Raw genomic sequence first — 72,089 nt, 5'->3', positions numbered from 1 at the left:
TTCATATGTTTAATGTTCTAGTATTGTCTCATGTTTAATACGGAGTATTTTGATTAAAAAAAAAAAAGTTTCTTTGTATTAGTATAATATGTGAATGTAATGCATTATATTCACTTGGGATGTAATGGATATTTAAGCTATAATTGTGGAGTTATTTTGAAAAATTTTGTGTTTCTATAATATTTTTTTTTGCACAAGCATGCTAACCATATAATACGTACTGGAGTATGTATTTTTTTTTTAACAAAGAAACTATACTTCATTATCAGAAATCAATGAACTTACAATTAAAAAAAAAAAAACAAAAAACGAACTTACAATAAACAAATGAGGAATATTAAACCAAACTTCGCGATCAGACGAGGAACCAATTAAATTCCCTGACTAACAAGTGGGCTACCTGGTTCGCTGAGTGCTTAACAAAACAGAACTGCACATTATCAATAGAAGCTGTAATAACTCTAATATCATCTACTATAAAGTCGAAATAGGAATCCCCCGCGTCTCCTCGTTACGCATCGTGAACCACCTTCAATAACATGATAAATACTATGGAATTTAGTTGTAAAATAGTAAAATTTTGATGTTATCACAATAAGCTAATTTCACGTACTCTCCATGTTAAGGCTCTTGTACTCCTAGTTCTAGTACATCTTTTCCTCTTGTATATATATCTTTTCCTCTTGTATATATTTCTATGTTCTGAACTGTGTAATCAATCAATTAGGCCTCGTTTTGTTCGCGGAAAATATTTGAGGGGAAATGAAATTGAAATTCCATGGAAAAGAAATTACCATGAAGATTAATTACATTGTTTAGTTGGTGGAAAATAAATTACTGGAAATATCGATTCCATTGTTTGGTTGAGTTTGGAATTGTAAGGAATAGTGAGTATAAAGACAATTATACCCCTACATAATAATATCAACAATAATAATTATGGTAATTAAGGAAAGTTGGTGAGGGCATAATTTTTCTACTTTTTTTCCATGAAAAACAAAATACCAAGGGGACCATGGAAAATGTTTTCCTCATTTTTGAGGAAAATGTTTTCCATGAACCAAACAAAGGAAAATCCAGTTTTCTTCAAATTCAAGGAAAACATTTTCCATGAACCGAACATGCCCTTACTGAAATCCTAATCTGGAATCAACAACCTAATTGGTTTAGGACGTTACTAAAATAGATTGAAAAATATGGTTACTAAAAATCAGAGGTTACCTAAAGTTCTAAACCAATTAAACATGTTCAAATAGAAAAAATAACAAAATAAAAATATAAAAAAGACAGAAATACCCTTACTAAAAATAGAAAAAGTCATTAGTTAGAAGAATTAAAAGTGTCCAAAAAATAGCCTATGATGTTAAATGACAAAAACAATAATCTAGGACTAAATTTGAAATTGTCACCAAAGTTAAGGGACCTCTTGTGGAATTAATTCTTAAAGAAAGTGTAATACTTTTGAAGAAAAAATATAATAATGTAAAAGTATTACTTTTCTCATCAAAAGTATTACAATTTTCCTTATAAGTAATGTAGGCAAGTATTTGTTACTTATAGAGAAAATGTAATATTTATAAGATAAAATATACGGAGTAAAACTTAAATTAAAATATAAAAATATTATATTTTCGTTTAAAAATATTATATTTTCGTTTAAAAATATTACATTTTCACAGTAATTAACATTTTATTTTTGATCAATATTTTTTTTAAATGCTACTTGCTCTATTACAATGTAGTATGTGTTCGTAACTACTTTCTCAACCTATTTTTGATCAATATTATTTTGAAGTATTAAATTTTCCTCTTGACCCAACCGGTCACAGGGTCGGACAAGTTTTTGGATCGTTATGCCATGGAACCGTGTTCACCATCCATGGTGAACACGGTCCCAACGGTAACAGTACACCGTTATTTTTTTTTTTTTAATTAATCGCGTGACTTTTCTTCTTCACTTTCACATTTTGCAATTTCACTTCCTCTTCGCGCAAACTTCTTCAACATAATCTCATAAAAAGAAAATTCATAATTTCATAACTGCACATTCATAATTGCATGGATTTATGAATGTGCAGTTATGAAATTATGAATTTTCTGTTATGAGATTATGAATTTACAGAAAATTCATAATTACATAGCTGTAAATTCATAATCTCATTACAGAAAATTCATAATTTAATAAATATTTTTCTTTTATGCGATTATAAATTTTCTGTTATGAGATTATGAATTTACAGTACATTCATAATCTCATAATATAAAATTTATAATCTGACCAAATGCGCCGTTAACACCAGATTAGCGAATTTTTTTTTTTTCACGTAAAAACTAGACCGTTTGAACCCGTTTCACCATTCACGTTTCCCGGGCATAATTTGCCCAAGTTTTTGCCAAAAGACTTATTCTAGAATGGACTGACGAATATTCTAGAAATTTGTTCTCCATTCGATTTCATTTCAATAGAGAATTCATCAAAGAAAAGGACAACAGCTGACCCCATATTCATAATGCAATACTACTACCATAACTCTTATCCGGACACTGTTCTACAACACTTCTTCTCTTCCTCTCTGCAACGAATCCGATCGCCATCTGCTAATGGGAGCGCAAAGGGAAACCATAATTCTCTTCCCTTTCATGGCGCAAGCCCATATAACACCCTTCTTAGCCTTATCTTTCACAATTGCAGAAAAGGGTTCTTACAATATAATCTTAGTTAACACCCCTTTGAACATCAAGAAACTCCGATCATCTCTCCCGCCGAAATACTCCTCCATTCGCCTTCTCGAAGTACCCTTCGATGGGGCCCAGCACGGCCTCCCGCCGGACGCCGAGACCGCCGACGTTCTCCCCTACGACGTCGGGCTACGCCTCCTCGAACTCTCCCCTTCCCTCGAGCCCGCCTTCAGAAAATTAATATCCGATGTGATTCAGGGGGGGCTCCGGCCGCTCTGCGTCGTCGCCGACTTCTTTTTCGGGTGGACGGCCGCCGTGGTGCGCGAGTTCGGAATCTTCCACGCTATTTTCAGCGGCGGCGCCGGCGGGTTTGGTTTGGCTTGTTTCTACTCCATGTGGCTTAGTCTTCCTCACAGAGATTCCGATAAGGTGGAGTTCACGCTTCCCGATTTCCCCGAAGCCGGAGTTTTTCACGTCACTCAGTTATCTCCGAGCTTAGCCGTGGCAAACGGCGCCGACCGTTTCTCCGTTTTCCAGCGGAAAAATCTTCCGACATGGGCGGATTCAAATGGGTTCTTGTTTAACACCGTAGCAGAGCTGGAAAATAACGGGTTAGTGTATTTCCGGCGAAAATTAAACATCCCGGTTTGGGCGATCGGACCAATATTACTATCGGAAGTCAGGGCCGGCAAAGAATTTGGGATTTCCCCGGAAGAATGCAAAAAATGGCTTGACAAAAAGCCGGAAAGCTCTGTACTTTACATATCTTTTGGTTCCCAGAGCACAATCTCCGCAACCCAAATGATGCAACTGGCAAAAGCCTTAGATTCCACCGACAGAAACTTCATATGGGTAATCCGGCCGCCGCTGGGATTCGATCCCGCCGCCGAGTTTATCCCCGAGGAATGGCTGCCGGAGGGGTTCATCGGACGCGTTAACGCCGGCGAAAGAGGGCTAATAGTTCTAAACTGGGCGCCTCAGGTGGAGATCCTCGCACATTCCTCCATTGGCGCATTTTTAAGCCATTGCGGATGGAATTCCGTCCTGGAATCGCTCTGCAACGGGGTGGCGCTGATAGGTTGGCCGATGGCGGCGGAGCAGTTTTTCAATGCGAAATTCTTGGGAGAAGAAGTTGGGGTTTGTGTGGAGGTGGCCAGAGGGACTAATTTTGAGGTGAGATGGGGTGATATAGTGGAGAAGATAGAGTTGGTTATGGGGGAGAATGAGAAAGGGAAAGAAATCAGAAGAAAAGCTATGGAGGTTAAAGAGATTATTAGGAATGCTGGTAGAGATGAAGAAGGTTACAAAGGGAGTTCTGTCATAGCCATGGAGGAGTTCCTGAAAGCTGCTGAGATGATGAAGGAAAGAGCAGAGATTGGAAGATAATAATACATTTGTTGTAAAATTAATTCTTTTGTAAGTATATTTAAGATAAGATTAAGAAAAAGGTACAGAATTGTATATAAAAATATTATCTGTACTTTCACTTTATATTCTCAACTTTTATATTTTTTTTTTTTTTGAAAATTACTGGTTCTATTACATTGTAGTATCTGTTCATATACTTTCTCAACCTACTGAAACTTTTAAATTTTATATTCTCAACTTTTACATTTTATATTCTCAATTTTTATTCGGAATCACATGGAAAGAAATAGCTTATCAAAAGAATAATTTGGGAGTACATGTAATAGAATTCTTGTAAGGTGGACACGATACTGTTCATAATTATGGTAGATACGAAACTGTTCATAATTATGGTGGACACGATTCTAAAACTGTTCATAATTATGAACATATAGTTCAGTAATTATGAACATGGAACCGTGTCCACCTTGCAAGGTGGACACGGTTCCATAGCATAACTGGCATGTGTTCACTTTCACAAAAAAAAGTTGTGGCCCTCATGAACAACTCAATTAGTTCCTAGTTGCGGTTAAAGATATAGGACCGACATATGATAAACTCTCGGAGTCTTGGCTGACCATAATTTGGTTATAGTTCTGAACTGGCAGTTTTCGAGTTCAAAAAATGGCAAATTGAAATTTCGGAATAGATGGTTCTAATTGAGTTTAAACTTTAATCAAATAGTAGTTAAATTTTAATTTTTTTAATGGGTTGGAACTGGAACCGTCCAGTTCCGAACTAAATCCGGAACGGTTTGTGTTCCGGTTCTAAACCGCTAGCTCCTGGTGAGTTTTTGTAGACATCAAACACTGATTCTCCTAACTATTGAGCTTTTTAAGTCACCGTGAGAGATAATGTTCTGATAAACATAAATAATAATGTGGAAAAAGCCATTGCACAATCCAAAAGCCATCATTTATTCAACAATCATCCACAAAAAAAACATCAGATTAAACTACTACAGGTTAGATTACCTACCAATTCAACCACCAATCTAGCAATGTTGTGTCTAATGTGCAAGAGTGTCACATTCTTCATCACAAAGTGTAAATAATAACTCTAAAAGTACAATTTTTAATATAGTTCAGGCTGCAGATTTGTACCTACAAATGACCTTACACCTAAGTACTCTATCCTGCACATAAAACCCGGGCATGACCATGACCTTTACCTGGCTCGGACCTTGCGATCTTTGCCTATCCGCGAAAATATCCTCCATGAAATGAGAATCGAAAGGTCTATTCTCTTCGATCCTCAGGATTACCAAAGGCGGATAGAACGAAAACGCTAGCAAATGCAGCAGCCAGATGCATTTAGCCGAGACGAAGAACGCTTGGAGAAGCTGCTCGGGCCATGGCCTATTCCAATTAAGAGTCGTGATTATGTAACTCATTTTCTGGTCACAGAACTTGCTGAACTCTTCGCTGTAATACTTAGTCCCCTTTCGTAACACTTCGTTCCAGCTTAGGTTCCTCAAGGCAACGAAAGACGAGAATTGTGCTTGGCGGTCTTGTTCGGGGTCCAAGTGCTTTGGCGAGCCGTTCTTCTGGAAAACGCAATTCTCAAAGTCCTGATAGAGTGACTGGTTTATGATGGCTTCCAAATGGTATAACACTGCCTTTGAGTATTTCGAATTGAGGGTTAGTTTATACGGTTGGAGCAGAAGGTTGAGGTTGTCGGTTAAAGAAGTGTCGGTTTCTTCGACCTGCCTTATAAGAGTTTTGCAGAATTGCTTCACTGATAGTCTCGCCTCGGATACAATCTGCAAGAACCCCTCCAACATTACGTCTTCACTAACGGGCATCGAGTTTTCCCCTTCCCCGTCTCCAACTTTCCCCCTTTTCGGAAGATTTTTAAGCTTCATCGGGACCTGAGAGTCCTTCGCTTGAATTGCTAGCCTTAAAGCCTTCTTCAGTTCCTCACAGTAGCTCTCCAAGTACTCCAATTTTTGCCTTAGCTCCCCTATAGAAGACTTCATTTCTGCAACTTCCATTAACGCTCCATCTCTACTCTCGTTCGCTTCCATAAGCTCTTTCTTCAACGCTTCAATATTATAGACTTGAGAAACATCCTCGGATTCTGTCCTGATTGGCGAGCATTCGTTCTTGTTTTTCTTTTTCAGTTTAGGAAACAACCAAGAAAAGTTCAACCCTTTGGTCTTAGGTTGCGATTGAACAGAAGAGTGTAAATCCGAGAGTGGCACAACGAGGTTAGAGCTCTTCCCGATCTTGCTAGCTGCATCGCTCTCAGTGCTAATAATCGCGGGCTTGCACTTGTTACAAGACGATAGTGATTTAAAGTCCCCCATACTGTTTCTTCTCGACCTGCTAAATTCAGGTCCCGGGGAGGCTCTAAGGACTGTGATCTGGTCAGTACAGGAACCCGTTACAGATTTCTGGTCCTCGGCTGGACAAACGTGTGGCGATTCTATGTTGCCATATGTTGCAGCAGCCACTGCCTTTCTTAGAGACGCATTTGTCTTTCGATAATCCATTAAAACCGATTCGGTTCCACTTCCACTTCCCCCTCCTCCAAGGTTATAGTCATCCCAAAGTTCAGAATAGTTTTGATTTTCTAGCTGCAGTTGCTTGTACCCTGGCAATGGCTCATCTTCATAACTCTGTCAAAGTCCCACATTGTGGATCGTGAACAAACATTGTCATGTCACAATAATACTACGACCAAACGGGATGTTTCGAAAAAATGACTAAAAGTGGATTGACACTTATTAATCTACTACTATAAAATCAACAAAAGAAAAAAATTAACACTTAGAACTGAATAGACTAAACGATTTTGTTGACGGATGACCAAAAATGATCATGTCACAATAATACTAAGACTGATCATGTCACAATAATACTAAGACTAAACAGGGCTGTATTGAAAAAAACAATAAAAAGTGACTAAAAGTAAACTGACACCTATAAATTTAGGACCAAAAATGAATTAACTCATTTCTTAATGTTTTGGCCTTTTTCTAAAGAAAACTTATAAAGCTGGGCACTTAAAATATTCAGAACCGGACTTCATGTTTAAGCTTCATTATTTTAAGGAAGAACTCAACCAATAGCAAAGAGTTTGAATGCAATTATTCCAGCAATCATAATGGCACATTAATTGCTTGTATTCTTTTATAGATTCAAGTCCTAATATTAGTATATTCACTTTTCTTATTTGATTACCAAACAAATTCTTTTTGGATGAGCTCGGTTAATTAATTGAATATAAAAAATTTAATTTTTTTTATGGTGTTTATAATATTCAATATAATCATGTATCCTATATGTAGTTGTAATGAGTACTATTATCATTGGTGTTAATATTATTGAGTACTATAAATATAATAGAAAATCTCAAAACTCCATAAAACGGACCTAATTGTATTTACTTAGGCACGGGTGCTAATATTATCTTACACAATTAAGGATAATATACTATCAAGTACAATCAATATTATAGAAAATCCCAGAAAAAAAAAATTATATTGGTCATATGTCATAGAAAATCCAAAAAAAAAAAAAAAAAAAAAAAAAAAAAAAAACAAAACCCATATGATTATTTTGGGTATATCTTGTACAATTAAGTATAATATTGTCAGGTACTATCGAAATCATAGAAAATTCTTATATATATACTGCCCTATCATGAGATAAATATTAAGAAAAACATCTCTCTCTCTCTCTTTTTAATATCAAGAACAGTAAAAACTATATCTACAAGGGATCACCTAAGTATTTAAAAATAAAAATAAAAACAGTAAAAACAAATTGAAATTGTACCAAATCCACTACTTTAGGTACATTGAAACTAAAAAAGTTAGGCTTTTTTAGCACATAGCCACTGAGCCACATGATGAGCGTACTATATCTACATGGATTATTGTGTGTGTGTGTGTATATATATATATATGATAAAGAGAAAGCTAATAAAAAGCAAATGCCTATTAATAACCAAACAAAAGTAAGCACTTGAAAAGATGCATTATTGCTTCATTCATTGAATTGAACTTAATAATAATTTCCCTAATAAATAATAATGGAGATTTATATTTATACTACGGAGTAATAATGAAAGAATAAAATATTTAAATAAAATAATTGCTATCTGTACAAATTTTCTTTCTTGTGTGCTCGTTAATTAATTCGTAATAAAATTAACCAATTTATAGATAACTAATAAATATAAATAATTATGTCGTATAACCAATTTATAAATAATCAATAAATATAAATAATCATGTCGTATGTCATTTCATATAATAACAATTATTTGGTACAGTTAACTTTTCTTTTTCAACCAAATAAAGCCAATTATAATTAACAAGTAAGGCACTTATTAAAGAATTGACAGCACTATATTATCGCTACATTTGTAAATTACTGAACTGTCCCTTAACTACAGGGATTTCACTATTTTGTTTTTTGACTTTCAATTTCATCTCTCGTTTATCAATTTTATACCTATTGTACTCTTTTTTAAGGTACTATTTCATTCAAAATTTTACCTATTTTAGTATCTTAAAGACTAAAATAAATAAGTATTATAAAAAAAAAAGGACTAAAATAAGTATAAATTTGATAATTAATGATATTATTGAATGAAGTTAAAAATCAAGAATTAAAATGGTAAAATTATGAATAGTTGGGGACCATTTTAGTAATTGCAAAATTAATTGCAACTTTATCTTATTTTATGCAAAAAATCTTGGTTTGTAAAGAGAGTAAAAAAAAATTAAATTAAATAAAGCAGGAAAAGAAAAAAGTAAAAAGAAGAGAAAAAAATAAGGGGATTTCTTACTGGTGTGAAAACAGGGTAATCTTGGGCAGAGAGCTGGGGATGAAGATGGTGAGAAACAGGGGAAGCAGAAGAGAATCTGAGATTTCCAGGGCTGTTACCCTGCACCAGAGCGGCGTGAAGAGCCCTGAGCTCCACCGCTTTAGAAATGGCGGCTTGAATCTCTTGCCGTCTGAATTCATTGGTTCCTCCGTCTCCCTCGCCGTCTTCTTCAAAGATTTGGGTTGCAGAAGCCATGGAAAACAGAGCAATTATGATAACCCACAAGAAGAAGAGAGTGTAAATTTGTCATGTATGTATGTCTACATTATTTGAGCAGAAGAGAACAAGGGGAGGGGGTGGGGTGGGGGAATCCAACGGTTGGATTTAGTTTGCAGAGAGATGGATCATATCATATCCAGGGAAGAGTTCTGGAGGACCAGAAAAAGAGAGAGACAGAAGAGGGGGGGGGGGGGTGGTTGGGAGGTGGGGGGTGGGTGGTGGGAAGGGTATCTTGAAGGCTGAAATCCAAAATGAGGATTTGTCTTGGCACTCAAAGATGTTAATGGGGTGAGTGCATGTGAAGCAAAAAGAGAGTGGACACACAGAGATGATGATGTGTTGGGTGTTTACTAGTAGTTTTCACTGTCTGGCCAGCACAGGATTTTTAATTGTTTTTTTTTTTTTTGAAAGATTATTATTATACCACTCTTTTTTCTCATCTAGTTAACTAGTTTACCCTTTGTTACGAAAGTAAATAGAAAATTTATAACGTGCGGTGGTATATTATGTCAGATTGCCATATAGAATAAAGAATACAAAGTTTTATAAATAGGAGATGGAAGAATAAAAAAAAAAAGTTTATATATATGTCTTACTTACCAAAATCTCTAAGACTGCCTAATCTATAGAGATTTCAAATATTATATCTATATTTCATAACACTCCCCTTAAGTTGGAGAATAGATTTTAATCATGTCCAACTTGTTACACAAATAAGTGATAACTCAAAATAACTAAATCATTCAGGACATTCCCTTGAAACGAAAGCTGAACGCCACCAATCCCACGAACAACGGGTGAGTACAAAGTGACCGAACCAACTTGAGATTGGACACTCCCCCTATAACGAAAGTTTTGAACGCCACCAATACCGCAACTCCAAGCGAACACAAAGTGGACGGAACAAGTTTGAACACACAAGGTAAAGAATACAAACTCCAAACCGAAAGACACAAATTCTTTACCAACTGCAAGGAAGCATCTTTACTAACAAAATGGAAGCACGCCCCAAACAACGAGCATAAAAAATGAGAGAAAACGAAAGAGAGACAACACCAAAACACAAAACGAGACTCCATCCTTCTAGAGGTCAAGAACATAGAGAACCCCAAACGCAAGCCCTTCACCAATAACCCTCTTCATCACAAGATCCTGAGACAGTAGCAGCAATTGTAGTGACCAGAGCAAACGAATGTTTCAGACACTCTTGGTATTGAGAAAACTTAGCAAACTCATCAGCAAAGATTGAGACCAGCTTGGCAAATGTATCAGGACCAACCGTCTTGGCAGACGAATTAATTGGCGATGCAACATGTGTGGAGAATCATTTCCCCGATTTTTATTCAACAACTTCCTACAATCCTTCTTCATGTGCCCAGACTTATGGCAATAATGACACACAATACTGCGTAAATTGTGCCTAGAGTTGTGACCGGTCCCATTGTGTGGATGTTGACCAATGAGAGCACTATTCAGTGTCAAATTAACACTTTTATCATAGTGTCATATTAGAACCAAACCACCCCTGAACATAGCTCAGTGGTCGAAAGCTTGAGTGTGTAAGTATGTAGTGCCCCACCTAGACTTAGGATCGAATCTCCAATGGGGTAGGGGGAGGGGGATGAGACTCCTAAAAAAAACCCCGCAACACTCAAATCATTATGTCACGAAAATACATTTAATTTATACTACAAATAATTTTACTTTGTTTTGATTTCTTTATCTTTAATAATAATAATAATAATAATAATAATAATAATAATAATAATAATAATAATAATAATAACAGATTAAGTCCAAATAAAGGCTTTATAAGTGATGCTTTTTTGCTAAGGAATCAAAGTAGGAAAAGGCAAAGAGTGAAGGCCAGTTTTGTCCACGAGAAACACTACTAGAAAGCTATCTAAGGCCAAGGGCGAAAGGGCGAGGAAAAAGTGGGGAACACAAAATTCCAATTCCTTCCAAGGACTTGCTATGTCGCTAAAATCCATCATGTTCCCTCACCCACCAAGTCCGCTACTTCGATACAATCAAAACAACAATGCAAATCATAATTTATATATATCATCACATTATACATTTTGAATGTGCAATTAATTATTTGCAACTTTTTATAACCCTTTTATTTAGACTAGCTAGGTATCCTTTCTGGATGAATTATATACAAGTATTTAGTGCACTGCATATAAATAAAAATTATATATCAACAGTAAATTAGAATAAGTTGATATATCATAGTTGATCAGACCAAAATTTATCAAAAGTTTCATTTCAAAATTATAATTATGACCTTATTACTTAGATTTATTGATCGATACTATTATATTATAATGTTTTTAGAGTAAATACCCAAAATGATCCATCGACTATAGCTAAATTCACAAATTGGTCCTCAACTTTCAATTTCACCTAATTACGTCCTTAACTTTGCAATTTTGACACGATTTGGTCCTCCATCTAATTGACCGTTTGTTGACCGTGATCGACGATCTCCAAAAGAACCTTCAGCTCTCGTCGGAGCACGTGGAGGCCTCCAGGATGACGTTGCACCGGTTCGGAAATACGTCGTCTTCTTCGCTCTAGTACGAATTCAACTACATTGAATCCAAAGGGAGGATGAAGAAGGTGACCGGGTTTGGTAGATTGCTTTCGACAGTGGATTCAAATGTAACAGTGCGGTCTGAAAATGCAACCGGAACCTTAAAAAATCGACGATGGACCATGAAATTACATATATATCCTCAAAAATCACAGTCAACAAACGGTCAAATAGACAGATGACCAAATTGTGTTAAAATTACAAAGTTAAGGACTTAATTGGGTGAAATTGAAAGTTGAGGACCAATTTGTGAATTTAGCTATAGTCGAGGGACCATTTTGGGTATTTACTCATGTTTTTAGCTAACTTCAGTCATTAAGACATTAAAATTTTTAATAAGTTATTCGTGCATAAAATTTTTACACTTTTTTTTTCTCGGAGCAACAAGAGAGGAAAAGTCTCAACAACTCCATATAAACTATAAGGGACATTGCACGATTAAAGAACGACATGCAATTATCCATTAGAATACTATAAAGGGGGAGGAGTGGGTTCTCCAAACCTCCAAAAATCTATTTTACTAGATGAACTAACTAGAAAATCAATTACTCTATTTTATTTGTGGTATACATGGGATGAATGTAGTTGACTAGTTGTGTATTCAGGTAGTGAATGAATGATAATTACATACGTACACGTATAGTACAGACCGTAGTATTAAACCTATATACAATCTAGTATAATACAAAGGTAGAGATTTATACAAGTACAGAGAGTCCTAATACATGCAACACCAAGAAAAAAACACTTAACCTAGATTTGTTTTTAAAAATGCAAAAAAAAAAAAAAAAAAAAATCCAAGGTTCCTTATTTTTAATTTTTGATGCTTAACTTGAATGATATGTATATAGCCTGGCTAATTAATTGATTAAAGTCCATACTAAATTTTAAATTGTATTTTTTAATACACTCTAAATATTCATAGTATATGTTCAACAATTATGCTAACTCTGATTGGGATTAGGTTCGAACCTAAAACTTTCCTTATTGAAACTAATGAGTAAGTTTAGAATAATAAATAATTAACGGAATATTCGGTTACTAAAGTTGGAATGCATGGGTATTTAGGAAAAGTAAACGATATAATATATGGTAAAATAGGAAAATAAAAATACTAAAATCAAAATAATATGAACAATTCATTCATCAAATAATTGAATGTACATTTTTAGTTCTTGTTATAGGTCTACCTTTATTGGTGATGTGAATCTAATTGTGCATGTTTCTTGTGTTCATTTGATTATATTTGTTGGGTTAAGTCTTTGAAATTGGTACTTTAATTTGCATATTCCTTTGTTTTATCATTTAGATATGGTTTACACTTGTTTTGAATGTTTTACGGTATTTGTTAGTGTTTTGGAATCATTGTAGGTCAAGTGCAAAAACAAGGGATGTTCTAAGACGAGTTTGGAGTTGAAGTCGTTCGAGCTCAGCGAACTCAACGGGTCGAGAAGTGAGGCCGAGAAGGTGGCTTTCTGACGTCAAACTCGACGCGTCAAGCGGCGTCGAATAATTCCAGTAGGTTCGGGTACGTGAAGCAGCGAAACTCGACGCGTCGAGTCGCTCCAGTATGTTACGGCCGAGAAGTCACGCCAAGCTCAACGCGTCGAGCTTGTTCTAGACACGTCGAATCGGCCTGTTCTGATTTTTGATACCTTCTTAATTTCGCGTGGAGAATTCCTAAATCGCCCCGGTTTGGTTCCCGCTATAAAAAGACATCTTCCTCAACCCTAGATGGATTTATTCAGACTTTTGGAGACAAGAAAGGGGGGAAATTGAGAGTCACAAATTGTCTTTGGATTCAAAGAGAAGCTAGACTATGGAGGTTCGGGAGAATCGCTTGGTTTAATTCTTGTACTCTTCTTGATTATTTGTAAACTCTTTATTTTATTGATATGTATTGTATATTAGCCATGTGAAGGTAATTTACTTTAGAGATTCTTGGGTAAAAGTATTTATGAACCTATGTGCCTAGTTCTTTAATGCTTTAATATATTGATATTTGAGTTTTATATTTGTGTTGCAATTGTGTTCTATATCGTTGTTGCTAGTAGTTTAGGGCCCAAATTACTTGCTTCATTGCCATCTTTGTGTCATAACGGGAGTTAGGTATAATTTGGGGCATGCATAATGTCTCCTAACTGTTGCACCTTGGGAGAGGGTAATTTTGTTAGGGGGTTTAATTCTTGATTATTGCACATCGGGAGATGGTAGTAGTTAGGAATTATTTATGAATGCTTGTTCTTGCTTTATTGGGTGTTTATATCACGGGAGTGGATATTCACCAGTGTTAGGGACTACGGGAGTATCTCTGTACCACCTTTGCATTCTCACACTTGTTTAAACCTAGATTTGATATTGTCCATAAGGTTGACACTAGGTGATTAAAATACTTGAATCCCAGGAATCTCATCTTCTCTCTATTGATTTCAAAACCTGGATCTTGCTTTTATATTATTTTTAATCAATCATTCATGTCTTTCGTTAGGATTAGCTTCAAAGGAATAGACTAGTAGCTAGTGCTTAATACAACCACTTCCTTGTGGATCGATAACTCGTACTCTGAGTAATTATTTGTTTGAAAATATACTGCAATCAATTGGCTTAGAGAGATAGTAGATAACTAGATATGTATGTATGTATGTATATAGGTATATATTGGGAAGAATGTATATATGTAGGTATCAAATAATGCATCATTAAATAGAGATGGAGAAAATTGATTTCTCCATAACAAAAAGAAGAATGATAATAAGGTGCGTGATTGCAGAAAATCAATAAATAATAACACACGAATTAAACGTGGAAATCAAAACTGTAAAAATCACGGGCCTTTAATTTTTGGGTTAAGCCATGCTGAAACTCTTTATTATATGTGTAGGTGTAGTACATGTACATAGGCCATGGCCATGGAATGAAATTGGAAGAAGAATATATACGTAGAAGAGAGATTCTCCCCCCACCCCCCCAGGATTGAATGAGCCTGAGACTTTATAAAGTAATCCACAGACAGTTGCAACTTCTCGTAGCTTTTACTCCTTACTTTCTTGCTAGACTTCTTTTCCTTTAACCAACATTTATATATATATATATATATATATATATATATATATATATATATATAAACGCGAACTAAGAAATTCTTCTCGTAGTTAATCATGATAAATAATCTGGTTTATTTGTTTTTACTTAGTTTAGTTATAATTTAATTATTTATAAATTTTTTTATCTTTTATTAAAATATATAAGCAGCGAGATTATTTCTTTATCTTTTATTAATTTAACAATTTTCTCTCTCTCTCTCATTATTATATGGATATTTTAACCAATTAAGGAATACTAAATTCAAAATACACATTGGGCATTGTTTAATCGCGTGTAATAACTAGTATAATTAGTGTGTGCGCGTTTATATATATATATATATATATATATATATATATATATATATATATATATATATAGGACTGTGAGGACAGATAATGGGCACACGACAAATTAGTATCATGCACACAATTTAATATACAATGCACACTAGCATACATGTAAACATCAGGTTTCGAATCCACGTTCTATTAATTAACAAACATATGCCCACAACATGTTTTACTGTTATTAAATTAAATAAATTAGTAGCTACAACAAAAAATGATACATATGTATTTCTTTAATTTAGAATTATGTGTCAACAATGCCTTTATTTTAAAAAAATTATTCATTATCAATAAATTAAATAAGAGAAATAATTTCATTAGTTATATTGTCTTTATTTTCTCCAATATTCTTTACATTCAAATTCATCAATTGATATTCATTACATTCTCCACTATCTTCTTTTTACACTATCTTGTAATTAAATATCAAAGTTATAATTCAAAATATTTCATTAGTTATATTGTCTTTATTTTCTCCAATATTCTTTACATTCAAATTCATCAATTGATATTCATTACATTCTCCACTATCTTCTTTTTACACTATCTTGTAATTAAATATCAAAGTTATAATACAAAATAATGTTATATATTTATTTATCAAGTATTTTATTAATATCATGAATAATTTAAAAAAAAAAATTGTTTGAAGCCAATTATATTAAATACTTGGGGATTTTGTTGACAAAGAGAGTATTCAAATAACCCAACAAATTGAAGTGAGAAACTATTTCGTAATATATTTGGACTATATCATATTTAAAATGTTCAATTTTTTACTACTTTATCTAATCTTATTAATTCCTTAAACTAGAGATTTCTTTATCAATAATAACTCATTCAACAATAATGGTTGAACCAAATGAACCCCGAGAAGAACAGCTAAAGGACTTATATGCTTTTATGTTAATAATAATATGTAAATGCTAACTATATCATTATCTTACGTAGCTACATTTAATTTAAAACTCATTATTCAAACTGTCAATGTATGGCAATAGAACATCGTAACACACTTAATGCATTGAAAAGATGCGAAACTACAACAATGCTACAATCAATTTGGCAAACCTAGAAAATGAAGAAATTTCAAAATAGTCACCGTTGATTCATTCGTTTATCATTTATGTAAAATACTTATTGTGTATTCATTAAATATATTAGAATTAATATAAATTTATAATTCATTTCATCTTCTAGACTCAATATGCGCAAAATCAACATCAACCTTCACAATAAAAATACTTGGTATATAGGATGTAGACACTATTTAAAAAAAGTTTATGCACAAAGTGGAAACACAATTTAACTCGAAGGTTAATATCAATTCAATAAAAAAAAAAAAAAAAAAAAAAGACACACACACACAAAATCAAGTACTACACTCATTCCTACTAATTCTAAAAATATGAACTTGAAAATGAACATGTGCAAAATGGATGTGGAAATTATTGATGAAACTGGACACATTGCAACATCAATATTCGGACGACCTGCAGAGTTATTGTTGTTATTATCAAGTAAACACGTATGAAAATAGAACAAGAGGTACTACTCATGGACCTTATACAAATATAATACATATTAATATTTTATTTAATACATTTGCATGAAACATGTAGGGGAACAAACTACCACTGCAAAATATGAACAGGCTCTTGCAAGATCAAGAGTTCATCGTACGACTAAGATCCCAATCATATACACAACAAGGAAAATCTAAAGCTCCCTACACCATAATCTCATTGCATGACGTTGTCATATATGCTACCAAAAGTAACTCAATTGCAAATAACATGCTACCAACAAAAAAGAAGAGGACAAATAGTGACGATGGAGAGACAATGATAATGTTACTCAGAAGAGAATTAAGAATAGATACAAAAATTCAAATCAAAAGTAGTATTTATTTAGACTATCATTTTTAAACTAAGTATTTAGACTACCGATTTTACAAAGTTGCAAACATTTATTTTAGTAACAATTATAATGAATTTCCTATATTATCTTGCATTCATATACTTTGAGTTACATATTTAAATAAACAAATTCGACATTCAATTACCTATCTATAAACAGGGGCGGACCTACAGTGGAGGCAGCTGCCCCCACTCACCCCACCCCCACCCCATATATAACCCTAGTATATATATATATATATATATATATATATATATATATATATATATATATATATATATATATATATAGTACAAGGTTTAGTATAAGTAAAAGAAAACAGCAAATGTTAACAAGAAATGGATTAGCTTAGATGGCTGAGTGTGTGTGTTAGCTTATGCAATGTTAGCGATTCAAATCCATTTTATGGTATACTGGCGTGAATGCAGTTTTTATGGCTAATTGAATAATAATGGTGGGGCTTTCAAAAATTTGAATAATAATGGTGACTTGGTGAGGCTTTCAAAAAAACAAATTAATGGTGATATATATACTTTTATATTAATAATGAGATGTGTAATTTATAATGTGTTTTCTATTAGAATTATTTTATGAAATTAATTATGTTTCATATTTTGTTATAAATATTTTTATAAAGTTTTGATGTGTTTTATATTTCGCTCATGTCTAACAATATTAAAGTTTGATGTGTTTTATTTTTCCCTTATATGTGTTTTATTTTTCGCTCATATCTAACAATATTTATGGCTAACTTCTTAAGTGTTTTATTTTTTTTAAGCCATCTTTTTTGTTTTAATGTTTCACCGCCCCACTGAAAAAAATTTATGGCTCTGTCCCTAATTTAGAAGATCTTAATGCTTGACATTTTGTTATAGACTTACAATTTTTATTAGGAATAAGGGTCAAATAGGTCACTGAACTGCACATGAGAATGCAATTAGGCCATTGAACCTAAAAAGTTTACAATTAGGGGAGCGTTATGTTGTGCATCCGTATGCACCATGCATGGTGCATACTAATACAAAAACGACGTCGTTTTGGCGTCTAACTTAAAAAAAAAAAAAAAAAAAAAAAAAAAAAAAAAAAAGAGTAAATACCCAAAATGGTCCCTCGACTATAGCTAAATTCACAAATTGGTCATCGACTTTCAATTTCATCCAATTAAGTCCTTAACTTTGTAATTTTAACACAATTTGGTCCTCTGTCTATTTGACCGTTTGTTGACTGTGATTTTTGATGATATATATGTAATTTCATGGTCCATTGTCGGTTTTTTTAAGTTTCCGGTTGCATTTCCAGACCGCATTGTTACATTTGAATCCACTGCTGAAAGCAATCTACCCAATCCGGTCGCCTTTCTTCATCCTCCCTTTGGATTCAATGTAGTTGAGTTCGAACCAGAGCGAAGAAGACGACGTGTTTCCGAACCGGTGCAACGTCATCCTGGAGACCTCCACATGCTCCGACGAGAGTTGAAGGTTCTTCTGGAGATCGTCGATCACGGTCAACAAACGGTCAAATAGATGGATGACCAAATCGTGTAAAAATTGTAAAGTTAAGGACTTAATTGGTTGAAATTGAAAGTCGAGGACCAATTTGTGAATTTAGCTATAGTCGATGGACCATTTTGGGTATTTACCCAAAAAAAAAAAAAAATCAGAATTGCATAACTACACATCCATAATTTTACTACACATCCATAATTTCATAACTATACATCCATAATTGCATAACTACACTTCCAGAATTGCATAACTACACTTCCAGAATTGCATAACTACACTTCCAGAATTGCATAACTACACATCCATAACTTCATAACTACACATCCAGAATTGCATAACTACACTTCCAGAATTGCATAATTACACTTCCAGAATTTCATAACAAAAAAATTCAAAATGAATTAACTAAAAATGAATAACATAATGTTGTTGCTGGGAATCGAAACTGATTTTTTTTTTTTTAAGTAGGGCGCGCGTTTTATGCAAAACGACGTCGTTTTTGCATCTGTATGCACCATGCAAGGTGCATACGGATGAACAACATAATTTGCCACAATTAGGTCCCTAAACTAACCAATTTCATTCAATTTGTCCATTTTTCAGGTTTCTCAAGTTTATAACAAGTTACCCATCCACCTAGGATGCATATGTGCCATTTTTTAAAAAAAAAATATTTTTAAATTAGTTTTTTTTTTTAGTGTTTAATAAATAAAAATTAAAATATTTTTTTTAAAATTAATTTTTTTTAATGTTTAATAAATAAAAATTAAAATAATTTTTTTTGAAAATAAAATCCAAGCCGACGTCTTAACAAATTATTTTATTTTCAAAAAAAAATTAGCTTTTATTTATTAAACATTAAAAAAAACTAATTTAAAATAAATTATATTTTAAAAAAATGCCACATATACATCCTAGGTGGAGGGCTAACCTGTTAGCAACTTGAGAAACTTGAAAAATGGACAAATTGAATGAAATTGGTTAGTTTATGGACCCAATTGTAGGTTTTTTAGGTTCAGTGGCCTAATTGCATTTTTGTGTGCAATTCAGTGATATATTTGACCCTTATTCCTTTTTATTATTTGAACTTCGCACCCACTCAACTATTTTTCTGGATCCGCCACTGTTTATAAACTTTTCCTATATAATCTTGCATTAATTAATATACTTTTAAATATTTATTTAAATATAAACATTGACATTAACTCATCGCGCAATGCGCGTGTAAAACTAATTTATAATAATAGTAATGGTAATAATAATAACAATAATATTGCATATTATATCATTCCATCAAATAGAAATCGCAGTCCAAAGTCAAGCACCTTGTGCTCAGATGACATGTAGTGACATTTCCCATATGGGAGGTCATGAGATCGAGCCTTAGTAGAGGCGTTGAAAGTTTGTTTAAACAGATACTACAATGTAATAGAGTCAGCAGCATCTAAAATTGAAATCACAGTCAAAATTTATTGTATAATTTAAAATAAAAATCTTTCCGCAAAGTTACTTTAATTTTTATGTAGTGATAGGAAAGAATGATGGGTGGGTCTAAGCCAAGCGCCCAAGCCGTCTTGACCACTCAACTACACAAATATGTAATATCCATCAAAATTTCCGTCACTTCTCAAAAAGTTATAGAAGCAACCAAAATAGAAGGTTTTTTTTTTTTTTTTGTGTCAACCACATATTGTAGTCTGGGTCTTTCTCTGTCTGTTTAACAGTCTAGGTCCACTCGGTTCGCTCCAAGAGGCACAGAAGCTGGCCCGAAGAGAATCGTCACTTGTGGGAATCAAACCTAGGTTATCCCGAAATTCTCCCCCACAAAAAAAGCTCATTTGCCACTTGAGCTACCCTATTGGTTACCAAAATAGAAGGTTGATCGATTTGAAGAAAATAAATACAAATCGATCACTTCATTCAACTAATAAAAAAAAATTACAAAAATTTATATGCAACGTGAGATAAATTTTAAATATGTAATATTTTTTAATTAGTGAAAAAATAATTTTTTTTATAAAATAACAAATATTATATTTTCACAGAAAAATATTACTAGCTCTTTAAACAATAATAGTGAATATATATATTTTTTCAGTAAAAGTGAAATACTTGACAACTTTTTAAAAAATATTAAATTTTTATTAAAAAAAATATTCCTCTCAAGTTAAACGGTCTCACACATAACACAACTGACTCAAACTTTTTAAAAAAAATTTACATCATTGATTCTAAATATGCTAACTATAAAAAAAGTTAAAAAAAAAAACATATTTATTTAATTACACAACTTATGAGATTACAATTATATTATTATCACTTTTTATTTTTAGCAACTTACATTTTTATAATAGATATTGTAAAATTTCCTCAATTAGTTAAACAAAAAGAAGGGTCTAGTGGTATAGGAGGATTAATTAATGGTTTTAATATAAGGCTAATGGAATTCCAGGTAGGATTAAGGAATGTTTAATGTAAAGATTTTGACGTTGTTCCCAATAACTGCTTTGTTGAAAAATTCTGGAATTAAATATAAAAATCGACCTTCCCAAATCTCAATCAACTGCCCTCAAATAAAGCCATCTGTATTCGTCAACCTCCACATGCAAAAAGTTGTGCACTTTCTCCTCTTCTTTTCTTCTCTTTTTAAAAAAATCGAAGTACTTTTTGAAAAAAAAATTGAAAGTACTTTTTTTTTTTTTTTTTTTTTTTGAAGAAGAAGAAGAAGAAGAAAATGAAAGTACCCTTAACAACTAGGTTTGGATTTTTATGTCCTGGCCACTCATGGATGTGGAGAATTATTATCCCCTCCAAGGCTCCAATATTTTTATTAATTACGAAAACTTGCAACCATTATCTAATTTAAGTGTGTATATTAAATAAATTTCGTTTTATAATTTCAGCTGACAAATAACTACAATGAGATAAATCAATCTAGTTTGTTGATAATTGATCAACTCAAAAAAATAAAATAAAAATGCTCCAAAGTTTTTTTTTTTATTATTATTTAAAATAGAAATTACACTACAATCTTTAAGTTATTTTTGAAGGGATAATGGCCAAATAAATCCTCCAACTATAAGTCAAAGAGCAATTAGTCCCATGAACTAACAAAAGCTCTAATTAGGCCCTTCATTTCTTTACTTGTATGCAATTAAGTCCATAACTTTTTAAAATTGTGCAATTAGCTCAATTTGCAGGTAAACGTAAGCTAATAACAGGTAAAATTATTATTTAAAAAAAATTAGGAAAAAAGTACAAATAGGCCATTGAACTATTTGAGGATAGCAATTAAGCCATCGAACTCGAATAAGCTCCAAATTGATCCATGAACTTGAAAAAAAGTGCAATTAGCATTTTTAGCATGTTACCAACAAGTTTTTGCTTATTAGAATGCCATGTGTAATTTTATTATTATTATTATCATCATCATCATCATCATCATCATCATCATCATCATCATTCATCATCATCATCATCATCATCATCATCATCATCATCATCATCATCATCATCATCATCATCATCATCATCATCATCATCATCATCATCATCATCATCATCATCATCATCATCATCATCATCATCATCATCATCATCATCATCATCATCATCATCATCATCATCATCATCATCATCATCATCATCATCATCATCATCATCATCATCATCATCATCATCATCATCATCATCATCATCATCATCATCATCATCATCATCATCATCATCATCATCATCATCATCATCATCATCATCATCATCATCATCATCATCATCATCATCATCATCATCATCATCATCATCATCATCATCATCATCATCATCATCATCATCATCATCATCATCATCATCATCATCATCATCATCATCATCATCATCATCATCATCATCATCATCATCATCATCATCATCATCATCATCATCATCATCATCATCATCATCATCATCATCATCCTACTAAGCATTTGACCCTTAAAGGAAAAAAAAAAAACTAAGCATTTGACCGTGAAATTCTTCCTTTCTGATCAAACTGAATCTCCAAAAACTTACCAAATCACCAGCAATTTTAAACTTTTGTTTTAAAAAATAAAATTTAAATTTGTAATTACTCAAAAAAATGTAGAAGGAAGGACAGCTAGAAAGTGCTATAAGAACACAATACATTAAAATTTTAAATAGTTCATTCAGCTTTTTTTTTTTTTTTTTAAGAGTCAAGTGCTTAGTAGGATAATAATAATAAAAAAATTAAAATTAAAATATACACATGACATCCTAATCAGCAAAAACTTGTTGATAACCTACTAAAAATGTTAATTGCACTTTTTTCCCAAGTTCATGGATCAAATTGGAGCTTATTCGAGTTTGATGGCATAATTGCTATTTCCCAAATAGTTCAATGGCCTATTTGTACCTTTTTCCAAAAAAAAAAAAAAAAAAAACAACTGGACGGGTGGTCTTCTTCTCCGTCCAGTTGGACAGGAGAAGCCATGGTCGGCTTCTCCATCAACTGGGCGGAGAAACCACGATGGCGATTTTTTTTTTTTAAATTTGAATTAAAAATATATTTTTATTTTAATTATTTTTTAAAAATTATAAAAAAATAAAAAGAAATTATCTGTAATTTAGATGTAACCCGCTAATTAACTTAATTGTATAAAAGTGAAAAGATAAAGGATCTAATTGAAGCTTTCGTTAGTTTAAGGGACTAATTGCACTTTGACCTATATATAATTGAAGGGTATATATTTGACCCTTATCCCATTTTTGAATTATAATATTATTATTCACATTTAATTTCTTTAAAATCTTATTTATTATTTTATTATTTAATAGAGCCATCCAAATCCATTTGAAAGGAGATGACAACTTTAATTTTTAGTTGTAACTGTGATATAAATTTAATCAATCATTTATTATTGAGTAGATTTAATCAATAAGTTTGTAGCGAAATGATCAATTTGGTCTTTAGGATGGATGCTTAATATAATGGAACCTTAGCATCATAGAGCAAATTTATCACTTCACTAAAAAGTTTAGGTATTAAATCTGATGACTAAGGTATTATTTGTCAATTAACGATTAGTGATTGGCTATTAATAAGAAGGCATAATATATTTTAATATAGTTTGCTTTATGGACTAGTTCTTCCTAGTTTGTAGGATTAGAATATTTTTAATAACTGTTCACAGATTTTGGTGTTTCAGTTGTATGCTTGGCTATTTAAGCCCTCTTACCTGTTCATGAAATACATTCTTCATTATATCTCCATATGGTATCAAGAGTTATACTCTAGCGAGGATAAATTTTTTTTTTCTTCCCTTTCACATGGCTTCTTCCTCAGACACCCATGTTATTCAACTCAATGCTCCCACTAATCTTCCCATCAAATTAACGTCATCCAACTTCCAAGTCTGGAGACGACAAGTTCAGGTTTCTCTCATTGGCTTGGGTCTACTTGGCTATATTGATGGCACAACCCAGGCTCCTACACAGTTCTCTGACACGGCTCAGAAGGAAATCAACACAGTTCTCTGACACGGCTCAGAAGGAAATCAACGCCGCGTACACCACCTGGTTTAGACAAGATCAAACCATCTTAAATGCTATTTTAGGGAGTTGCTCCGACACGATTCAACCATTGATATCATCGGCGGCATCATCGCAATCGAATGGGATCGGTTAACGTCGACATATGCCAGTTCCTCACCATCTCGTATTGTGTCTCTCAAAACTAAACTGGCTTCCAATCCCCAAAATGGCCGCCCGGTGGAAGAGTTTGTCGATGAAATGTTCACCATTGCTGAATCGCTTGCACTTGCTCAACATCCAATCAGTGAGCAAGACCTGGTTGTTCATATCTCACTCAGTTAAACGAGGAGTATGATCATGTTGTTCCTGCTCTGCGTGTGCGACCGGAACCCATCACCTTTTCTGAATTGAAAGACGTGCTTATTGAATTTGAAAGACAACAACGAAAGAAGGATGCTGCGAGACAGTCTATGGTTGCTACAGTAAATGTAACACAAAAGCAACATGGGTTTTCAAATTCTGGCCGGAACAGTCCCAAGTCAAATCGAGGAAACAATTGGCAGCATCCTCACTCTCGGAATTTCAATCAACAGCGTCGGAATATAATGTGTAAGTTTTGCAATCTTATGGGACATGAGACACGTGAGTGTCGTAAGCTGCAGCGATTCCTACGTGATTACAATGTCTCTCTAGTTAATGTATTATTAGCTAGTTTTACCCTGTTCATGAAATACATTCTTCATTATATCTCCATAGTTAATGTATTATTAGCTAGTTTTACCAACTAACAATATTATTTATTATTTATAAAAATATGTTTGATAAAATTAGTTGTTAATTAACCGGTAACATACAAATGATTTCTAATGATATGAATATATTTTATAATAACGATTTATTAATAATATAGTAATTAAATCTAATAAATAATATTAAACGAAAAATATTATTTATATTAAAATAACAATTAAAATCTTATAGTGATAAAGAATACTTAATAAAAGATCTTTTAGACTATTTTTATCAATTATAAAATATAAATAACAATCAATATATCATGAGCAAAGAAAAATATAAATTCAGAAAAATGTTTTAATTGTATAAAATAGTAAGCATAATGTAAAAATTAGGCACAAGTGTTAAATAGACCCATCTACTACTGCGAAGTGTTCAATTTCCACCACGAACTAAATTAATTGTCAAATAGGCCCATCTACCAGTTAAATTTGTTTAATTGACATTTTTCACAGGTTGCTAGCAGGTTGCCTATCTAATTATTAAAAATAAATAAATAAATAAATAGAGTAAAAAATTAAAAAAATTAAAAAAAATTAAAAATAAAAAAATTAGCCATCGGCTGTCATCGCTGATATTCTTTTTCTTTTTTTTTTTTTTTAAATTTTTTTATTCTATTTATTTATTTATTTTTAATAATTAAATAGGCAACTTGCTAGCAACCTGTAAAAAATGTTAATTGAACAAATTTAGCTGGTAAATGGGGCTATTTGACACTTAATTTAGTTCGTGGTGAGAATTGAACACTTCGCAGTGGTAGATGGGTCTATTTGACACTTGTGCTGTAAACATTATTATATTTAATGGTACGTGTTATTTAATTATGTTAACAACTTAGGCCATCTCCAACCCAAAACATTAAATTCTGCACCAAATTTTACACCAAATTTTTTTCATCTCCAACCCATTTATAAAAAATTCTACACCAAATTTTATTCCTACACTAAAATAATTTATCTTCTCATAAATTAAAAGTTTATATTTATACTTTTATTATTTTAATATAACATATAGTTGTAATTTAATACATTAAACTTTAATTATGTTTTACGTAATTTAATTTTTAATTAAAGTATATTCAATATTAGTCTTGTTTTAATCGTCTTGATGAGATCTTGCAAATGATATATATATATATATATATATATATATATATATATATATATATATATATTTAATAATATACCATTTATGTTTAAATATTTAACAAAATATGTAAACATATAAAAAAAATAAAAAAGATACATAAGAAATTATAAAAAAGGTGAAGAATAAAACAAGGACAAAGTTGGAAATAAGGCTCTACACCAAAAATGGCGTTGGGTGAATAGTGCAACGTATTTTCTTCGAAAAGGCTGAACCCAACCCTAAGAACCCCCCACACTAGTGCAATGTATTTTAGCGCTGCACTATTCATGTTGCGCAAAATATGGCGCTGCACTATTCATGTTGCGCCATTTTTTTGGTATAATGGCCTGTTGGTTGGAGTAGGGGCACACCAATTTTTTCTCCATTTTGGTGTAATGGTGTGCCCCTGGGAGGTGGTCTTAGAGGGAATAAAAAAAAAAGTAAAATTTATAAAAATTGATTTGTAGTGCACAAGAAAGTATACGTCAAAACATTTTCTATTCTTTATCATCAATGATTTTCATATAATTTTAGATTTTTTTATAAGGTTAATATATATAAAATGCTTCATTAATATAGTGTTGGAATTTTTAGCTAAAAATGGCATTTTGAGTGATTATTTTGTGGTACAAATATATGTGGGTCCACTTCCGATTTGGGTCGGGTCAAAGTGGATTCGGGTTCTTCGTAGTAAGACGAAGAATTTGATATAATGTACGCTCAAAATGGGTAATAGGTGAATGAGAAATTGATTCTCAAAGTGAACCTATTTGGGAGAAGTCAAAATCTTAAGCTAATTGCTAATTAAGTTAGCAACTTGTTATTAAGCTTTGATTCGTTGTACACGAAATAAGCTTGATTAAGCTTAAGTAATTAAGCATTGTTTGCTTAATTAGTGAATTGGGAATGGAGCTCCTTTCGTGCTTAGCATTCAGTGCTACACGAAAGTTGTGTAATTAAGCTTTGGGAGCTTAATTTGAGAAATGGAACTAAAGCTTAATTAGTGAATTGAGTTATGAGTTCATTTCGTATGAGCTCCTTTCGTGCTATGGATTCGGTGAGCACGAGTCAATGCTATATCATTGATTCGTGCTGCACTGTTTCGGTACGTGTGAACCACTCGCGTGTGGTTTTCGGTCCCAATTCGTTAAACCTTCGGGTTGGTATGGACTTCTCGGTCACTCAGATATTTTGAAACGGGTCGTTATGGTCGGTACGAATTAATCGCGTATTAAATTCGTGACCGTTGGAATTATTACGATAATAATTATGACCGTTTCAAACGTTATTATCCAATTATTAAATCTTGGATTTATGATTGGATTAATGGCCATTATAATGTTTTAATTCCTTTTCCCTTACAAATAGTTGTGGATGTTGGCAGAATGGATTTGACTCTATTTTGAAACTCTCAAAACTTTTGATTATTTTCTTTCAAACTCTCCTGCTCGATTACAAAGGGAAAAAAAAAATTCTGCCATCATCTTCCGTAAAACATCGGAGTGCTCAACTTGTGTTCTAGTTCGCCGGGCTTTGCGTTGGAGTGCTCGAACGCCAAAGTCGTAGTCCGTTTTATCCTGGGAGACTGACGCCACAACGATCCTAGCACCCTCGAGAGGTGGCGAATCGGTTTTAAGGAGAGTGTGTGTACACACGACTCGGGCTTCCTCTGCTTCATCTTTCTTCTCGTTGGGTTAAAACCACAGGTTAGAAACCCGTTCTTGCTTTTATTTTGTTCTTGGTTTCGGACCAAGTGGTGGGATTAATCTCAGATAGATTAAATCCTTGTACTAGTTTTGTACTAGTTGTGGTGGGATTAATTTCATGGAAATTAAGTCCCGTGTACTAGTTTCGTACTAGTTGCAGTGGGATTATTTTGATAAAATAAATCCCTAGTTGGTTAATATATATACGAGGTATATATATATATATATATATATATATATATATATATATATATATATCTATGTAATTTTGGTTTCGTACCAAAATTGTTTGGAATTAATTTTCTATAAATTAAATTCCATTTTTCGGGACAATTATATATATTATATATATATATATATATATATATATATATATATTCTGTGTATCGATTTATTCACCAATTTCCAACAATCTTAAAACCGATTAATTTTTTTGGTGAATAAAGTCGATGGATTCCACGAGTGGTGGAACCGTGAATGTTGCTCGTGGTGCACATTCATTTGGTCGGATCGGCAACGTAGTTGCACAATCTGAAACCCCGGTGAACTTTGGTTCGGAGACCGGTGGTGGCATCAAAGGGTATATCCCTACGATGAAGGTACATGGGACGGTGCCTTGTGGATTGGTCGAAAGACCATGGAAATTCAAAGAAGTTGAATTTTGAGTGGTGGCAACTTAAAGTGTTGTTCAGCCTAGTGGTTCTCAGCATGTCATGGTTCTTGACCGAGATGGTTCCTAGTGGAAAGGAACATGAGTCTAACGCTCAAACCGTTAGCATAGTAAGGATTTGGAAAATTTTGGTTTTTCCTATGCCTAAACTATGTTTTAATGGCTTGTGTGACTCGTTGTGGGAATCTTTGGACCTGAAGTATAAGAGTGATGACGCTAAGGCAAAAGTGTTTGTCGTTAGCCGATTACTTGAATACAAGATGGTGGATTCCGAGATCGTCCTAAGTCAAGTTGACGAAGGAATAATCGTGAGTGAAGCCTTTCAAGTGGAATCTGATATCCATTTGTTGCCTTTGAGCAGAAAGGACTTCAAGAAGCAATTCCACGGAAAATGCTTAAATGGCTTAACGGCCATAGTGGTATGTAACAAACGTGTTGCATGGTTGAAATCTCGTAAAGGACTTCGGTTCTAGATTTCAAGTATAGTCAATTTGTCAAAATTGGGATGGCTATATAATCGTGAGCGTCAAAGCTCAAATGTGTTGAATATTTTAAATAATATTCTTAATACGATTATATAAGCTTGATTCAACTAGTTGGAAAATTTGGTTGATATAATCTTGTTAATTGTGTAAAAATTAACTTGATTAAAGATACCAAATTGTACTAGTATGAAATTAATTTGTGACAAATGACGGAAGTGTTGGGACAACAAAATAAATCTTGAACCACCTAACTTGCGAGTAATGGTGTAATGATTTATAAAGTTGTCACTATTGTGGATTAAGACAAGGTTTTGTCTAATTTTGGAATGAAGGCTAGGGTTAATTACTAATTGGGCTATAAGCTCGGTGTAATAACCGTAATTAATAAGAACATTATTAATTGGTCTTGCCTGGTTGGGTCTTCGTGTTTGTGGCACGGTAGACAAGGTCATGGTAATTTTGAATCTATATGTAGATTAATTAGCATGGACCATATTCTAAATTTTATGATAAGCACAAATATGATATTTGTGATGTGGCAAAACCACCGAGAAGTGAAGTGCACATCTCGGGTCTAAGAAGTGCTAGAAGCACCTTTAGGCCATGTGATCGAGAAGTAAACGTACATTTCGGTCATAGGCGAGTTATCGAGAAGTGGAGGTACGTAACCTTTTGGGTACCTTCGGGTGACATCTTGGATGTACTTCTCGGAGTATCAACGATAGCACTCGATAGTGCTAAGTGAATTTTGCTTGAGAGCAAAAACGATGTCGTTGATAAATTTATTCTTTATAAGAATAAAGTGGAAAACCAACTTAATCGTGGAATTAAGGCGGTTAGAAACGATCGATGTGGTGAATATGAAACACTTATTGGTGATTTCTACGTAAGCGTTGGTATCGTACTCGAGCGTACGACACAGTATTCACCTCAATCGAACTTTGTTGCCGAACATAAATATCAAGACGTTGATAAGTTCGGGTCTACCTCAAAGTGTGTGGGGTCAGACAAGACTTTGGACAAGTAAGTACCTTTTAAATAAGGTTACCCGCACAAAACTCGATAAGGCTTCTTATGGGTTGTGGGTACGTAGGAAGCTTTCCTACTAATACCTGAAATGTGGGGGTGTCTTGCCAAAGGCGTTTTCTGGTTCTTAGTACACGAGTCCTATGTTCTGGACGTACATAAGAACACGATAAATTGAATCAAGAAATTCATCACTCTTTGAGAATGTATTTCTGCAAAGGTTCAATGAATGAACCTAGCACGTTGAAATGAACGTTCGACGTAGCTGTGGTTGGAGGGTATGAAAGAGAACCCGAGCTTGAAGCTAGACGTAGCAAAAGAGCTAGGATTGAAAAATCCTCTGGTCCATATTTTCTGACGTACATGTTAGAATGTGATGCGCATATTCTAACTTGTTTACTAGAAAATGTACCAGATTTTCTGACATGGTTGTTAGAAAATGAGCCTCGAACATATGTAGAAGTGGTGAGTTCTACAGATGGACCAACACGAGAGAGGCTACCGAGGTGAAGTAGATTCTATCTTAAAGAATCATACTTGAAACTGGTTGTTCTTCCTCTGGGTTGTAAAACCTCTGGATCTTAATGGATCACGTGTCGGAAGATAAAAACTGGTTGGTTATATTGAAGTAAATGGCCAGGTGTGTAATGGTAGATTACATGCAACGCGAGAGCCATGGTTACTTCGATATATATTCTCTTGTGATGAGAATGAAATCCATTAGAATGATACTTGCCATAGCTGCTTAGTGAGACTTGGAAGTTCATCAAATGGATGTGGAAAATCACTTTCTTAATAGACATGGAACGACCTGAGGGTTTTGTGGTTCCGCGCTATAGAAAGAAAGTGTGTGATTGGTGAAATCGTTGTATGGTTTAAAACAATTGCCTAAGGATTGGCACGTGAAGTTTGATCATGCAATGATAACCAACGAGTTTAGTATAAACAAAAGTGAAAAGTGTGTCTACGTAATGGATACGATAGACGTGATATCATTATTTGTTTATACACGATAAACTCATCGTGGGTAGTAACGGTCAAAAGATCAATTCTACCAGGAACATGTTAAATTTGAGATTTGACATGAGAGGTGTGAGTTTGGCAGATTTAATCTTCGAGATTAAAATCGTGAGAAGACCGTACGGTCTCGTGTTAAGCCAATCTCATTGTGTTGATTGAATCCTTGCAAATGATGATAATCAAGTGGCTTGGACACCGTTAGATACTAACGTACAACTAGTCAATAATCACGGAGATTGTATTTCTCACGGAAAATACATCCAGATTATTGGTAGTTTAATTGTATCAAATGGGTGGTACTACGCTGGATATTGCCTTGCGGTTAACAAACTCGGTTGACATACGAGTAACCCTAGTGATACGCACTAGAAGGCAATGGTGGAAGTTATGAGATACTTAAGGTATGCTCGTGACTTTGGACTGCACTACGTGGGATATCTAGCTATATTTGGAAAGTATAGCACGTTAAAAAGATATCAAAGGACCTAAGTCCATTGAAGGCTACGTGTTTACGTAGGCCAGTGCAGTTGGTCGTAAGGAAATTCTCGAAACGATTTATGATAGCTAAGATCCATAATGGGATCAAAGCTGAGAGCCTTACACTCGCGTCGCGAGCGAGTAGGTCGAGTGGTTATGCCATTTTTCGGAAATGTTCATAGAGATAAACTCGTACCTCCAATTTGTGTGCGTTGTGATAGTTAAGCCAAAATTGGTTAAGTACAGAGTTAGATGTGGAATGGTAAGTATAGACTTATAAGTCGTAGACATAATACCATTAAACAATTTCTCACAACATGGGTTATCTCTATTGACTACGTGATGTCAAAAGATAACGTAGCGGTCGCTAACTCGCTAACCCGAGGGTAAGCAAATGGTTGTGGAGAAATTGGCACGAGGAATGGGTTTGAAGCCCATGGAATAAAAAGTTCTATAGTGGACACCCAACCTAGCTGGCACCTAGGTTCAATGGGACAACTAAATTATGGAACGAAGCGTGTCATTGTGGGGGTCCCGGACTCCCTACCATTCCTCGTTAGAACAGTGACTCCCGCACGAGGCTAGCATGTTGATGCTTTAATGATTCGAATGTCAGTTGACATGTGTGAGTATGCGGGATACTCGATAAAGAATCACCTATGTTAGAGAGAAGTGGGGTCGCTTCAAAGGAGAATTGATGGGCTCAATTCTTTAGAAACTCTCGCAGAACCAGGAAGGTGACCCATGACCAAAACGGGCACACCCATGAGAACAGAACAAAGGTTGGAAGGTTCCTGTGTGGGATATGTCATCGTCTACACAAACGGCAGTTGGTTCAAAGACATCAAGTTCTACCATACAGCCAGTAGAGTAAACATATTTTCACAAGGCAAGGTTCAAAGGGTAACACCTACCTATGCTATGCAGGGATCGACCGTTGAGCACGTTCGTGTCGATTTTTCCTCGTCCCGAAAATCAATTTTCATTCATGTGGGGGATTGTTGGAATTTTTAGCTAAAAATGGGATTTTGAGTGATTATTTTGTGGTACAAATATATGTGGGTCCACTTCCGATTTGGGTCGGGTCAAAGTGGATTCGGGTTCTTCGTAGTGAGATGAAGAATTTGATATAATGTACGCTCAAAATGGGTAATAGGTGAATGAGAAATTGATTCTCAAAGTGAACCTATTTGGGAGAAGTCAAAATCTTAAGCTAATTGCTAATTAAGTTAGCAACTTGTTATTAAGCTTTGATTCGTTGTACACGAAATAAGCTTGATTAAGCTTAAGTAATTAAGCATTGTTTGCTTAATTAGTGAATTGGGAATGGAGCTCCTTTCGTGCTTAGCATTCAGTGCTACACGAAAGTTGTGTAATTAAGCTTTGGGAGCTTAATTTGAGAAATGGAACTAAAGCTTAATTAGTGAATTGAGTTATGAGTTCATTTCGTGTGAGCTCCTTTCGTGCTATGGATTCGGTGAGCACGAGTCAATGCTATATGCATTGATTCGTGCTGCACTGTTTCGGTACGTGTGAACCACTCGCGTGTGGTTTTCGGTCCCAATTCGTTAAACCTTCGGGTTGATATGGACTTCTCGGTCACTCAGATATTTTGAAACGGGTCGTTATGGTCAGTACGAATTAATCGCGTATTAAGTTCGTGACCGTTGGAATTATTACGATAATAATTATGACCGTTTCAAACGTTATTATTCAATTATTAAATCTTGGATTTATGATTGGATTAATGGCCATTATAATGTTTTAATTCCTTTTCCCTTACAAATAGTTGTGGATGTTGGCAGAATGGATTTGACTCCATTTTGAAACTCTCAAAACTTTTGTTTATTTTCTCTCAAACTCTCCTGCTCGATTACAAAGGGAAAAAAAAATTCTGCCATCATCTTCCGTAAAACATCGGAGTGCTCAGCTTGTGTTCTAGTTCACCGGGCTTTGGGTTGGAGTGCTCGAACGCCAAAGTCGTAGTCCGTTTTATCCTGGGAGACTGACGCCACAACGATCCTAGCACCCTCGGGAGGTGGCGAATCGGTTTTAAGGAGAGTGTGTGTACACACGACTCGGGCTTCCTCTGCTTCATCTTTCTTCTCGTTGGGTTAAAACCACAGGTTAGAAACCCGTTCTTGCTTTTATTTTGTTCTTGGTTTCGGACCAAGTGTTGGGATTAATCTCATATAGATTAAATCCTTGTACTAGTTTTGTACTAGTTGTGGTGGGATTAATTTCGTGGAAATTAAGTCCCGTGTACTAGTTTCGTACTAATTGTAGTGGGATTATTTTGATAAAATAAATTCCTAGTTGGTTAATATATATACGAGGTATATATATATATATATATATATATATATATATATATATATATATATATATGTAATTTTGGTTTCGTACCAAAATTGTTTGAAATTAATTTTCTATAAATTAAATTCCATTTTTCGGGACAATTATATATATTATATATATATTCTGTGTATCGATTTATTCACCAATTTCCAACATATAGTGTATAGATTTGATGTGCCATTATAAAGATGCCACAATAATGAAATAAATTGGAGAATATTGTAAATTTACATTGATATGATCGATAACCATGATGCAAGAGGTTGTGGTTAATATTTACATATTTATGTTTGAAAATGACATTACATAACAAAAAGATGGACGGTCATGTTGTATAGTATTTTCAGAATTAGAAAGCAAATTCAAGTTTACAAGAAAAATAGAAGAAAAGCAACAAGCCAATGATTTTGCGATTTGTGCTTTAACAGACTGAGAATGTAGATATAAACAAATATTACATTATAACAGAGTCAGTAATACTAATAAAAAAAAAAAAGCAACAATCTATAAATAGTAATAATTTGATATTAATTGCTAACATAATATTTTGGTGAGTATTATATACACACAATATATCTCCAATCTTAATTACTATCAATTTAGCTTTTTAGGTCTATTTGGAAACTCAAAAAATACTTTTTAAAAATATTTTTTTAGAAAATGAGTAATTTTTTGAAAACCTTTTTCATTTTCAAGCTAGGTGTTTGACTGAAGGTCATAAAATATTATATTTTATCTTATTTTTTTGTTTAGATGAAATTAAAAAAGTTTAACTTTTTTTATTAGGTTCATTTTCTTAAAAAAATAACATAAATCTATTAAAAGTTATTTCTTTTAACATATTAAATATTTTAATAATGATAACATTATTAATTATATTAAATAAAGTTAAAAATTAAAATTTATAATAGTTATAAAGACTAACAATAACCATAATAAAAAGATGCAAATAAATGACTTTTAACATGTAACTTATTATAATACTAGTTTTTTACGTGCATTGCGCGATTGAGATAATGTCCAATATTTTTTTTTTAAATAAGTACTTTAAAGTATATCAAGGCAAGATTATATTGGAATTGTTCATGCACAGATAATTGAATGTTGAATTTGCGTATTTAAATAGGTAATTCTAAGTTTACAAATGCAAGATAATATAGTCAAGATTGATTATAATTGTTAATAAAATAATTGTATAGGTATGGTTGAAACCAAATACGGGACATAAGAGAGAGCAAATAAAGATTAGGGCATAAAATATTAAATATATACTAATGTTGAAGAGCTAACGGCTGATTGCCAAACAAGGACATTGCGAGGTAGTTTCCCACTTTAATTTGTTGTGTGATTAGAATACTCTTTTTGACAATAAATCCCCCAAGTAGTTAATATGATTGGCTTAATTATATATTTTTTATTTTTTTTTTATTTTGTAAACCAATTATTATTATTATTATTATTATTATTATTATTATTATTATTATTATTATTATTATTATTATTATTATTATTATTATTATTATTATTATTATTATTAAATATATGTATACCCTTAGGTCATTTTACATGTTAATCTAAATAGCTAATTTTTTTCAAATATCTTTTTACTAACCGTTGATATAATTCGCTGGTTAAATCCGCTAACGCTAACCGCTAACTGCTGATTATCAAATAAGGACATTGCGAGGTAGTTCTCACTTCAATTTGTTGTGTGATTTGAATACTCTCTTTGTCAACAAATCCCTCAAGTAGTTAATATGCTTGGCTTTATTAATTTTTTTTTAAAAAAAATTATGGTATTAATAAAATACTTGGTAAATAAATATATATCATTATTTTGTATAATAACTTTGATATTTAATTAAAAAATAGTACACAAAAAAAAAATAATAGACAATGTAGTGAATATAATCAATTGATGAATTTGAATGTAAAGAATTTTTACATTGGAGAAATATAAAGACAATATAACTAATAAAATTATTTCTCTTAATTAATTTATTGATAATGAATAATGTTTTAATAAAGACATTGTAGGGACAATGTAGCGAATATAATCAATTGATAAATTTCAATGTAAAGAATTTTTATATTGGAGAAAAATAAAGACAATATCACTAATAAAATTATTTCTCTTATTTACTTTATTGATAATGAATAATTTTTTTTTTTTTTTGAATAAAGACATTGTAGACACATAATTTTAAATTAAAGAAATATATATGTATTATTTTTTGTTGTAGCTACTAAATTATTACATTTAATTTAATAAGAGTAAAATAGAGTACTAATTATGCCAACTTTGATTGGAATGAGGTTCGAACCTAAGATTGTTCTTATTGAAATCAATGAGTAAGTTACGGTGAACTAACAAAAATTAATAGAAAAGATAATATTTAACAGAAAAGTTAACAGATAATCATATTCATTATAAGGATAAATTAGGAAATCTTAAGAAAAAAATTAAAATCTGATCAATCTGAGCCATTCATTTGATTAAAAAATTTGACCGCCATTTTTTCTACCCATTATAGGCTTAACTCTCTTGGGCTCTTATTAGTATACTAGTTTTTTACGCACATTGCGCGATTGGGATAATGCCAAATGTTTTTTTTTTTTTAAATAAGTACTTTAAAGTATATCAAGACCAAGATTATATCGGAATTGTTTATGCATAGATAATTGAATGTTAATTTTGTGTATTTAAATAGGCAATTCTAAGTTTACAAATTCAAGATAATATAGTCAAGATTGATTATAATTGTCAATAAAATATTTGTATAGGTATGGTTGAAACCAAATATGGGACATAAGGGAGAGCAAATAAAAATTAGGGCATAAAATATTAAATATATACTAATATTGAAGAGCTAACTGCTGATTGCCAAACAAGGACATTGCGAGATAGTTTCCCACTTCAATTTATTGTGTGATTTGAATACACTTTTTATCAATAAATCCCCCAGGTAGTTAATATGATTGACTTAATTATATTTTTTTAAAATAATAATAATAATAATAATAATAATAATAATAATAATAATAATTATTATTATTATTATTATTATTATTATTATTATTATTGTTATTATTATTATTGTTATTATATATGCAATTTTTCATTTTACATGTTAATCTAAACAGCTAATTTTTGCAAATATCTTTTTACCAACCATTGATATAATTCGCTGGTCAAATTCAATAATATAATCCGCTAACTGTTGATTGCCAAACAAGGACATTACGAGGTAGTTCTCACTTCAATTTGTTGTGTGATTTGATTACTTTCTTTGTCAACATATCCCTCAAGTAGTTAATATGATTGACTTTATTAATTATATTTTTTTAATTTTTTCATGGTATTAATAAAATACTTGGTAAATAAATATATAGCATTATTTTGTAATATAACTTTGATATTTAATTAAAAAATAGTGCACAAAAAAGATAATAGACATAATGTAGTGAATATAATCAATTGATTAATTTGAATGTAAAGAATTTTTACATTGGAGAAATATAAAGACAATATAACTAATAAAATTATTTCTCTTAATTAATTTATTGATAATGAATAATTTTTTTTAATAAAGACATTGTAGGGACAATGTAGCGAATATAATAAATTGATGAATTTGAATATAAATAATTTTTATATTGGAGAAAAATAAATACAATATAACTAATGAAATTATTTCTCTTATTTAATTTATTGATAATGAATAATTTTTTTTTTTGAATAAAGGCATTGTAGACACATAATTCTAAATTAAAGAAATGCATATGTATTATTTTTCGTTGTAGCTACTAAATTATTATTTAATTTAATATGAGTAAAATAGAGTACTAATTATGCCAACTTTGATTGGGATGAGATTCGAACCTATGTCCTTTCTTATTGGAATCAATGAGTAAGTTAACGGTGAACTAACAGAAATTAACGAAAAAGATAATATTTAACGGAAAAGTTAAAGGATAATCATATTCATTAAGGATAAATTAGGAAATCTTAAAGAAAAATTAAAATCTGATCAATCTGAGCCATTCATTTGATTAAAAATTTTGACCGTCATTTTTTCTACCCATTATAGGCCTAACTCTCTTGGGCTCTTATTAGTATAGTAGATATATATATATATATATATATATATATATATATATATAGTAGAAAACAAATACCAAGTACGTAATTTGATAAATATAATAGCTCTAATATAAAAATAAAATTGAATAAAAAACATATATATATTTTTTGAGATGTGGGTCAAGCCAATCCATGAATTTTATTATTTGGTATGACTCAACTCAACCCATATATTTATCGAGCAATGATAAATGAAATAAGTATAAACTAACGAAATTGAAAAAAAAAAACAAAAAAAAAAACAAAAAAACAAAAAAACAAAAACAAAATCTATATAATTTTTGTGTGTTGTTGGTCGGGCTAAGAATTTTATTGTTTAGTCTAGTCCAACTCATATTTTAATCCAGTATTGATAAATGTAATAACTTTAAATTCAAGAAAATGAATACAAATTTAAATTTTCAAAGCCTTTTGGATTGTGGGTCTTATCGAGCAAAGATTTTTATTATTTTCTACCGTGTAACCTGATCCATAATTTAACAGGGTTAGTTCAACCAAGTTTAAATAATAGCCATACAGATACGGTCCAATCTGTCAATTTGCGCAAATTATGCTGTGCAACCGAATGCACCTTGCAAGGTGCATACGGTTACAAAACGGCGCCGTTTTAGTTAAAAAAACGCGCGTCCCACTTAAAGAAGAAATCAGGTTCGATTCCCGGCAATAGCATTTTTATATATCCAGAAATTCATAACTATATAACCACAATTTCATAACTATATATCCACAATTTCATAACTATATATCCACAGTGAATGAATGAAGTAAAAATCCACAATGAATGAATGAATGAAGTAAAAATCCAAAATGAATGAAGTAAAAATCCACAATGAATGAACTAAATATCCACAATATATGATTGAACTAAATATCCACAATGAATGAACTAAATATCCATAAATTCATAACTATATAACCACAATTTCATAACTATATATCCACAGTGAATGAATGAAGTAAAAATTCACAATGAATGAATGAATGAAGTAAAAATTCACAATAAATGAATGAATGAAGTAAAAATCCACAATGAATGAACTAAATATCCACAATATATGATTGAACTAAATATCCACAATGAATGAACTAAATATTCATAAATTCATAACTATATAACCACAATTTCATAACTATATATCCACAATTTCATAACTATATATCCACAATAATGCTATTGCTGAGAGTCGAACCTGATTTTTTTTTTTTAAGTGGGACGCGCGTTTTTAATCAAAACGACGTCGTTTTGAACCGTATGCACCATGCGCATGGTACATTCGGTTGCACAGCATAACTATTGGTCAATTTGACATCACTCAAAGTGAGAGAACTGAGCGTGATAAAAGGATCTTAAACTACCTTCCGAATTTTTAGTAGAAATCTAGGAAGACATTTTATTTTTTTTTTCTTTTGTCAAAATGGACCATTTTTTTCTTTAATCAGAATGAATATTTTCATTGAATTCATTTTCTTATGATACACAAATACAAGACTAAAATCTTTAATCACCTGACAAATATTTAAACTTAGTTAATATGAGAAGTTGTAGCTCATATAAGGTAGAATACTTATTATTATTATTATTATTATTATTATTATTATTGTTGTTGTTGTTGTTGTTGTTGTTGTTATTATTATTATTATTATTATTATTATTATTATTATTTGTTGGTCCCGAAAGGGTGGCGAGAAGTCTAGAGGGAGGGGGGGGGGGGAGGTGAATAGACTTCTCTAACTTTTCAACTTTCTTCGAACTTCGAAAACACACAAGGCAAATAACACTTTGGTAATTTCAACTCTAAGTAACAAGCATCAGCAAGATAAACAACTTAGAGTGTGCAGTGGAATAAGTAGCGGTAAAGTGTTATGCTTATAAGTGCAGTGCTCAAAGAGATATTCTAATCATGCAACACGTTAGAAACACTTGATATGGTTCAAAGATGATGTACATAAAGTTTGGCTTGCATGCATACGTGGGAACTATCAAACCCAGACAGATAAAGATATGCGATAAATCGTAATCGGGTTAGTTCGCAATTAGAATAAGCAGGCATAAAATGTATGAGCAGTAAGTAAATAGAGAGAGAGATTTATAGTGGTTCAGAGGTGATGTAATCCTCCTAGTCCACTCTTCTCCTTTCACTTCAAGGAGGAAATTTACTATTCTTCGATCACCCAGATACAATAGTGAATAAGTGTCCACCGACACTTCTCCGAGTGCTTCGCACAAAGCTACACCCCTCCAAGGTTTTTCGCAAGCTCCTCTTGTTACTCCGCCTTCCCGAGTACTTCGCACCAAGCTGTACTCCTACACCACGAGAACTACGCACAAAGCTACGTCCTCACAGGGTTTTCACAAGCTCCTCTTGTTACTCTGCCCTTTACAACGAGTGCTACGCACAAAGCTACACTCAACCAGGGTTTTTCATTCTCTCTAGTTACTCCGCCCTCTTTCTACACTCAGTAGAGAATATTACAAAGAAATAAAATTTCTCTCTCACTCAGACTTGAATATAATTCTATGAAGCTCTGTTTCCCCCTTTTCGGCTATTGAAAAAATAAATTGTATCTTTTGCTTGTATGTCTTAGCCGTTGTTCAAGTCGTTGAACTTCTCAATCGCTTCTTGTCGCTCTATTTGTCTTCAAGTCTGCTTGGACAATTTATAGCTAGTGAAAGCTATTTGCCCGTTGATCAACTTTCGATCTCGATCGTCCATTTTGAATTGTAGTTGATCAAAAGATATTGTCAACTTGATCTGAATTATTAGGTAGATGTCATTTCTCCTTTTTGTCAGATGATTTGAATTATTTGCCCGTTGCCGTGTCTTGAATTTTGTAGCCTCCAAAATTTGAATAAGTTCGGCGCGGCAAGCTTGATATTTCTTGTCCTTCATAAATGCTCTGACATATCAAGTTGATCAAATAATTTTATCTGCTGATTCTTGCTTGAGTAAAATAATTTCTCCGCGAATCAGCCTTCTTCGAGCGTCTCCGATTCCACCGTAAAAACTTGATGTTCAGATGAAAATGTATCAGATATTTTCTCCTTCATGATCCTTGTAAAATAATATACTAGAACCTCTGTAAAAACTTCATAGTTGTCCATGGTGAGATGCTCTGTTTCGATTTCAAGCTTGGTCCACCATACTTGGTGTGTTTCTTCATCTGGTGCATGGCTTTTGTGAGACTTGTGCATTCACCTTACTTAGTCTCCATATTGGCTAGTCTCCCATACGGTTTGGGCTAGTCTCCCATACGGTCCAAGCTACGGTCCAAGCTAGTCTCCCAAGCAAGTTAAAAATCCTTCACTTGAGATTTGAACTTAGGATCATTTGGCATAGCTCACACGCGTTTTTTCCAACTCCTCTAGCATGGTTCTTGGTGACTTATCCGCATCATAATTGTGTTAAGCTATAATCCCGCTTAACATCTAAAATCAACTTGTGATTTTCCAGACTTGTACATGGATTGCATGATATGGGTGCACCATACTCTGTAAACTTAAACTGATTCAAATAGAATAAAAATGGGGACTACTTGATTTTTCAAAAATACATTCGGCTCATCAAAATTTACAAAATATTCCTAACATTATTATTATGCATACTTCACTGAGTAGGGGTCTGACTTTAAAATTAAATTGAAGAATTATGACATTTCATTTCAATTAGGGATCTATAAGTCATTTTTCATAATTTTTAACATAGATTTTGATTAATGAACACTATGTACGTTAGCTTGGGTTAGGCTTTCATGAAAATTATTCAAATCATATTTATGTAAATTATTGTTCATGAAAAAACCTAGTATACTAGCTAGCTATCTCTTTAATTAAGGTTAATAACCATACCCTAAACACATAGAGTACGTAGTCAGTACTCGACACAACATTATTTATCCTAGCTAGGTGAAAATCGACCAACTTTTGTCGCTAATGACAACAAATCATGTTCGTTTCCAGCAACTTCATAATACAATTATGATAAGATTCTTTATGATAATGACAATTATAGTGTAATAATTGTGATGATAAAATTAATTAATAATAATAATAACAACAAGAATAGCAGCATTTATATTAATGCCAAAAAAAAGTGCGTACAATCATATAATCTGATCTGATATATATACATATCTAGGTCATAATCTTTTGTGAAATTAGGTAATTAAATGCAATTAACATTAAACATGCAAAATATATGTAATTGAGATATTTTTTTAAAATTTATTTCCAACATAATTCAATCACATTACTTACATGTTATTATTAACAGTTTTCTTTTCTCTGTTGGGGGAAGGATTGAAATATTTTTAACTCAAATTGTATTTGAAAAATTGAAAAAAAAAAAGAAGAAAAAAAAAGGAGAGAGAGTCTTAATTACACATATTGAGTTTGTTTAATGGTTTAATTGCATAAGTTTTAAGTTCACTACTTCATTGGTCTAATTGCACAAAAGCTATGAGTTTAGTGTCATATTTGATTTTTTTTTTTTTTTATAAATGTTTTTGACAAATATTAGAGATTGATTATGACCTCCGGTCCTTTTAATTTATATATCGCTTGGCTATAAGGTCATTGGTATTATTTATTAATATATGATTTATTAGCCAAAAGATGAAATTTTAACTGATAATTGAAATTTTTGGACAGTCCGATTTTTAGTCCACGATTTCACTTACCCTTACCTTATTATTGATAAATTTTCATACTTCTCCCAAAAGGTTGAATCCCCAACTTCAAAAACTCCACACACTCCAACCCAACGAAACATTTGTGAGGATGTAAATTACGGTGACTCAATGACTCAGCAGACATAGTCAAATGCCGGTGCACACAAGCAGTGCCGTTCCTAAGAAAATTGGGGTCCAGTGAAAAAATTCAACATGGGCCCCTTTTTGTATAATTGTAAATATATAAAAGATATATTATATTGTACCAAAATATATAATAGTCTATAAAAAATTTATCATTCAAATTTTCACTTCAAAAGTGACATTCTTCTTCTTCTTCGAGTATATTTAGATGTAAAATCATTCACCAATCAATTGAGTCTTTCTTACAATATACTTGATCATAAATAAGATTTCAATAACTTCAACTTTAAAAAACTTCTTTATGCATAAACAAGAGTAATGAAAATAGTCAAGACTATTTGATATTGCAATTGTAGCATCAAAATACAAGAAATTAGATTGTTATTCACCTATCAAAATAATTCCTAGCTAGGATTAGTTATTGAATTACTAATTTTAAAATTCTGAATAAAATTAAAGAATTAAAATATTTAACTTACATACATATTTTCATCCTTTTATCGTGAAGAATAAAAAAATTGAGAATGCCAAATGCACAAACAACGCACTTCAAATTAATGATTACTGAGATCGAATTCTTGCGTTGTGAATACAAATCTTGCGTGTATGCATTATAATATGAATAAGAGTAATTTTTGACTCTTTATATATAATAATTTTACAATAGTCAAATAGGCACGTCTCAATTCGTATAAGTTATAGGACTATAACTCTATATGAAATTAAGAATGTAAGCTTTTTAAAATTTTAGACCGTCTTAATTTTTTTTATACATAAGTTACACCAACAATAATATATAAAGCATAAACATATAATAATATATATTTTCTTTTAATAAAAGCGCCCCCAAAATTTGGGGGAAGAGAAGCTATGCTCATTGCTGCTAGCGAGTGTATGTAACTACATGCATACATTTGAGGCCCTGTGCGCGTGCCATGGACTGGTACTATGCACAAGGAATCTTTTTATTTTGAACAAGGAATCTTTTTATTTTGGACATTATCTCATACTGTCGCTGTTGAGATTTAAACCTTGATTTATTCTTTCAAATATCACCTACTAAACCAGTGAATTAATTAAATCCGTGCGGGCAAACACGTATATGATGCTAAAATTTCCAAATCGTTTTCATTTTCTCAAACCAAGCAAAAGAATAATGGTTCCATTCCATTTACTTCTCCGAGATGGAATTAACATAAATTCCAAATAGTCCAACCAAAACGTACCCCAATAAAATCATTATTAATTTAAGGAATAAGGTTCAAATTGGTCACTAAACGTAATTTGAAAATGTAATTAGGTCACTGAACTTAAAAAAGTACAATTAGACCACTGAACATTCCAAATGTATGCAATTTTACCTGATAACAGGTTACCATCAATTTTAGCAGGTTACCTGCTTACATGACAGCTGAGTTGGGATTTTTAATAATTTTTAATAATAAATTAAAAAAAAATAACGAGGTGGCCGCATGCCACCCCCTTCCCCCCCCCCCCCCCCAAATTTTCAATTTTTTTTATATTATTAAAAATTATTAAAAGTTATTTAAAAAATATTAAAAATGTCAACTCAGCTGTCACGTAAGCAGGTAACCTGCTAAAATTGATAGTAACCTGCTATCCGGTGAAATTGCATACATTTTGAGTGTTCAGTGGCCTAATTACACGTTTTGAGAGTGTTCAGTGATTTAGTTGCATTTTTTTTCGTTCAATAGCCTAATTAAATTTTCAGGTTACGTTCAGTGAACAATTTGAACCTTATACCTTAATTTAATAATCCGTACGTATTGTTTATTCCTATGTTGAAAAATGAAAAGCAAAAGGGGTAAAAGGCCCGGGATATGATACGGCATCCTAGTGTAGTGCGTAATGTTTGCTGGCTTAGCTTCCTCGTATTCTGCTTTGTATTTGTCTTCTTCTGTTTGTTCCTCGGAATGCAACAAGATTCTTCTTATTCTATACACTTGTGTTGTGCATATCGCCCTTAGGCTTAAAACTTTTGTTAATACGAGTAATAACTAATAATTCCTTCTTCTTTAAAAAAAAAAATAATAGTTATTTTTTTAAAAAAGAAATAATTATTAATTAATTATGGTTATCTCTTAGGAATCGGTTTTATGCCGCCACTTATTAGGACTTGTAGTTTTACTTTGATTCTATTTTTTAACTTTTTTTTTTTAATGTTACTGACTCAACTTAAAGTAACAACCTAAAGTATTTGAGTAATAGGGCTAGAGTCAAAGCCCATACCTAAAGTATTTGAGTAATCAATCGTTATACCCTACACCACGGCGCACATAGCACTGTGCGCCGCGCGCCTCCCAAAACGACGTCGTTTTGGCGTCGTTTTGGGAGGCGCGGTAGGAAGTTGCTGGGATTATGTGTATTTGTTCACACAGTTATGTGTATTGGTTCATACAGTTATGTACATTTTTTATACAATTATGTACCTTCTTTGTATATAATTATGTACATCCGAATCAGAAAATTTGTGTGTATTATGTTAATAGTTGATGTGTATTATGTTAAAAGTTTATGTTTATTATGTATTATGTTAGATTATGTGTATTATCTTTTAAAAAGAGTATGTATATTTTGTTATATAATTATGTACATTCATGTATACAATTATGTGTATTCTAGTATAACATTATGTACATTCTTGAACAACGGGTTTTTTTTAAAGAAAAAACTACTGCCATTCATTGGGGCGGGAAATTTCAAAAAAAAAAAAAAAAAAATTAAAACGACGTCGTTTTGCATCTGGACGCATAGTGCAACGCGCACCGTGGTGTAGGATATAAATTGCCCAAAGTAATAGGGCTAGAGTCAAAGCCCATCCAAGGCTGAGCACATTACTTTTTGCCTTAATTGCAGTGTCAAGGTTATACCACTGGATATATTATGATCCATGAAATATATTGGGTTCAATCCAACCATTGAGACTATCCCATTTACTCAACAGAAAACATGTACTCCGTATTATACTTGTCCATAAAAGATAAAGTTCTTTCACCCCAAAGTCTTCACCATCTCGACCTGATGGGACAATGAAGGAGCAATTATTATTGTATGGACTATATTTTAATTTGGATGCTATAAAATAATGTACATTTAATATACAAATAATATACTTTTAGTATATTAAAAATGTATTTTATATTAAGAGAAAGTACATTATTTAAATACTAAAAATACATTATTTTATGAGTAAATACCAGCGGAGGTCCTCTGACTTTGGCTCCTCAACTTTTAAATCAACCACTTTTAGTCCTCTTACTTTTTGTTTCTAGCCATCTATGGTCCTTTCGTTAAACTTGACCCTCTAATGCCGTTTTCTAAAAGATAATTCAGTCCTTTCATAATTAATTTATTAATTATTGTGTTTAATTTCCTCATCAGAATAGTCAAACAATCGTTTCCCAGCTATGAACGTGTACAAAACCAGCTCGTGAATCAAAATGGCGTACAAAAGCTGGTACGAAGGTTGTGCCAAAACGACGTCGGGATATCTCGGTATGACTCGGCAAACATAATAATTAATAAATTAATTATGAAAGGACTGAATTATCCTTGAGAAAACGGCATTAGATGGTCAAGTTTAACGGAAGGACAATAGATGGCTAGAAACAAAAGGTAAGAGGACTAAGAGTGGTTGATTTAAAAGTTGAGGACTAAAAGTGGCAGTGCCACCAAAGTCAGAGGACCTCCGCTGGTATTTACTCTTATTTTATATAATGTACATTCAATACACAAATAATGTATTTTTTGTATATTAAAAATGTAATTTCATTTATGGTCCATAACACACTAGTGGACCATGGTCCACATAATAATTTGCCGTGAAGGAATAAATCACCCTAACTTAGCACCTATCAAGTGGGAGGATAAATATCTGGTGTCCACAAGAAGTCTAGTAATCCACCACATTGCGTGCAACTCCCATACAACCACTGTCTGAACTCGATCATGTGTTCTTGCTACTTGTGCGAAGAAACATGTTTCAATTTTGGTCCCAAGAGTATTAGCAAAATGACAGTCTTGGCCCACATGTTTAATTCCTACCAATTTTCATCCACAAATATTGTTTTAGTACCAATTTTGATGTACGACTATTATTTTAGTACCAAAATTAATCATGTCGGTTACCCCTCCATTTAAGACATGTCAAAATCTAAAAATTTTAAGGATATTTTTGTCCTTTTCAACTTAAGATTTCAATTTGAGCATGAATAAAGGGATTTAAGTCATAAGATCAATCTCAATTCGCAATTCTCTTCCTCATCCTACCTTAATTCGAGGAGGAAAATTGCGAATTGAGATAGATCTTAGGGCTTAAATCCTTTTATTCATGCTCAACTTCGGATATTAATTTAAAAATGACGAAAATACCCTTAATAATTTCATATTTCGGTATGTCTTAAATGAATGAGTGATCAATGTAATGAATTTTGGCACTAAATCAATAATCGTGAATGAAAGTTGGTACTAAAACAATAGTCGTGGATTAAAATTCATAGGAATTAAACATGTGGATCAAAACTATCATTTTGATAATACTCATGAGATTAATTTTATGAATGTATTGATTCATTTAAAAAATTAAATAAAAAAACCACTATGTGTCATTTAAAATATTTCAATTAAAACTTTTTACTAGCATATTTTTTACATTAATTTTATTTATATAAATAAAAAAGTAAATTCAAGTTGATAAAAAGAATTAAGCAGAGAAATTGGGGGTGGCTTAGGTTCATGTTGCTATATGCACATTGTCCATGATATAACTATAGTTGCAAGATGTGGGTAGGCATGACTAGAGGCGGATCAAGAAATTTTTGTTAGTGGGGGTGAAAGATTAAAAATTAATGAGATATTTTAGAAAAAAAAATATTTAGATGCTGATTGAGTCATAAATATTATTAATTAAGATGAAAATTAAAATACATCAAAATAAGATATAAAAAAAATACCGGTGAATTATATCATGCACCAGGGTGCACAATACATTGTGCGTCCTAAGAGTGTATGCGTATTATGTTAAGAGTTTAATTATGTGTATTACCTTAAGCGTTTATGTGTATTACGTTAAAATGTTATGTGTATTATGTTAAGAGCTTATGTGTATTATGTTAATAGTTTATGTGTATTATGTTAAAAGTTTATATGTATTATATATTATGTTAAGATTATGTGTATTATATTAAGAGTTTATTTATACTATACAATTATGTACATGCGAACAGATGATTTTCAGTGCGCACAATACATTGTGCATGATATAACAATTGTCAAAACCGTGTCGTTTCTTTTAATGAAAAGAAACGGCACATATTATGTGCATTCCACAAAAATTAACTTCAATCAAGCATCATTAACTGAATAAGACAAACAAAATGAGACTGAGAAAGTATATATATATATATATATATATATATATATTTATTTATTTATTTATTTATTTATTACATTGTTGTGTAAATAAACGTTGGAAAGCAATGTCTGGTTTGGCCATTACAATCTTGTCTTATTTCGGCCGGCATCCAGGTGGTAACAGAACCTTATCTCTGTAAGGTAAAAGTTACCATTTGTTGGATGCCTCTGGCAAATTAGCAGAGGATTATAACTCGCCGTTTTGGTTTGGAGGGCGTTGGAAGGGAATGTGAGATACCCTTCAATTTCTTAGGTAATCTCACATTCCCTTGTCTTATTACTAATGTTGGGATTTGGATGTTTTAATCAATTTATCTTATTATTATTGTCTTATTTATATATCCTAGTTTTGAACCAAACACAAGAATCTAACATTCCCAGTAATCTAACATTCCTAACAATTTAACATTCCATAATGTAATCTAACATTCCGTGAACCAAACGCCCCCTAAAGGGTATTTGATTCTTAGCATTGGGAGTATATTTATTATCATGCTTCAATAGTGACTTGATATCTCCTAGTGTTGCATTCATCTGGAGCGCTTTCTGGAAGTGCATTGTTTGATCCATCAACTTAATTGAGATTGTGCCATGTTTCTCACATTGCTTCTTCCAAAATATCTTATCGTCTCCTTTCAAGTTGGGCTATCTCTGAGTCAAATTTTTCCTTAGAATTCCAGAGAGCTATAAAAAATGGTAATCCATAATTTAATAATAATAATAATAATAATAATAATAATAATAATAATAATAATAATAATAAATTTACTAATTTATCGTCATAAACAGGCATAAAAGTGGACTGTGGGTCCTGTCCGTTCTAGTCAAACAACCATAAGCCGTGTATTGTAAACATCTCTTTGATTTTGACTTTTTTTACAGTCGCTAGTTATTTCACAGTAACCAGGACCCCAAAGCAATGCGAGGTGAAAGCCTACCCATTGCGGAGGTCTGGGAGGTGAAATAGGTGGACTAGGATGGGGAGTGATACCACGACCGTGACGGGGACGTGAAATGGGCAGACCGAGACTAGGACCGCCACCCTGATCTCGACCGGAATGTGATAGTGGGGGATTAGAACCGGTACCACAGCCGTGATGGGAGCAACCGTGATGGAAGGCATCAATTGGACCGAAATCCTTACTCACATTTGCCAGGATTGGACAAATCGGAGTAGGGGGAGGTGGTGGAGCAATGGCATTTAGACTAGGCCGGATTGTGAAGGAGTAAGCAAACACTAGCAGCCAAAACATATTGTTGTTTGGCAAGATGGAGATGAATGAAGCTGAAGATCAGATGAAGATTAAGATGAATGAAGTTTGAGGCGCTTTTAAAGGCTTGTAGATGCTCGTCCAAGATAATGTCTAACGAACCTTTTTTTTTTTTTTAATAACGAAATAGTAACAATTTTATTATCTAAATATATAATAAAATAATTTATCCGTGCATCGCACGTGCATTGCACGCGCACTGCACGGATAATTGGGCAATTATTTGCTCAAATTCAAGCATAGATAACATCAAAAAACATAATCGATACAACCCATTTCATCAATTGCACTATATAATATTCGTTGTTATAATTTATATTTGTATATTGATCAAAATATTCTTAAAGATTATAAAAAATCTATTACGTGCAACGCACATGTTAAAATACTAGTAATAATAATAATAATGTGATAAAATGTTACAATTATAATAGTGTGCACAAGTTTAGAAGCTTAGACCTCAAAGTTAAAATACAATAAACACATGTAATTGAAAACTTTTAATTTTTATTTCGAAACTAACTAGGTAAAACTGAAATATTGAGCTTCTAAAATGTGGAGCCCATCTAAAATTTAGGGCCCTGTGCGATAGCCCAGCTTGCACAGCCCAAAATCCGGGCCTGAATGTAACCATTTGTTGGATGCTTCTGGCAAATTACCAGAAGATCATAACCCGCCGTTTTGGTTCGGAGGTGTTGATAGAAATCATTAAACTGTATTTGGTTCTTAGCATTGGGGGAATATTTATTATCGCGTTCCAATAGTGACTTGATATCTCCAAGTGCTGCATTCATCTGGAGCGCTTTCTGGAAGTACAATTTTTGATCCATCAACTTAATTGATATTGTGTCGTGCTTTTCCCACTGTTTCTTCCAAAATATCTTATCGTCTCCTTTCAAGATGGGCCATCTCTGAGTCAATTTTTTCCTTAGAGTTCCAGAGAGCTATAAAAAATGGGAATCCATAATTTAATAATAATAATAATAATAATAATAATAATGATAATAATAATAATAATAATAACAACCTTACTAATTTATCGTCATAAACGGGCATAAAAGTGGACTGTGGGTCCTGCCCGTTCTGGTCAAACGGCCATAAGCCGTGTATTGTAAACATCTCTTTGATTTTGACTTTTTCACAGTCGCTAGTTATTTCACAGTAACCAGGACCTCAAAGCAATGCGAGGTGAAAGCCTACCCATTGTGGAGGACCGGGAGGTGAAACAGGTGGACTAGGATGGGGAGTGGTACCGCAACCGTGACGTGGATGTGAAATGGGCGGACCGAGACTAGGATCGCCACCCTGACCACGACCGGAATGTGATAATGGGGGATTTGAACCGGTACCACGGCCGTGATGGGAGCGACCGTGATGGGACGCTTCAATTGGACTGAAATCCTTACTCGCATTTGCCAGGATTGGACAAATCGGAGTAGGGGGAGGTGGTGGAGCAATGGCATTTAGACTAGGCCAGATTGTGAAGGAGTAAGCAAACACTAGCAGCCAAAACATATTGTTGTTTGGCAAGATGAAGATGAATGAAGCTAAAGATCAGATGAAAATTAAGATGAATGAAGTTTGAGGCGCTTTTATAGGCTTGTAGATGCTCGTCCAAGATAATGTCCAGCCAACCTTTTTCTTTTTCAAAGAAATAGTAACAATTTTATTATCTAAATATATAATAAAAAAATTTATTCGTGCATCGCACGTGCATTGTACGCGTACTGCACGGATAATTGGGCAATTATTTGCTCGAATTCAAGCAAAGATAACATCAAAAAACATAATCGATACAACCCATTTTATCAATTGCACTATATAATATTCGTTGTTATAATTTATATTTGTATATTGATTAAAATATTCTTAAAGATTATAACAAATATATTACGTGCAACGCACATGTTAAAATTAAATACTAGTAATAATAATAATAAGGTGATAAAATGTTACAATTATAATAGTGTGCACAAGTTTTGAACCTTAGACCTCAAAGTTAAAATACAATAAACACATGTAATTGAAAACTTTTAATTTTTATTTCGAAACTAACTAGGTAAAAATGAAATATTGAGCTTCTAAAATTTGGAGCCCCTCTAAAATTTGGGGCCCTGTGCGATAGCCCAGCTTGCATAGCCCAAAATCCGGCCTGAATGTAACCATTTGTTGGATGCTTCTGGCAAATTACCAGAAGATCATAACCCGCCGTTTTGGTTCGGAGGTGTTGATAGAAATCATTAAACTGTATTTGGTTCTTAGCATTGGGAGTATATTTATTATCACGTTCCAATAGTGACTTGATATCTCCTAGTGCTGCATTCATCTGGAGCGCTTTCTGGAAGTACAGTTTTTGATCCATCAACTTAATTGATATTGTGTCGTGCTTTTCCCACTGTTTCTTCCAAAATATCTTATCTTCTCCTTTTATGTTGGGCTATCTCTGAGTCAATTTCTTTCTTAGAGTTCTAGTTGTAAATAATATGTTTAGTATTATAATTATTTCCTCTTGTAATAAGTTATTTAATATGTGGTGTTAGACTAGTCAGCTTAGAATAGTCTATTAGTCAAGAGACTTTTACGTGTAGCTATTATCTTTAGTATTAGTCTCTATCTCTGTAACCGTATTCTAATTGAATCGCATTTCATCTGCTATCAGCTAAGCCGTAGGTTAGATCCTCCGCCTTTCTCTCTCTCCCTACCATCGATTCACCTCCGATGTCGACTAATTCCTCTGAGAGGACTGTTACCGCCGGTACACCACCGCCGGCCACCACCCCAAAGACCCTAGCTACAGCCCATCACTTTGTTTCAATCAAACTCACCTCAAGAAATTTTCTGTTTTGGCGCACGCAGCTCGTGCCGTTCCTCCGAGGACAAGGCTTGCTCGGTTACGTGGACGGTGAAACCCCGTGTCCGCCACCGATGATCGACCCACCGCCGTCCGACGACTCAGGCGCCACCACTGCCGTGCCTTAGGTCAATCCAGCGCACCGGGTCTGGATGCAACAAGACCAGTCCATCCTTTCTCTTCTGATTTCATCGTTGTCAGAAGAGGTGATGTACTTGGCGGTTGGCCGGAACACCTCGTGGGAAGTATAGCAATCCATCACCGCCGCTCTCGGGCCGTCCACACGTGCGCGTTGCTTAAATTTGCTCGGACAATTCCAATCGTTGTGGCAAGGCAACAGTTCGCCGGCCGAGTTTTTGGGAAGGGCGCAGCTCCTGGTGGAAGACTTGGCGCTCGCCGGCCGGCCGGTGTCTTTAATCGAATAGAATCTGTTCGTATTCCGGGGTCTCTGCCCGGAGTTCAGGGCCATGGCAGCCTCCTTGACGGTATCAGGTAATCCGATAACCATCCCTCAGCTGTCCGATTTCCTACAGGCGCAAGAATTTATTCTTGCTGATGACTATCCATCGCTGGCTTCTGGAGCGTCGCCGGGGTCTCATTCTGGCCTGTACACTGCCCGTGGCCGAGGTAATCAGAAGGGCGATGGCCATTCCCGTGGTGGACGCGGCCGTGGAGGTCGCGGCGGGAACGACCGTGGTGGCTGCAATGGTTGAGGTAATCCTCCGAGGTGCCAGATTTGTCGCGCCATCGGACACACCGCCGTTCACTGTTTCAAGAGATACAACGCCCCGCCACCCGCTCAGGCAAATCTGACCGTCGCCGGTGATGAGTCCGCGTCCAGTGCTATCAACAACTGGTTCCCGGACACTGGCGCATCTGCCCATGCCACGCCCGACGCGTCAATGATGTCTCAGTCTGATGAGTATAATGGCAATGACGTCCTGCGAGTCGGTAATGGCGCAGGTTTGGTTATTTCACGCGTTGGTTCTGCATCTATTCCTTCCGTGTCTAAATCTCTTAAATTGTCTAATATATTGCATGTGCCCGATTTGTCTGTCCCATTACTTTCAATTCAAAGATTTACTAATGAAAACACCGTGTTCTTTGAATTTCACAAAGATTTTTTTTTTTTGTTTTTGTTTTTGTTTTTTTTTTTTTTTGTGAAGGATTCAATAACTCGGGCAACTCTGCTTAAAGGTCCCACTTCTGGAGGGCTATACACACTTCCGCTGTCTCGGTCACGTTTCGCGTTCATAAGTTCCCGAACCACTCCAGTCATGTGGCACCGCAGGCTTGGCCACCCACATAATCGGGTCCTAAATAAAGTTCTCCAGACTTGTCCGGTTGAAAATAAATCAAAGTCAATGGGCGTGTGCACCTCGTGTCATCTCGGAAAATCGTCCCGATTTCCGTTAGATAGGGTCAATTCTTGTAGTGCAAATGTATTAGATTTATTGTACACGGACGTTTGGGGTCCGTCTCCCGTTATTTCTAGTACTGGTTTTCGTTATTTCCTTTTGTTTGTAGACGATTATACCTGCTTTACCTGGTTTTATCCTTTACGGGTAAAGACGGACATATATAAATGTTTCGAGTCGTTCCGTGTCATGGTAGAATGACAATTCTCGCGTTCTATCAAATTAATTCAATCCGACCTAGGGGGCGAATACCGAAAACTACATAACACATTTCAATCCCTTGGCATAAACCAAAGACAGTCATGTGCTTACACGCACGAACAAAATAGAAGGGTAGAGCGCCAGAATAGGCACATTGTCGAAACTGGGTTAGCTCTACTCGCTGAAAGCTCAGTCCCACTACAGTATTGGGACTACGCCTTTGAAACAACCACCACCTTAATAAATTATCTGCCTTCCTCCGTCCTACAGTTCCAAAGTCCCTACTCACGTCTCTATAACATGTCCCCACCGTATACATTCTTACGAGTGTTCGGGTGTCGGTGCTACCCCTATCTACGGCCTTATAATCGCCATAAGATAGAGTATCGCTCCGCCCCATGTGTCTTCTTAGGTTACCCACCGTCCTATAGGTGATATAGATGCATGGACTTAACAACTGGAAAAATCTATATCTGTCGTCATGTCCGGTTTGACGAAACTACTTTTCTCTTTTCAGATACATTTGTGCAGAACACACCACAACAAGCAACACCCGCGGCACCTTGGGCAGTCGGGCCCTTAGTCCCGCAACCCACACTGCCTCCAGTTACGGTTCCGCCACCCCCCGAGTCGGAGCCCATACCATTGGCTAGTGAGCCCACTCCGTTAGCTACCGAGCCTGCTCCATTAGCTATTTGGGCACCGGTCAGAGGTCGTCGCAGAAAACCACCAACACCAGCCATCCCACATGTTATGCGTCTCCGGCGTATGACTCAAGGTACAGATGAGCAATTTCACGCTCTAAGTGCTACTACAGATCCCACTTGCTACTCTCAAGCTGTAGGGCATCCACATTGGCGTGACGCCATGGACCAGGAGTTTAATGCACTCCTCCAAAACAACACTTGGCAGCTAGTTCCAGCAGAACCACATATGAATGTTATTGGGTGTAAGTGGGTCTTTAGAACCAAACGCAACGCAGATGGCTCTGTTGAGAGATACAAAGCAAGGCTTGTTGCCAAGGGGTTTAATCAAGTAGCCGGTGAGGATTTCTTCGACACTTTTAGTCCGGTTGTCAAGCCAACTATAGTTCGGCTACTATTCTCACTAGCTGTGTCGTATAATTGGACCTTACGACAACTTGATGTCCATAATGCATTTCTAAATGGACATCTAGCAGAAACGGTATACATGAAACAACCGCCAGGGTACGAAGATCCCATGCATCCTGGTCACGTCTGCCATCTCCAACGCTCTCTATATGGTCTGAAGCAGGCTCCCCGTGCCTGGTTCAAACGGCTGCATGATTTCATACTCTCTACAGGGTTCGCCTCATCCAAGACGGATGTCTCTCTTTTCCACTACACCGCTAGTTCAGCTCGAGTCTTTTTATTGGTGTATGTGGACGACATAATCATGTTGGGTAATGATGTCGTACTAATTCGAGACTTGGGGACACCCGAGTTCTTTTTGGGAATTGAAACAGTGAAGGTAAACGATGGTATGCTTCTCTCGCAGCGTCGCTACATGGGTGATATTCTCACACGTGCAGGAATGATGGACTGCAAGCCGTTGGCCACTCCTGTTGCTGTTACCCAGGCTGTTTCACCATCTGCGCAACCGTTTGAAAATCCTACTCACTATCGTCGCATTGTGGGGGCTTTGCAGTATTTGACGATTACTCGTCCCGATTTATCATATGCAGTCAATAGACTGTGTCAGTTCATGCACTCGCCGACTGAAGACCACTAGAGCCTGCTAAAACGAGTTCTCCGTTATGTCAAGGGTACTCAAGACTATGGGTTGCGTCTATCACCGTCGTCATCAACTGCCTTACATGCCTTTTCAGATTCAGACTGGGCCGGATGTCCAGTTTACAGGAAAAGCACGAGTGGTTATGCTGTATTTCTAGGCTCCAATCTCATTTCATGGTTATCTAGAAAACAGCGAACAGTTGCCCGCTCGTCTACCGAGGCAGAGTATAAAGCTCTTGCTGATGTTTCCGCGGAAGTCACTTGGGTTGTTTACACTCCGGTCAGCCTTCTACTCTTTGGTGTGACAATTTGGGCGCCACATATCTCTGTGCCAATCCGGTCTTTCATGCTCGTACAAAGCATGTTGAAATAGATTATCATTTCGTACGGGACAATGTAGCCTCCGATGACTTCATTGTTAACTTTGTTTCAACAAAAGATCAACTGACAGATATCTTCACCAAACCGCTTCCAAGTCCTCGCTTCCAGGTTCTACGTGACAAGCTCAATGTGGTTGCACACCTACCTTGTGCTTGAGGGTGTGTGTGAATAATATGTTTAGTATTATTATTATTTCCTCTTGTAATAAGTTATTTAATATGTGGCTAGTCAGCATAGAATAGTCTATTAGTCAGGAGACTTTTACGTGTAGCTATTATCTTTCGTATTAGTATCTATCTCTGTAACCGTATTCTAATTGAATCGCATTTCATCCCAGTGAGCTATCAAAAATAGGAATCCATAATTTAATAATAATAATAATAATAATAATAATAATAATAATAATAATAATAATAATAATAATAATAATAATAATAACTCGGATTGTCATTTGCCAGAACCTCAAGTTCATACGGATGAAGACTACCCATCAATTCTCCTACGCTTTTCTTTTTCCATCTGGCATTCCCTTGGATTGCAATCACTTTCATCCAAAATATTTTGGGTAGAGATCTTAGAATCTTCGTGACAACACGATCTTCTTGAAATGGTTCACCAAGAACAGTAGCTATATTCATCAGACTCTGAATTCTACTGTGGAAGTTAAAGATATTATCATCTTCATCCATCCTCAGAGTCTCAAATTCTGACAAAACCATCTGAAGCTTAGACTCCTTTACATCGCTGGTACCCTCATAACGGGTTTCAAGAATTCCCCAAGCTTTCTTTGCCTCTTTCACGCCAGTGACTTGAGTGAAGGCTGATTCATGCAAAGATCCAACAATTGAATTCAGGGCTTTGTTGTTGAGGTCTGATGCAGTTATTTCAGCCTCAGTCCATCCCTCCATGGGTTTTGCGGATGTGATTCCATCTGCATTCTGAACAGTAGGGGGTTTCCATCAAGTGAAGATGGTTTGATAAACCCTTGTTCCGAGCTTTCCAGAATGAGTAGTTGTGTCCATCCAATTCTGGGGGTTTCGTGTTTGCCTCCATCCTGATACACTCACACGACCAACCAAAACACAAGTAGAGAGAAACACGAACATATAGACAAAAAATCGCAAAGATGAATTACCAAAACACAACAAAAAGTTTTCCCGTTTTGATCAAGTCATTGTTTAGACTTAAAAACTCTGATACAACATGTAATTTTGTGTGAATTGGTGTACTAACTATTTTACCTACTTTTCTCGTCGAACAGATGGTGTGCAACTGTAACACAGATAATCACACAGATAGTCAAACAGAGATATTACCAGACAAAGAAAAGTGCGGAAAAAGTAAACAAGCAACTCAAGATTTGGTTACCCAATTCGATACAATGTGTATCTACATCTGGGGGGGGGGGGGGGGGCATCACTGATCTGTCCAATCCACTAACTCAACTTCAAAGTACAAAGGTGGAGAAGTACAATCTCACCCGAGTTACAATACAAGGTAAGTACCCAATCTACCTTGAACTTAGTGCATTTTGAAGCCGGAGATCTACACACTCAGAGGTCCACAAAAGTCCCTTCCATGGAGATCAGTCTCTGGTGCAGTCCGGTTCATGATGCACTACAAGAAAAATGCACATAGACAACACTAGAAAGACAATAGTTTTTAAGAAAAGTGTTGTCTTTTGTATAAAAGACAACAGTTTGGTACAAAACCGTTGTCTTTGATGCAACACTTTTGTCAAAGACAACGGTTTTTACTTAACCGTTGTTATAAGTGTGTTGTCTTTGTGCATTTTGTGAAAAGACAACACCACAACGACAACGGTTTTTTAAAACCGTTGTCTATGTGCGTTTTTTTTTAAATAAGACAACGGTTTTTTTAACCGTTGTCGTTGGTGTGTTGTCTTTAAGTGCACTGGAATACACAACACTAGAAAGACAACGGTTGTTTAAAACCGTTGTCTTTGTGCGCTCTTTTTTTTAAAAAAAGACAACGGTTTTATTTAACCGTTGTCGTTGGTGTGTTGTCGTTAAGCACACTCGAACACACAACACTAAAACGACAACGGTTTTATATAACCGTTGTCGTTGCGCGTTCTTTATTTGTTTAAGACAACGGTTTTATTTAACCATTGTCTTTGGTGAATACACAACACTACAAAGACAACGGTTTTAAAAAACCGTTGTCTTTGCGCATCATTATTTAATGAGTATATAAAAAAAATCAAGGATGTTAACAACAAGAATTGAACCTATGATCTCAAACTTAACAAATAAGCAATCTAACCAACTAAGCAACACAAACTCTTATGTCTAAAGGTGCAACATTTGGTATATAACTGGGTTGCTTCTATGTTGTTTGTGAAAACCAAGACAACAATTTTAGAAAATAGTTGAAGAATAGAACCTAAGACCTCTAACATAATAAACTAAGCTAAACTCACCAAGCCATACCAACACTTGTGTAATGAAACGCAAAATCTAGTATATTACCAGTTTGCTTATGTGTTGTCTTTGAGAACCGAGACAATGATTGTATAAAATAGGTTAAAAATGCCACCACGAAGGATAGAACCTAAGACCTTTAACATAACAAACAAAGTTAAATCCACCACACCACACTAACTCTTATGTATTAAAGTGTTACACCTTATCTTTTACCTATAATTTAACAAAGAAAGAATACAATTCAAAAGTTAATTTAATAGTTCTATTTTCGTTCATATTTAAATATAAAATTATTCACCAAAATTTCAAAGTAAATTCATTAAAGTTTTATTTTCAATTATATTACAATTAAGACCAATCTATGAATTCAAAATAATAATAATAATTATCAAGTATAAAAAACAATATGGAGTGGTGTTCATAATGGTGTGGTATGCTGTGTAGGGGTTAAGGGCGGTATGATAGGGGCCGGGGTTGGTAATCGACTATTCCGGCTAGCGCATGACTAACAAGGTTAGCTATATGTTGGTAATCGACCCTTCCGGCTAGCGCATGACTAACAAGGTTAGCTATATGTTGGTAATCGACCCTTCCGGCATGCCTGGGACACGTTGAGAATGGATATGAAAGAGTAGTTGATTGATGCCGTACAGTTAGCTATATCCCATTTATTTTGCCGCGATCTTAATTAGCTCTATGTTCATAATTACCAAACTATATATTCATAATTGCAAGAAAGTTGTTGCTCTTCATAATGATTGAACTCTATATATATTCACAATTATAGAACTCTATGTTCATAATTTTCGATGTTCATATTCCCAATTGTTGAACTCTGTATTCACAAATCACAAAACTATGTGTTCATAATTTGATAACTATACCGTTTAGTAATTATAAATCAACAATACATAAATTATGAATCTGCAGTATATAAATTATGAATCTACTGTATTTAAATTATGAATCTACTGTATTTAAATTATGAATATACGATTTAGAAATTATGAATCTAGAGTAAAGATTTTATAAATCTACAGTACAGAATTTATGAATCTACAGTATAAAAATCTATGAATCTCGCGTTCTGTACCTATATACCAGGTCGGTACTATTTTGGGTATAGCGACCTGGGTAATAAAGCTAATATTTTCTTACCCGAGTTCTACTACATGTACTCCCAAATTCTACTCCATCACTTGTACTCCATGACATGGGAAACAAAGATTGGATATTTTCATCATGTGGGTCCCATGAAATGTGTCAATATCAAGAATTTGTGAGAGGAAGTACAAATTGAGAGTAAGAAATGAGAGTACATGTAGTATTTTCCTTTATTACCTTGTTCTATATCTATATTGCTCGGTTTATGGTGGACCTGATCCCTATAAAACCATGAATATACTTATTTAATTTAGAAAAAATGAATGTTTATTATAAATTTCGTTATTTTCCTAATTATATTAGTACATAGTATATTGTTATGTTATTTCCCTCTTTACAAAATCAAAATAATTCCTTCAAAATCATATTAGATATGTTATTTTTTAAATTTTGACTTTTAAGACTTTCACAATTTGTAAAAAAATTCCTTTCCCTCTCAAATAAAATAATTCCCTCTCAATTGACACTTAAGTGGGAAAGAAGAAATTAAAACAAAAACAAATTTCTGACACGAAAAAAAAACAAAAACAAATTCCCTCCCCAGTGCAGAACAGTCGAAGTCGAAGTCGAGAGACACTTCAGCTCAACCTCCGCCGCCGACAGTGTCGTTGCCGCCTCCAACCTCCTCTGCCGCAGTCGCTCCAACCGCCGCTACTCCGACCGTTGCCGCCGTGAAGAACTCAAAACACTTCAGCGAAAAATTGAAGGTTTTTCTTTTCTCTTGTAATGTAATAAGCTATCAAATTCATCCAAATATTAACTGATTGTATCAATGTGTGTGTTTATACTAAACACTTTTGGATTGAAGCTAGGGTTGGGGAATTGGGGTTTGAATTTTTAGAGGATTTTGTTGATATCTGAGTTTGAGTTTAGGGTTTGTGAAATATGGGATTAGGGAGTGTGTTTAATACTCATGTGTGGCCAATAGCTCCATGGATGATTCTATGTGCACGTGTATTAATGTCATTTATGAAAAATCTTTACATTTGGAAAATTTGTCTACTTTAATGGATAGAATTCTTTTTTTTTACGGTAAGAGAATTCATTTACATTTACAGGCTAACTTTCATCTAGAGGATATTTGGCCTACAGTCTTCTGTTTAACATTTAAGTGCAGATCACTTTCTGCATTTGAAACATTATATATGTTTTCCTTGAATCCAACAGGTTTGGAGGCAGAAGAATATTTTAAAGCCAGCTCCTGGTAAGAGGCGATGTAACTGCCGCAATGAGGTTTACCACAGGCAAATTGGTCCAGGGATGTTTCAGCAGATGACAGAATAGGTACTGTTTCAAATTCATTGAGATCATTAACAAAGTTGAGTAATTGTATTCTCTGGACGATGACATAGCATATACATGGTACCAATACTAGGCATATATGTTCTCTTGAGCTGATTCTAGATTGTAGCATATACAGGGTACCAATACTAGGCACAACATGTTTCATTTTACTTGAAGGTTTTGCCATCCCTAAGTGATAAAAATGGAGCTCCCCTGTTATCTGAACTTCGACGTTTATGGGCAAATTATAAATCAATGGTGAAATGCCTTGGGGGATTTTACTTGTACCATGATCAGAGGTTTTCTGACCGCGAAAGTGCTGCACCCCTTTCTGAAATTTCAGTTTGCTGTTTCCATGACTTGGTGGTACTTTTATATACTGTTGTGTTCTTTCAAATTCCTAATGGGTCTTATTTTTTTGGTCAATCATTACTTGATTTATTTCTCTATTTCAGGTCTGTACTGCTTTCCTCCAAAAATTTATAGATGCTGCTATATTACTGGTAGAGTTACTTAACTGCCTATTTAGTAGCATGAAAATTTTTCTATTTTACAACTCCATACTCCTAAAGTGGGCCAACTTGAAAAAAAAAAAAAAAATCCTTACTCCACTATCCACCCATATTTTCTAGTTTTCCAAATTGGAAAAAGTTTTCAAAATGTTCTCCAATTTCCAAAAAGGAAAAAAAAAAAAGGGGGGGGGGGGGGGGGGGGGAATGGAAAATGAAAAGCAAAATCCACTTGAACACAAACTCTTTTTTAACATTTTTCCAGAAAAGTTCACTGAATGCATAATGTTTCCAGTTTCAAATTCATTATATCATTAACACAACTTGATCTGACTAGTGAAATATTCACATATAGATCACACAAGACCGCAATGGGGCAGCCAACTGACCAGACCTTTCTACAGAGTCTTTCAAACTTTTTCAATGAAGTTGGAGGGAAAACAAGACCATTCTGCTATAACAAGTTTGAGGAGGCAATACTTGTAGACACAGGCAATTACTACTCTCAAGTAACTCGAGAATGGCTACTGAATTATTCTTCAGCAGAATATGCATCTAAGGTTCATCATATGCTTTATGTATTATTTTTGTCATGCTTAAGTCATATTCCTTTCATATTTTTTCACATTAAAAAACCATGAAAAAGTATTTTAGTTTCCTCAATGTCTGGGTTGGGGGTTCTTTTTTTTTTTTTTTTTTTTTTTTTTTTTTTTAGGCTGAACAGTGTTTGAGGGAGGAAAGAGGAAGAGCATGCAAAATTTTGCATCCACCTAGAGTAGAGAAGCTTCTACAGGTATTTTAATTGATTCATATACTTGTCCAATTTCTACAAGTCTTGTATCATATGATTGTTGTTTGCATTCTGGAGTTTCAAGAGGTTTGAATCTTGGTCTTATGAAATAGTAAGGATTGGGGCTGAGATGATTTGATTGTAGAACTGAGACTTGAATTATGAGATTTTATCTATTCATCCTCAATAGATTTAGGGTTACACTTGTGTATTATGAATTTTCTTTGTTGTTTAATGACTGAACTATTCAGAATATGCTTCAAACTGGGCTTATTGTGCGCGGGATGGTGCCAGTGGTGGCGTAGTTCGGATTGTTACTGTGGGTTATTTCATTTAATTCCTGTACCTGAGTTTTCATATATTTGTATATTGTGTATCTATTTATTAGTCATTTGATTCTTGGATGGAAAATACAATTTTAGTGACAAAGATGCATACAAGAAAATACGAGCTGATGCTACACTTGTGCAGCTCTACACAGCCTTTGCATATGAGGGGCCTGCCTTTAACTCAAGATAAAGGTATTGTAAATTTGTGGTTTTGATTCATTTATTTAATTTAATTTTTTTTTAATGAAAAATGTCATACAATGGATACATGACAACTTGTGAACAGGTGCAGAGTGGGGTTTCAATATACGCCCACTCTGACGGATAAGATGACCGGATTTTGGTATAAAAAGGAAGAATATTACAATGAGTTCTCGTCCCAAGATTGAAACTTTTTCTTGAATCTTGTTATACTCTAAAGTTCAATTCTATGCATTTGGTAATTTTCCTGCTTTTTGTTTCTTGGTTTTTTCTGCTGAAATGAGAAGATTTGATGGCCTAAAAATGCTGGAAATATGTTGAGGGGAAAAGATTAGTCTTTGTGAGGGATTCTCTAAAGGAACATGTGGGGTTCTATTGATAGATCATCTGAAAAAGCAGTTAATTTGCTGTTGTTCTGATCTGTACTTATGTCGTTCATGGAAATATGGAACAACTTCTTTAATCTAGGAATCTCTTTCCAGCAAGTTATTATATTATATGGCATTTATTTTGCATGGCTAACTTATTTCGCATGGGAATCTCTTTAATATGTTGTTCATGGCTAACTTATTTCTCATTTCATTGCAAATTATTTATATCTATACTAATTTATTTTCTTACTTTTTACATGTAGTTTCAATAAGTTGATTATGACAAAGCGGTTATTGATCTGGTGCGATCTGAATGGGCCGATATTCTATCAAGTCATATAGAGTAGGTATGATTTGGTCATTCGAACATTGTGATCATTTGGACTTGAATTGGTTCGGGGAATTGTTTTTTGTGTAGTAGTATTATGACTTGGATGATAATTAGAATTGGTCATGGAAGTCTTTTGACTTGTTATTTTGAACCTTATTAGCTTGTGCACAATTATGTAACTACACTTTGCAACATATGGTGAATGGATAAATTGTTTTTTTTATACGATTATAATTTAAGCAGGTGAAAAACAGTTAAAAACCGTTATCTATTTTACAATAGACAACAGTTAGAAACCGTTGACTTTTCTACAAAAGACAACAGTCTATGGGTGTGACAAGCGATTTCAACAACACACAATAGACAACGATTTATAACTGTTGTCTTTTAAAGAAAAGACAACAGTTAAAAACTGTTGTCTATGTACGTGACTTTTAACAACACTAGTTTCAACAACGCTTAATAGACAACGGTTAAAAACCGTTGTCGTTGGTAGAAAAGACAACGGTTATTAACCGTTGTCTATTGCGTGACTTTTAACAACATCGGTTTCAACAACACTTAATAGACAACGGTTAAAAAACCGTTGTCGTTGGTAGAAAAGACAACGGTTATTAACCGTTGTCTATTGCGTGACTTTTAACAACACCGGTTTCAACAACACTTAATAGACAACGGTTAAAAAACCGTTGTCGTTGGTAGAAAAGACAACGGTTAATAACCATTGTCTATTGCGTGACTTTTAACAACACCGGTTTCAACAACACTTAATAGACAATGATTAAAAAACCGTTGTCGTTGGTAGAAAAGACAACGGTTAATAACCGTTGTCTATTGCGTGACTTTTAACAACACCGGTTTCAACAACACTTAATAGACAACGGTTAAAAAACTGTTGTCGTTTCTAGAAAAGACAACGGTTATTAACCGTTGTCTATGTGCGTGACTTTTAACAACACTGGTTTCAACAACACTTAATAGACAACGGTTAAAAAACCGTTGTCGTTTCTAGAAAAGACAACGGTTATTAACCGTTGTCTATGTGCGTGACTTACAACAACACCGGCTTCAACAACACTTAATAGACAACGGTTAAAAAACCGTTGTTGTTTCTAGAAAAGACAACGGTTAAAAAACCGTTGTCTATGCGCGGGACTTACAACAACACCGGCTTCAACAACAGAAAGTATACCCCTACGACAACGGTTAATAACCGTTGTCTATGTGCATTTTTCTTGTAGTGATGGGATCCTTCACTGCATCCAACAACTGCGTGATCTTGGTGTCCACTGGTTTAAACTCAGAATGTTCTTCTCAAATTCATCAACTCAAATCACCATGAATAACCAGTCTTGATAAGAGCTTTTACGAACCAGAGAGAGAACGTAATACTCAAGTGATTCCTTCTTGATTCTAGAGTGTATCGGATAGATTCATTAGTCCAACAATGAATCAGCACTTTTGAATATATAGTCTCTGGTTCAGGGAGGTATCCGCAATCTGTTACAACCAACTACTTCTTAGCCAGATTACGTAGATACCCCTTTGAGGTGAGAAGAGGACCAAGGTCATTCTTGTAAAAACACCTCAAGGCATAACTGCCTTCTGCCAGCGCATATACTGTTTAGACAATCAGTCTTTTTTTCAACTTCTAGTCTTCCCATAAGCTTCTGATGCATTCCCTGATCAATCAGCTCTTCATATTCAATACTTCAGACTGACTCTGACACGACATAACTAGTTTTCCATAATAATAAAGCCCATTACAAAGTTGGGGTTTACCTATCTAACGAAAACACTAACAACTTGGATCGAACACAGTCTTCCAAGATGACAATATGTAGTATGCAGACATATCACTTTGCAATCTGCAACGTATAGTTTGATAGCATGTTTCCAGCTTATGTCCCAACAAGGACAACCAAGGATGAATCCAAGAATGGATTGGAATTGTCTCTCGACGGGGATCCCACGAATCCACAGCAGCTGATAATTTTGGCAAAACAATGTTATCGAGAATGGTGTGAAGGACTACAGGAGGCAACAGCTTCTCCCAAGAAGCCAAAAATTGAAGCATGTGTTCTGGATTCCTAGCCTGCCAAGTGTTGGTCATAGATATTCTTACAGGAGGAAAAACTACTTCCGTAAACAACACAAAATAAAGAGATGTCATATCACTGTCGGAGAAATCAAAAGAGTTGTCTTGCAACAGATTCTTCCATGAGGAAACAATTTCTAATCCATGTGTTGGATTTTGAAGTGGGCCTCATCCCTGAAATACTCTAATAAACAGAGGCAGAGAGTGCGAGCATGCTATAGATGACAAGTTATAGAGTTTATAATCATCAACATAATGTTGTTGCAAGTTTAGAAACGAGTTCACAAGTGAATCAAGCTAAGAGTCAATGTAGCTTATTTACTCTTTTCATCTATGCAGTCCAATTCATTCATAATGGCTTCCATATTTTGAAGTTGTTTTTTCTGGTGAAGTGCCTCAACATGGAGTTTCTCCTTCTCTTTCTGCAACGCAACCACTGTCTCCTTCTCATTTTGCAAATCTCGATTAATGTTTTGTATATCAAACTCTGCTAAATCAACAACCAATCTGGCATTGTGCTGAAGTTCAGGCATATGAATATCATTTTCCTGTTGTGGACCCCTCATATCAAACACCTTTTGAAGGACATTAAACCTTTCTCTTGCTTCCTGGCCAGCAATTCTTCTACTGTTAATTATGTAAAGCTTCTTTTTTTAAGGTTGCTTAAGCCAGGGCTTGTCTCTATTGTGGCAAATCTAGCACAAGGGAAAAGCAAATATGTTATCTCAAATTCCTAATAAGTGATTAAAGAGCTCAGATACTTATAAGTTTTCAAAATTGAAATTTAGGTACTTCTTTGCTATCTGTTACTGCTTTCCACTGCTCATTTTCGTCTCTCGTTTTGCTGTTGTGTTATTGAGTTGTTGTTTACTGTTTAGAAGGCTATATTGACTTTGGTTCGTAATAATTTCTATTATGCCTTTTGAATGGTTATTTTTTTCAACTTCAGACTAATGTGAATTCAGAATTTATTTGTGATTACTATTTGAAAAATACTTAATATTAACTGTGTTTTTTCGTGGTTACCCTTTACATTAAAAACAACCAACCAGTGCATGTTTAAATCATATCAGATTCACAATCATGGAGGGAAAAAAGGAAAAAGAAGCTCAAGAAGGTAGTCCAGACACACGAGAAATAACCACATAAATTGATTCATTGGGCAAAGTCGAGGGATCAAGAATTAGTAATTGAGAATTCAAAAAAAAAAAAAAAAAAAAAAAAAGTCGGTCAATAATCTACCAAGTGTTCTTTTTACTTGCTAGGGTTTTGTACAGCATAATGCATCATAAAACGGAGAGAAAAATTAAAACAGAAACGAAATGAAATGAACAAACCTCATTTTCAATTGAAAAGGACTTCAAAAGGAAGCACTGCGAAATGAAGAAGAGTAAGATTACTAGCTCAAAATTGCAGAAGCTAGAGATTATGCACCACATATAAACGCAAGTAAAATTTAGATCATATAGCTAAGTTCAAAAAAAAAAAAAAATTACCGGACAAAGGGTTTACAGAGTAGGGTTTTGAAATCCGATCACTATCGATTGAAGTCCGAAGAGGAACGCCATAGTGATAATATAGGCACTGAAATGCAGGGTAGAAATCGTTATACCCTGCACCACGGTGCATATAGCACAGTGCGTCCCGCGCCTCCCAAAACGACGTCGTTTTGGTAAGTTATGTAGGGAGTTGACGTGATTATGTACATTATTGTATACAATTATGTGTATTTGTTTATACAATTATGTACATTTTTATACAATTATGTACATTTTTTATACAATTATGTACATCTGAAACAGAAAGTTTATGTGTATTATGTTAAAAGTAGCGAAATTTCAAAAAAAAAAAAAAAAAAAAATCCGAAACGACGTTGTTTTGCTCAGGGCGCACAATGCAATGCACGATATAAATTGTCGCGGGGTAGAACGTGGGCCGATGGGCTTTTATGATAAAATTACTTTTCGCATTATATGCTTCAAAATAATCGGCAAATTATATTGTGGACCGCGGTCCACAATGCATTGTGGTCCAGGCATCAAAACAGGGTAAATTATACTGTGCACCATGGTGCACAATACATTGTGCTTCCTAAGAGTGTATGTTCATTATGTTAAGAGTTTATGTGTATTACGTTAAAAGGTTATATGTATTATATGAAGAGTTCATGTGTATTATATTAAAAGCTTATGTGTATTATATTAAGAAGTACATGAAAACATCTCGAGTGCACGACGATCAAAGTGCACATTATTACTCTTGAGAATGGAAGCCAGAACTCTGTGGCTGGGATGACCATACTGATGATGCAACTTAGAAACTGAGGTTGTGGTATTAACTTGACGCTTCTGAACTGGAATGCTATAAACGTCATTCACGACCAGACTGCGAACTAGGGGTGTGCCCGACACTCGATCCTTAATAAAAAAATATGAATCAAAAAATTCAACCGAAACTGAGTTAGTCTGGCAGAGTCTAGAAACAGAGACCAATTTTTTTTTGCAAATTTGGAACGCATAAGACATCTGATAAAAGAAGTGAACGGTTCGCATAGGGAAGAGAAACTGACCCAGTATGCGATATACGCAAGGGCTTACCATCTCCCAGAATAATTTCATCCGGACCTGTGTACTCCGAAAGGTTATGCAAGGACATAGGGTCATTAACCGTATGATGTGAGGCCCCTGAGTCCATGAGCCACGACTGAGACGGTGTGGAGCTAGTGGCAGTAGTGTGCACCGTAGGTGACTGGTGACCACTGCCTTGGGGTTCAACAATGACCACGTTGTTTTCTTTCAAGAATTTGGCCAGCTTGCGACAATATTTCGTGTCATGTCCGGGGTAATCGCAGTAATTGCAGTACCGATTTGAACGATTCCCACACAATCAGGGAGCTAGTTAAACAGAACCCAAAGACTAGGTAAACAACAACAACTATTAACTAAGTCTCAATATTATATTAAGAGTTTATGTATATTATGTTACTAGTTTATGTGTATTATGTTAGGAGTTTATATGTATTATATATTATGTGTATTATATTAGAAGTTTATGTGTATTACATTAAGTGTTTATGTGTATTACGTTAAAAGATTATGTGTATTATATTAAGAGTTCATGTGTATTATGTTAAAAGTTAATGTGTATTATGTTGAGAGTTTACGTGTATTATGTTAAGAATTTATATGTATTATATATGATGTTAAGATTATGTGTATAATATTAGGAGTTTATGTGTATTCTACTATACAATTATGTACATGCGAACAGATGATTTTCAGAGCACATAATACATTGTGCACGATATAACAATTGTCAAAACAGTGTTGTTTCTTTAACGAAATGAAACGGTACATGTTATGTGCATTTTGCAAAAAGTAACTTCAATCAAACATCATTAACTGAATAAGACAAACAAAATGAGACTGAGAAAGTATATATATATATATATATATATATATATATATATATATATATATATATATAGTACATTGTTGTGTAAAGAAACTTTGGAAAGTAGTTTATGAACAGATACTGCATTCTAATAGAGATAGCAGCATTCAAAAAAAAAAAAAAAAAAAAACGTTGGAAAACAATGTCTGGTTTGGCCATTACAATCTTGTCTTATTTCGGCATCCGAGTGGTAACAGAACCTTATCTCTGTAAGGTAAAAGTTACCATTTGTTGGATGCGTCTGGCAAATTAGCAGAGGATTATAGAAATTATTAAAGGGTATTTGGTTCTTAGCATTGAGAGTATAATTATTATCCTGCTTTAATAGTGACTTGATATCTCCTAGATCTTGAGCGCTTTCTGGAAGTACAGTGTTTGATCCATCAACTTAATCGAGATTTTGCCATGTTTCTCCCATTGGTTCTTCCAAAATATCTTATCCTCTCCTTTTAAGTTGGGCCATTGTGAGTCAATTTTTTCCTTAAAGTTACAGAGAGCTATAAAAAATGGGAATCCATAATTTAATTTTTAATAATAATAATAATAATAATAATAATAATAATAATAATATAATAATAATAATAATAATAATAATAATAATAATAAACTTACTAATTTATTGTTCATAACAGGCATAAAAGTGGACTGTGGGTCCTGCCCGTTCTGGTCAAACGACCATAAGCCGTGTATTGTAAACATCTCTTTGATTTTGGCTTTTTTATAGTCCCTAGTTATTTCACAGTAACCAGGACACCAAAGCAATGCGAGGTGAAAGCCTACCCATTGCGGAAGACCGGGAGGTGAAACAGGTGGACTAGGATGGGGAGTGGTACCGCGACCGTGACTAGGACGTGAAATGGGCGGACCGGAATAGTGAGTGATACCGCGACCGTGACCAGGACGGGGAGGTGAATTAAAACAGGTGGACTAGGATGGGGAGTGGTACCGCGACCGTGACCGGGATGTGAAATGGGCGGACTGAGACTAGGACCGCCACCCTGCCCACGATCGGAATGTGAAAGTGGGGGATTTGAACCGGTACCACAACCGTGATGGGAGGCTTCAATTGGACTGAAATCCTTACTCGCATTTGCCAGGATTGGAGAAATGGGAGTAGGGGGAGGTGGTGGTGCAATGGCATTTAGACTAGGTCAGATTGTGAAGGAGTAAGCAAACACTAGTAGCCAAAACATATTGTTGTTTGGCAAGATGAAGATGAATGAAGATCAGGTGAAGATATGAATGAAGTTTGAGGGGCTTTTAAAGGCTTGTAGATGCTCGTCCAAGACAATGTCTAGCCAAACATTTTTTTTTTTAAAGCTTGTTGGACATGATTTCGGCCTTTTATTTTTTTCGACTTTTTTTTTTCGAATAAAATTAGTATTTTCACTCCTGCATTACACGCAATGGATTTTGTTATAATATTTTGAAAATATTTGGATCGATATAAAATTATATAAATTATAACATCCAATATTATATAGTGCAATTAATGAAATTAGTTGGATCGATTATATTTTTTGGTGTTATTCTTGCTTGAATTCGAACGAATAATTGCCCAATTACTCGTGCGATGCAAGCATCTTTTTTATTATTATTATTATTATTATTATTATTATTATTATTATTATTATTATTATTATATATTTACATAATAAAATTAAACATAAAATTATAAAAATTTCTAGTATTGAAAATTTACATTTATTTGATTATATGATTAGTACGTGCAAAAGTATTACTCAATTAATTGAATAATATATGACTCGTTTGTCTGCAATTATCTTAAAAAGATCAATATGTAATATGATTTATGTAATTATATTGTAACTAAAATAAATATGGGGAAAAAAGAAAAATAATTTAATTGGAATTATTATAACAACAAATTCAACGATCAATGTTTAACTTAATTATCATATAAAAATTATTAGGCAATTATTATTAGTCAATTATACTAATATATGTGCACTTAGTATATTCATTTTTACCATATCACATTTAGTTTTTTCTTCCTCATCCATATCTGAATTAATTAATTGTAATTATTATAAAAGTACTCCTGAATTCTTAAATAGTTTGAGATTGTCTGGACTTCCAAATCATTCATTGACATTAAATGTTGGTGCATATGTTATGTTATTGCGTAACATGGACCACTCGCTTGGTCTTTGCAACGGTACGCGCCTCATTGTCACAAGATTGACAGATCACATTGTCAAAGCAAGAATAGTTAATGGAACACATCAAGAAACAATTCCCGCTAATACTTGCATATGTCATGACTATCAACAAACGTCAAGGTCAAACACTAACTCATGTTGGGTTATTGCTAAAAAAACTTATCTTTAATCATTGTCAATTGCGCGTGGTTTTTTTTTTTTTTTTTTCAAGTGCCCATCTTGATGGCTGAAGGTATTAGCTCTAGACGATGATGGATAAAATTTTGTTGCTATGTACATCTACACATTGACTATTAATTGAACAATTATTTGTTTGAATTCAAATAATGATAACATCAGAAAACATAATCTCTACCAAAAAAAAACATCAGAAAACATAATCGATCCAACTCAATTCTTCAATTGCATTATTTAATATTAGAAGTTATAATTTATACAATTATATATTGGTCTAAATATTCTTAAAATATTATAACAAATTCATTTCGTGTATCGCACGAGTGAAAATACTAGTTAATAATAACATATATATATATATATATATATATATATATATATATATATATATATATATATATATATATATACTAGTTTTTTACGCGCATTGCGCGATTGGGATAATGTCTAATATTTTTTTTTTTTAAAATAAGTACTTTAAAGTATATCAAGGCAAGATTATATTGTAATTGTTCGTGCATAGATAATTGAATGTTAAATTTACGTATTTAAATAGACAATTCTAAGTTTACAAATGCAAGATAATATAGTCAAGATTGATTATAATTGTCAATAAAATAATTGTATCAGTATGGTTGAAACCAAATACGGGACACAAGGGAAAGTAAATTAAAATTAGGGCATAAAATAT

The 72,089-nt window shown here is 33.9% G+C and overlaps 4 protein-coding genes across 6 annotated transcripts in view; 3 read left to right on the top strand and 1 right to left on the bottom strand.

The window, feature by feature from the left end:
* LOC109148823 (probable leucine-rich repeat receptor-like protein kinase At2g33170) overlaps positions 1–164 on the top strand; it is a 2,223-nt gene extending 2,059 nt beyond the window's left edge. The window contains exon 2 of the mRNA XM_019296567.1: positions 1–164. This exon is cut by the window's left edge and continues 293 nt beyond it. The gene's annotated coding sequence lies outside the window, so the exon portion shown is untranslated.
* A 2,334-nt stretch (positions 165–2,498) lies between these two features.
* On the top strand, positions 2,499–4,143 carry LOC109148822 (UDP-glycosyltransferase 92A1). Its single transcript, XM_019296566.1, has one exon. It carries the CDS (start codon positions 2,602–2,604, stop codon positions 4,063–4,065), a length of 1,464 nt encoding a protein of 487 aa, XP_019152111.1. The 5' UTR covers positions 2,499–2,601; the 3' UTR covers positions 4,066–4,143.
* An 836-nt stretch (positions 4,144–4,979) lies between these two features.
* Positions 4,980–9,444, bottom strand: LOC109148821 (IRK-interacting protein). The gene is made up of 2 exons (XM_019296565.1): positions 8,887–9,444; positions 4,980–6,706 (listed from the first exon to the last, which is right to left on the bottom strand). The coding sequence occupies exons 1-2, from the start codon at positions 9,118–9,120 to the stop codon at positions 5,171–5,173; spliced, it is 1,770 nt and encodes a 589-aa protein (XP_019152110.1). The 5' UTR covers positions 9,121–9,444; the 3' UTR covers positions 4,980–5,170.
* A 50,751-nt stretch (positions 9,445–60,195) lies between these two features.
* On the top strand, positions 60,196–63,450 carry LOC109148826 (cullin-1-like). Of its 3 annotated transcripts, XR_002048890.1 has the most exons (9): positions 60,196–60,379; positions 60,840–60,956; positions 61,134–61,319; positions 61,412–61,459; positions 61,821–62,025; positions 62,181–62,258; positions 62,507–62,574; positions 62,678–62,776; positions 63,420–63,450. XR_002048890.1 is itself a non-coding variant. In XM_019296570.1 (8 exons), exons 3-7 carry the CDS (start codon positions 61,212–61,214, stop codon positions 62,558–62,560), a joined length of 444 nt encoding a protein of 147 aa, XP_019152115.1. In that variant the 5' UTR covers positions 60,196–60,379; positions 60,840–60,956; positions 61,134–61,211; the 3' UTR covers positions 62,561–62,574; positions 62,678–62,940. The 3 variants fall into 3 exon arrangements, 1 of the variants encoding a protein (XP_019152115.1); XR_002048889.1 differs by having other exon boundaries at positions 61,870–62,025; positions 62,507–62,776; XM_019296570.1 differs by lacking the exon at positions 63,420–63,450 and having other exon boundaries at positions 61,870–62,025; positions 62,678–62,940.
* Positions 63,451–72,089: the final 8,639 nt, after the last annotated feature.

This window comes from Ipomoea nil, unplaced genomic scaffold (assembly GCF_001879475.1).
Source record: "Ipomoea nil cultivar Tokyo-kokei standard unplaced genomic scaffold, Asagao_1.1 scaffold2144, whole genome shotgun sequence".
NCBI lineage: Eukaryota > Viridiplantae > Streptophyta > Magnoliopsida > Solanales > Convolvulaceae > Ipomoea > Ipomoea nil.
The sequence above is the reverse complement of the archived record's forward strand: the minus strand, read 5'-3'. Positions and strand labels throughout refer to the sequence as shown.

Bases quoted from the DNA above. Each gene is read 5' to 3' on its own strand.
- LOC109148822 (XM_019296566.1), top strand. From the start codon at position 2,602: ATGGGAGCGCAAAGGGAAACCATAATTCTCTTCCCTTTCATGGCGCAA.
- LOC109148821 (XM_019296565.1), bottom strand. From the start codon at position 9,120: ATGGCTTCTGCAACCCAAATCTTTGAAGAAGACGGCGAGGGAGACGGA. The intron at 6,707-8,886 runs GTAAGAAATCCC...GGACTTTGACAG, and splicing joins ATTACCCTGTTTTCACACCA to AGTTATGAAGATGAGCCATT.
- LOC109148826 (XM_019296570.1), top strand. From the start codon at position 61,212: ATGGTGAAATGCCTTGGGGGATTTTACTTGTACCATGATCAGAGGTTT. The intron at 61,460-61,869 runs GTAGAGTTACTT...ACCTTTCTACAG, and splicing joins TAGATGCTGCTATATTACTG to AGTCTTTCAAACTTTTTCAA. The intron at 62,259-62,506 runs GTATTTTAATTG...TGAACTATTCAG, and splicing joins GAGTAGAGAAGCTTCTACAG to AATATGCTTCAAACTGGGCT.